The 72089-nt window shown below is 28.9% G+C and overlaps 4 protein-coding genes and 2 pseudogenes across 6 annotated transcripts; 2 read left to right on the top strand and 4 right to left on the bottom strand.

Moving 5' to 3' along the window:
• The first annotated feature begins 14843 nt into the window (after positions 1 to 14843).
• LOC114181940 (putative calcium-transporting ATPase 13, plasma membrane-type) lies at positions 14844 to 18410 on the top strand. Of its 2 annotated transcripts, XM_085672262.1 has the most exons (2): positions 14848 to 14988; positions 15201 to 18410. In XM_085672262.1, exon 2 carries the CDS (start codon positions 15216 to 15218, stop codon positions 18237 to 18239), a length of 3024 nt encoding a protein of 1007 aa, XP_085528388.1. In that variant the 5' UTR covers positions 14848 to 14988; positions 15201 to 15215; the 3' UTR covers positions 18240 to 18410. The 2 variants fall into 2 exon arrangements, with proteins under 2 accessions (XP_027924426.1, XP_085528388.1); XM_028068625.2 differs by having other exon boundaries at positions 14844 to 18410.
• A 635-nt stretch (positions 18411 to 19045) lies between these two features.
• LOC114181215 (6-phosphogluconate dehydrogenase, decarboxylating 2-like) lies at positions 19046 to 22086 on the bottom strand. Of its 2 annotated transcripts, none has more exons than XM_028067605.2 (3): positions 21951 to 22086; positions 21729 to 21786; positions 19046 to 20754 (listed from the first exon to the last, which is right to left on the bottom strand). In XM_028067605.2, exon 3 carries the CDS (start codon positions 20742 to 20744, stop codon positions 19266 to 19268), a length of 1479 nt encoding a protein of 492 aa, XP_027923406.1. In that variant the 5' UTR covers positions 20745 to 20754; positions 21729 to 21786; positions 21951 to 22086; the 3' UTR covers positions 19046 to 19265. The 2 variants fall into 2 exon arrangements, with proteins under 2 accessions (XP_027923406.1, XP_027923407.1); XM_028067606.2 differs by having other exon boundaries at positions 21886 to 22033.
• A 5684-nt stretch (positions 22087 to 27770) lies between these two features.
• Positions 27771 to 32375, top strand: LOC146886724 (uncharacterized; annotated as a pseudogene).
• Positions 32376 to 39922: 7547 nt separating this feature from the next.
• Positions 39923 to 43902, bottom strand: LOC114181649 (transcription factor MYB46-like). The gene is made up of 2 exons (XM_028068156.2): positions 43412 to 43902; positions 39923 to 41406 (listed from the first exon to the last, which is right to left on the bottom strand). Exons 1-2 carry the CDS (start codon positions 43747 to 43749, stop codon positions 40659 to 40661), a joined length of 1086 nt encoding a protein of 361 aa, XP_027923957.2. The 5' UTR covers positions 43750 to 43902; the 3' UTR covers positions 39923 to 40658.
• An 8087-nt stretch (positions 43903 to 51989) lies between these two features.
• Positions 51990 to 54856, bottom strand: GAUT9 (galacturonosyltransferase 9). The gene is made up of 3 exons (XM_028068545.2): positions 54416 to 54856; positions 52862 to 54073; positions 51990 to 52562 (listed from the first exon to the last, which is right to left on the bottom strand). The coding sequence occupies exons 1-3, from the start codon at positions 54566 to 54568 to the stop codon at positions 52287 to 52289; spliced, it is 1641 nt and encodes a 546-aa protein (XP_027924346.1). The 5' UTR covers positions 54569 to 54856; the 3' UTR covers positions 51990 to 52286.
• A 4768-nt stretch (positions 54857 to 59624) lies between these two features.
• On the bottom strand, positions 59625 to 60515 carry LOC114181483 (basic leucine zipper 43 pseudogene; annotated as a pseudogene).
• Positions 60516 to 72089: the final 11574 nt, after the last annotated feature.

The following is a 72089-nucleotide window of genomic DNA, read 5'->3' as shown; positions in this document are numbered from 1 at the left end:
AAGAAACTTAATTCTCATTCTTTTTCGGTAAGAATACAATTGCCAATAGCATATCTATACATACCATAGTTTTTCCGTCTGAGTTTTTAAAGGCATTTGGTTATACCATACAAATTCTATTATCATCTAAATCTTCTTATCTACCTTTTCAAGTATACAATGCTACAATATAAAAAAAAAAATCATTAAAGTAAATAGAATGAGAAAAGGACATGGTACATGTGTTGATAACAAACCATTTTTTTAAATATACCAATTATACTAATGTGATTAATATCCTATCTTCTTTAAAATAATAAGGGTTATAAATTACATTACAACAAAAAAATCGCTTTAGGCAACAATACAAAATTGTGAGTTAAATCACAAAAATCATGGGCCAAAGTTTAGACAACAATTTTTTAGGTATAGTCTAGGTGATTGTAGCTGTAGGTAATAGATCACGGTTTTCAGTACGACAACAATCTTAAAATTGTTGCTTAAAATCCTCATAAAAGGCAACAATTTTGATGTATGTGTTTGGAAACCTTCACATTTTCAACACTGTGAGTTATTGGCATTTTAGTCTAAAGTCAAAGGGAGGGAAGAAATTCAAATTTTTGCATTTTTGGAACTAAGTTTTGTATTTTCAGTCAAAAGAGAAGAGAGGAAATATTTCTAATCTAAAAGCTTTAATTTTTAGTGTATTTTAAACCACATTTTTATAGATTAGCCCACACTTTTTAAAAGCGACATTTATATAAATATTGCTTAAGATAGTTTTTAAGCCACATCTAAACAAATATTGCATTTACAATGTTTAGACCACATTAATGTTGTCTAAAGTTATTTTTGTTGTAGTGTTAAAAAAATGAATTTTTGAACTTATTGACAATTTCTCTCTCTCAATATATATATATATATATATATATATACTAACATAATAATTAATTATCAATTATATATAACTAATATATTATATTAAAAATATTAAAAGTAATAACAAAAAGTAACAATAATATGATTAATATTAATAATAAAATTATAATTTAACAATTTATTATAATTAGTTTATAATAATAAAAATAATCTAATCATTTTATAATTTTTAAAAATTTTTGTATTTATCAAATTATAAATTTTCATAATATTTTTTCTTTTTTCTTTTAATCAAAACAAAGTTACTTTTAATTATGTTTCCATGATATCCATTATTTTTAAAACAAATAAAGTCGTGGTTATCTTTATTTTTTGGGATCTTATTTTATAGCCTTAGATAGGTAATTGTTGTTGTTGTTGCAACAGAAAACGGCTTCATTCAACGGTTGTCTGAATCAAGATTTTAAATTTTGATGGGCCTGACCCAGTTCAAGACCCATTCTTTTAGCCTATTTTCTTTCCTGGGTTTCTTCTCAAACCTTCTTTTTTTTCTTCCTCATCCCATAAAAACCCGTAAACTTTAAATTGTTCATCATTAAAATTTATAATAAAAAAGTAAAAATTATTTTCCATCTCTATTTTTTAATATATTTTGAATCGGATATCAGAAATACTTTTGAAAATTCTATTTCAGATTATGTAATAAGATATTTCTAAATTTGAAAATATCTTTTAGATTAAATAATTCATAATACATCCAAAATATTTTTTAAAATAGTAATCCGAAATGTGTTTTTTAATATATTTTGGAATATCCATCCCAAAATATATTTCTGGATAAAAAATATTACAAAATAAATAATCTAAAATACATTGAAAAACACATTTCTAAATATATTTTCAGAAAATATTTTTAATATTCACAATGCGGCACTGAGAAGGAAGAAACAAGGGCGAAGAATATATAATTTAGGATTTTTAAAATAATTTTAATGAACTTCTTTTCTTTCACTCAAATGTTGGATTTGTGTGCTTCTTTTGACATAAATTGAAATATTTGTAGAAAATTTGTTAAATAGATAATATACTCACTTAGTTGACTTAATTGCTTTTAGATATTAACAAATAAATGTGTATTGTTAGAGGAAACTTATATCAAATTCATTTGTATTGTTTGATGGTATAAACATTTGTGCTACTTTGAACTGAACATTCAATTTACAATAATGATAAGATGATAATATTATTTATATCATAACTAAATAAGAAAACTAATTCTTTATATTTAAATAGTGAGTGTAAACAAAAATACAAAAGAATTGGCATTTTATTAATAATAATTTTATATAAAATATTTAAATAAATAATTATGATTCAAGTTCAATGCCTTATTTTAAAAACAAAAATTTCTTTTTAGGTGGAAAATTATTTAGTGGAATTTCACATCCTTTTAATTTAAAACTTATTTTTTAAAAGAAATTATAACATTTAAAATAACGTAAGGTATAATGATTTTTAATTTTAATGTCTTCTTCTAAACAAAAATCTTAGAAATAAAACTAGTAAAAATGTATGCATTATGCATGTGTATATTTACTCTCTTTTTTTACGATAATAAAAATTAATATATTATTATTATTATAAAATTAAATATAAATAATGTATATAATTTTATTGAAATAGTTTTCATTTATTTTATAGGTAGTGTTATAATTAAAAAATGGTTAAATTTAAAAAAATATGGTTAAATTTAAAAACATGGTTAATTTTAAATAAATTAAAAAATTAATTATTTTAATTTAAATAAAATATGGTTAAATTTAAAAACATGGTTAATTTTAAATAAATTAAAAAATTAATTATTTTAATTTAAATAAATTTTATTTAAAAGGTAAATTTGAAAAACAAACATAAAAAAATAAAAAGAAGAAAGTGTTACTATAAATTGATTTGAGTATACACCTCTATTTATTATCTATTCTCGTGGAGATGTATGAGGTATATATCAGTTTGAAAATATTGAAGTTTAGTGAAAATAATGATAACATCAAATAGATATATTCTTAAAAGGTTTTCAAGACTAAATTTAATCACACCAATAACTTAGAAATTCTAAAATCAAAAAACGAAAAACTAAATATTGTAAGTAAACAATGTATAATATAATTAATATTAACTTAAATTAGAGAGGAAGGTCTAAAAATAGAAAATGTTGGTAAATAATACGATATATTTACTAATAACTATATTAAAGATGAATTTTAGTCATAAAAATTTCTTAACTTCTAAATCAACTCAAGTCAAAAGAGTGTTAGAAATTGAATTTGGAGATGGAAATGTCCCTTCTAGAGTAGTTTTTAATTTAACATGACGTAATAATTACAATTTTAATTTATATGAAACACTATGTTAGATAATAATAACTTTTAATTTATAAAATAGTATTTAATTTAGTTAATATTATAATGAATTGTTTTGATTTTAAAATTGTCTTCTTGTTGTATGTATTATAAAAATAATATTAATTTTGAAAACAAGCTAATTGTTTTTTTTTATATTTTATTTTTTTCGTTTATAAAGTATATATTCATTCTACACCTTTAATTTACGTAATAAGAAAAAAATGTGTTATGTTAAAAAAGACTCACAGTAGCAATTAAAAAATATGAATAAATGAATATGTTATTCAAATTATAAATACTTATTACCCTCATAATTGATGGTTAATAGTTTATCAATGATCTTTTTTTTCAAACAAACTATTGTAAGCATAAAAAACCAGAATATGATCCTAATATTGATTCTAACAAACAATCATAAACAATATCTCATACTGATAATCATGCTATAAACAATAAACGGAAGCGTACCTGAATTGGCCATAACGATGATATTTCCTTCTTTAGAGTACTACTGATCCCAGTGATCTTCCTCTTGGAGAGCACCTTTATTTCTCTTTGGTTTTCTCTCTTAATGGTCTTAATAGGGATAGAGAGAAAGGAACAGGAACTTGAAAAGTATGTTATGACTCTGGTGCTCTCTGGACCATGACCACTTATAAACTGTTAATTACTTAAGTTTTAGTATTTCTAATTTTGCCCCTCATCAAATTAGAAATTACTATATGGTCTCTACACAATATTTATTTTCATGACATATGCTTGTAGCCAAATCTTTAATTTAGTCAGATCACTTTATTATTTGGCTTAATAAATAATGGCCCTAACACATTTAATTATGTATCATATATATGCATGACCCAAAATTACTAACAACTATTACTTATACTTTTAATTTTAGTTGGAAGTTGTGTCTCTATTTTGTAATATGTGTAGATAAAAACTACAATTCTTTTACAATATAAAAGTATAGGATAAAGTATAAATGACAAAATGGGTCAAGTTCGGTAGGTCAATTCGCCAAAAATAGATGAGTCAGGACAGAGATTTCAATATGCTAGCTCGTTTTAACTAGCTCCGCTCAACTCGTCAACTTGACGGGCCAGCCTACGGGTCTAATTAGGCCAGCTTGCAACCCTTTTGTTTTTTTTTAAGTGTGTTGTAGTGTTTTTTTTATACTTACTTACCTGCAGGCTCTATTACTCAAACATTCAAATCTCGAACTTACACTCTCATCTCATCTCACTTTCACACTCAAGCACACTCATTAACTTAGCCACCACGACATCCACGAAGCAGCCACCACCAGAAGTGTGGGACAAGTGTGTCTTGGGTCAACAACACAGCATCGTCACAGATGTGAGCCAACGCCTCGACGGAGAACATCAGTTCCAAGGCAATGACCACCATGACTCGAGGAGTAAGTTTCACATTTTTCCCTATTTCACATTTAGGCACATTTCGCATTTTGCACTATTTCAATTTTCCCTTATTTTCACGAACATGTGTTGAGCCTTTTTTGATTTTGCCATATTTTTCATCATTTTTTTATTATACTTGTCTGCATGAGATAAGGGTAAACAGGAATGAGAAAAAAAAGTTTGAAAAATGATAGAGACCCAATTGCAAGGAGAATGAGAAGAGAAAATGTATAGTACCTACGAATGAGGTGGTAGCAGAGAAGAGCGTGATTGTGAAGATGATTGCACACTAAAAGTGTGATGGAAGTGGAAAAGAATGGGAACAACAAGAAGAGTTTGCACACTTAGTTGTAATCTTAATTCATGTTGATGAATTTTCTGTTCTGTTAAATTCTAGTAATATCTGCTATTGCACAACCTAATTTCTACTATTGGCTTTAATTCATAAGAATCTTTGTCCTACTTGGTAGCTTTACGAAACATGATGATAATACTTGCTTAGTACACATGAAGATAAAACAAAAATATTTATTGAAACGCAAGACACTTGAACTAGGCTTGCATTTACAAGAAAAAAAAAATCTCAAATTGGGCCTCAATAATCAAATTAGTAAAAAAGTAAATCAAAACTAGCGATCCAACCCACCTCATTATGGGTAGGGTTATGCGTTTTAGCCTGTTTTCATTTGGCAGACCATCCCAGTCTAGCCCTTTTTTGGCAATCCAATGACGAACTGAGTTAAAACGGGCTAAGCTAGTCCCATTTTGTCACGCCTAGGATAAAGCATTAAAACATACATTTTAAATAAAAAATATAAAATGCATGTGCAACATATTAAAGTTTTATTAAAAGAAAAAGATACAAACATCAAAAATCACAAACAAACTTATATGAGAAACTTATACTTTAATAAAGAAAACATAATTTTAAGAAAATTATACTCAAATAAAGAATGACATAGGCTAAGCATAAATCTAGAACCCATATAACAACATATCTACTATGATAATATTTACAAGTTGGACTCTTTTCCCATTGAAGATAATAGTTTTCCTTTTTAGGAATCAAGTTTTAGTTTAACTTTATCCATGATTCCTTTAAAATAGCAAGCACGGATATCTACTTTAAACAAAGGAATTCACATTATATGATTTGAGGATATTGTCATGACTTATTGGTTATGTATGACTTCTTTTTATAATGTTAAGCCATTTTGAAAAAGTTATGGCAATGAAACCATGTGTCTTTTTATTTTAAAACATACAAATTGAAAATAAAACTCCATTAATCACAGCAACGATATTCATCTTTTTAAGTTTGAGTGCCAACATAAATTTGTGTTTGAGAATTAGATTGAATAACCATCTTATTTGTAAATAGATTGAATAAGAAAATGAATAAAACAAATGTGATAAGAGATAACACTAAAAGAGACACATTATCTCATTAATATGTTTTGGAAGATTCTTAATTATTGTGCAATGTGAGTATATATGTTTTGCATTATATATCTTTTTCTTCTGAGAACACCAATAATGTATTAAATCAAGATATTGATATGCAACATCCTTAGAATTAAGGATGTGCACAATTGTGTTTTTCTTGGTCTTACCAACACATATATTTTTTATTTCAATTCATATTTACATTGTCTTCACTTCGTACACAAGTTATATACCAATACATGTTTTTGTTTATTCAATCAATTCAAGAAAAAGAAAAGTTTACTTGATCATGAGGGCTATTAACAAAAAAAAAATGTCATACATATTACATTACATAAAATTTTACAAGTAAAATACTTACAAAAATGTATACTAGACATGAATCAACTTTACCATGTCAGTAATATAGTCCTTATGAATGTCTTTCAAACTAAGATGTTTTACTAGAATCTCTTTTTCTCAATCGAAAGGATTCTCAAAATATTCTACTTAAATGAGTATAAGTTCCTAATTGGCAAAACCCACCCAACTTACATATAAGTATAACTTTTTTTCTTCTTTTCACTTCATTCATAGCCATGACATTTATCGATATATCTAAAACAATGTTATAGGCATTAATGGTTTACATTTGAATCCTTAACTATTTTTGCACTTGATATTTTCGTAATCATCCTCATCTCATGAATCTTCAAAGACATAATTCACATGGTCATATTCATATTCACGACCATAATTTGGTAAATAATATTTATTTCTCCTTCATGTAGATTTTGATATTGAAGATTCATGTGATGAGGATGATAACGACAACATGAAGTTATGACAATGGTTGAGGAGGTGTTGTTCACCATTATGCCCATAACATATATTTCACTTAAAAAGTATTATATGCAAAGTCTACATACATACATGCATACATACTATATATATATATATATATATATATATATATATTTACTATGTAACTTCACAAATCTTACTATTTGAAATATGTAATATAAATTAAAAAAAAAAACTTAATGTTAGTGTTAATTATCATTATTTCTGCACTATTGAGATCTTTTGTACATTACATAAAATTAAAAAAAAATTAATATGTTTTTAATTCCTATTTCATATTTGATACTTTAATATGAGAACAAAAATAACAATTTAATTGGTGATAAATATGGGCTAAATATGAATAAAAGAAGGGTGTGTTCTTCTACATTAAATATCAAGCAAATGGTATATTAAATATATCAATAAATAATATTGTGCGAAGAAAGAATGTGTTCTTCTAAATAAAACATTTATCCATTTTAACTCATTACAAAAAATATAGTAAGTAGGTATATGCATATATTTGAGTTATCTCAACAATCACCTATCATCCATCAATCAACTTACATTTGATTTTATTTTAAAAAAATATTGTCGGAGAAGAGGTGAGCTCATAACATTGAGTACCTACACAAGAAACATACTTAATTACATAAGAATGGTCAAAATAAGAAAAAAAAATTATGATGATAAATAAAATACACACTTTTATTAGTTCTTTCTCCACCACCCTACTCCTACCAACCACTTACAAAATTTTCAACCATCGTCAACAATTACTAAAAAAATCTTACATACGAAAATTTTGTTCTTCAAAAATGAATGTGTTTGAAAATAATAAAAAGTAAATAAAATTGTATTAAAACTAGAGTCAAAGTTAAAGAAAATAAATAAAACTGACATGATTGGTGATACACCAATCACAGTTACAATTTAACCTAATCATCACGTACTATATTTGTGGGTTACAAGTTCTCCACCGACATCAAATGGACAACTAGTATACCACTATCTAAAAACCTTTATAGGTATGTAAGATTCTTCTTGTACTCTCTTAGTGTTCATCATTTCTTGTGTATTTATAGTATTAGATTACTTCTTGTTGACACACTTGAAGATGGCCGCATCCAAATATTGTGTGAATTAGGGTTTTAAATCATTTTGTGTACATGTTCAATCCTAATGGGCTTAGCCCAATTTAAGATGGACTCTTTTATCTTGGTTTTTTCTTCCTATAATGGATTTGTGGTCTCCTTTTTATATAAGTTTGAATATTTGTAAATAATTTTTTAAATAGATTGTAAATTTGTAAAAGTCATATTTTTGTGAGCAAGGTAGTCAAAATTGAGATTTAAATCGTAACATCGTAAGTTTATATGCTTTATATAGTATTTACGAGTCAGATCTCACTCATAATCGTGATACAGTAGGATTGGTAGGATTGTCGACAAAAATTGTAAAATCGTGTAAATCGTCGTTTTTGTGTTTGAATTCTGTTGCACTACCTATGGATATCATTTGGCAAATAATTAAAATTTTACATTGGTATATGTGTTCTCAGTCACACAACCACCTCTCACTTAATTAAATTAAATATTAATACAATTAAAATTTATTTATCAATAAAAAATTAATACAATTAAAATATAACTGCACCACTCTTCAATTAAAATTTAATACAATTATAATTTCTCAATTTTGTATAAACCTAAAACATGATAACATTTAATATTTATTAATTATAACATTTGTATTTATTACTTCTCGTATTTATTAATTATAACATTAGTATTTATTATTTCTTATATAAAGAAATTTATATTAATACTATTTATAAAGACCGATAACAAATCGTTTCTTTTGACTTATTTTCCATTTGTTATTTTATTTTAATTCTTTTCATATTTCTATGTTTTAATTATTTTTATACATGTTATTTAAAATTTCAAAAGATAAATTAAGTTTATTCCTTATAAAATTGAATAATTATATAAATATAAATATAAATATATATATATATATATTATAAAAAATTGAAATCTGTTACAATTTCACTTATGTGAACCCTTTACAATCCTATTTATTATCTTAATTCGATTTTAACTATCTTGTTTGTGAGCCTATTTAGTGTCTACAATATATTATCAAATAAATTTATATTATATAAAGAGAATTTACACCGTATTCAATTCATTATAAATTCATAGTATAAGAATTTATCCTGAAACACTTTATTTATAATAATAATATTTATATTATAACTAAATAAACAAACTAATTATTTATATTTAAGTAGTGAATTAAAAATATGTATTTTATTATTAATAATGACTCCATGAAAAAAACCCGCATTTCAGCTGTTTCCCACCCAAGAACCACCACACTCCCAAATTTTTAATATATCATTTAGCCTTTTTAATATAATTTTAATTAGGAGCAAAAGGGGTATATTAAGTTTTTTGGAGGTACATTAATAAAAAAGGAGGTGCAAGAAAAAGTAACCTTCTTCTTTCACTCAAATGTTGGATTTGTGGGCTTCTTTTTAAGGGTGGCAATGCAGGTCGAACCAGCCCATTTAGGTCTGATCCGGACTTGGCTTGCAAAATACAAGTCAAATTGGCTCGTTTTACATTTTCAACGCGAGTTGAACAGTCTAGCTGGTGGAGCTCTTGGTGCGGAATGGATGAAAGCTCCATGAAGTAGACATGATCCATAGAAGGAAATGGAAGCAAGTGTTTAAGGCTCTTGCTAAGCATTGGTTCAAACTAAGGTGTTTGAAGGTTTAGCTTAAGAGAAAGCTAGGGGAAGGTGGCTAGAGGAGATGATTCAATCCTCTAGCAAAGGAGACTCTCAAATGCAATAGGGTGGAGTACTCTCAACACTATGCAAACACGATGAATTCAACATTTTCATCATATCCATCGTACTTTGACATACACGATGTATTCTTCAAATTTTAGAACATTCAAAAATATATAATACTTGTTTTTTCTCGTCATACAAGAATTTGGAACGTTCATACAGAAGTCCAGAAGAAAAGTAACTGATATACACAAGTATAAAGTTTTTTCTTTTTTTTTATGTGGGTCGTAGGCTTTTGCGGGCCGAGCTTTTGCAGGCCAACAGACTCATATCTTGGCCCGTCCCGTGGTTTTTTTTTTTTGTGGACCTAAGGATCAGTCGACGGACCAAGTCCACATTGTCACCCTTATTTCTTTTGACATAAATTGAAATATTTGTAAGATAATTTGTTAAATAGATAATTGATGGTATAAAACATTTGTGATATTTTGAAAGGAACATTCAATTTACAATAGTGATAATATTTATATTTATATCATAACTAAATAAAAAAACTAATTCTTTATATTTAAATAGTGAGTGTAAGTATTGATTTAAAGTTATCTTTTATCTTTTATATTTTTCATTATATTATAAAATGTTTTTAAAATATAACTTTTTTCATAATTTAAACTAAAAAAATTATATAAAGGAGAAAAATTTAAGTAAATAAACTTAATCTACCAAATTTGGATAGAAAAAGTTATGTATAATTTTTTTATTTGCATATTTTTTAGTATTTCTTTAACTAGTTCACTTATCCTTTGAGCTATATCAAGATACTTTACGTATATATGATACCAATTTATAAAGAATTTTAGATTCATTTAGATCCTATTTTTTTTAGTTTAATTATGTTATCTAACTTCTTAAAAATATCCCATTAAGTTCTCTAAATTAAACAAGATATTGTTGTGTGATACCAACAACACTAACAGGTCACTATAAACAAGTGACATATGAGTTTGTTACGTAATACTAATACTACCACATGATACTGTAATAAATTGTCATGTGCCAATTTTTTTATATAAAATAATTAAAAAAAAAAATATTATTAACACGTAATACATACGGACAATATGTGAACACTAATCTAACGAAAAGTCAAACTAGATTACTTTTAAAAATTAGAGTACTTAGTTAAATCAAATAAAAATCAAAGATTTAATTAAATTTTCGAAAGAAAGATAAAAAAGGTATTTAGCAAAAGTATTGGATCTATATAAAAGCTTCTAATCCTCCTATGTCAACTCATATATATATATATATATATATATATATATATATACACATATATATATATATGTATATATATATATATATATATATATATATATATGTATATATATATATATATACATATATATATATATATACATATATATATATATATATATATATATATATATATATATATTACACGCATAACCATACCTTTATAAAATATAGTTATTCGTTGTCAGCCATATGTCTGTCTTCATTATTTGATAGTGTTCATTTCTCCACGCGGAGGAAAGTTATATAATTTGCTCTGAAAAAATAAATAAAATAAAGTTGCAAGTGCAAGCATATTTCTATTATAAAAATTTGCACCGCCATATTAATAACGCACAAAACTTATTTAATGAAAAGAAATAAAAGTTGTTCATTATTAGGTTTGATATTTCTTCACAATTTTAATATCAAAACAATTTTTACTTTAAAAATCTCAAACTAAACATACTTTATTATTAAGAATGCTTTTACTCCTCCGACATGCCATTTAAGAATGCACTCCAAGTATCTTACGTGTAACGTTCAAGTGAATTCCTTAATCATATCGAAAACATTTGAATTAAATTTTCAGTGTAAGCAACGCGTAAATGACGTGGCCACTTTATAATTAATTTATTAGTTAACTTTATTTTCACTAAATTCAAATAACACTCTATATGCCTTGCCACGTGTATAATTTATTCATTATATTTGTCGTTTAGCGTTGAATAAGTCAAACACTTCAACATTAAGTGTGATAACTCTGTTTTTTTCTACCTTAATCAACTCATAACACGAGGCAAGTAGAAGCAATAACAATGACTTTAAACAAATTTCAGCATTTTCGGAAAGATAAGGGGAAACGTTGCGTTTTGGTAAAATACCACTTTCTTGAAAGCAATTGTTTTAAACTTGTGCCTTCAAGATATTTTAGAAGTTCCTTAATAATATCCACAAAGTTAGAAAATATCATAGAAAAATAATAGTTTTGTGTAAACATACTTCAGTTAGTCACCATCAAAACACATCATCTAATTTTTTAATAACATAATCAAAGTAATTGACTTAATATATATATATATATATATATATATATATATATATATATATATATGAGTTTCTCAACATTAATTAAAATTTGTTTTTTATTAAACCTTATCCACAACTTGTCATATATAAAAGAAGAAAAAGAAAAGATTAAACATGTTCCACCAAATTGCTTCTGCAAAATAAATCAACATTTACAATAACACGCAAACATGGTATTTATGATATTTAATATATGTTTTCATTTTGAAATATTATTAGAGTGTTTTAGTCTTTTGATCATTTTTGTTGAATTCAAATTTATCATTGGATGAAAAGTTACAACTGATGCAAATATCTTTATTAAAAATGGTAACAGCTGAAACATCATAATTTGATTAGGATTTGGTCCTAACTTTGTTTAGGAGATAATACAGCACAAGATTTATTTTTTCTTCAACAATTATTCCACGAGTAATTAAACTCTTCAATTAAGATTTAGCCCATATATATATAGTCCACACCACAAGATAATTGTAAAATTCGCAACAATCTTCCATCTTCTTAAATAATTACTCACTAAAAAATTAAACTTGTAACATTTAACTTTTACACTTTTAAATAAAAAAAATTTACATTTTAACTATTATTTATAAATTTTAATGTAGAAGTAAGTAATATGATTTTGACCAACATAATTTATTAAATTTTAATATAATAGATTATTTCAGATAACAACGTATATTTTAGTTTTTTTTTTGTTTTGCAATTTTTATTTTATTTGATTTCTGATTTTTTTTATTAACCTAGATCATTACATTGATTTTGATAATTTGACACGTTATTCCTTGAAAAACATGTAATATAATTTATTTAAGAAACTGAAAAAATATTGACAAGAGACTATGTGATCTATACTATTTTATGGACACAGGGACAATTGTAGTATATCTTTATGATTCTTGGTATATTTTTAACATTTAAAACTCTTAAATGTGGAATAATTTTTAAAATTTAAAATCTCCTAAATTATGTTATTATCTATATTGGTTATAACTAACCAACATGATGATTTAAGATTAGAGAAGATATAATTCCTCACTTCACAGAGTTAAATTTCCAGAACAAAAATTTATTTTTCGTTATATAAATAAAAGGTTATTAAAGAAAAAATCTAACATTTTATAGAAAAATAAATAAATTATTACAATAGTGCAATGGTTAAAGTTGGGTAAAAGTGGTTAAGAATTATGACAGTAAAATGGTGTGAAATTTCCACAACTTTGATCCTTCTACACCATTGTGTGTAAATTCAATTCATAGATACTTTTCTATTTTTCTCAGTTCACATTTAAGATTCACAACATTCTTTCAATGAAATATTGCGGTACCAACTCTTATTTAAAAAAAAAATGACTTTTACTTTTCATCTTTTCGTCGAGTCATTTTTTTTTTCTTAAAAAAATTCTGTCCACACTCATTTTTGACAAATTAATTGGTGGTTGGGACAAGGTTGAGATCGAGGAAATTAAGCTTATTTACTGGACAAGATTTTTATTTTTTTTATAGTAAGATTAATAATGCTCAAGCTATATTACAATTAAAATTTGCAGTAAATAAATATTTAAATTTATAGTAAATTATGATTTAAACTTACTTTTAATTATAAATGATTTTATAATACATTAAAATTGAATTAATAGGAAGATATTAAAAGGAATTTTTTCTGCTTAAGAATGTAAATTTAGAGGAAAACTAAAGAATATTCGAACTGTGCTTAAAAGATTGAAAAGAACAATATTGAAATTGGATATTCTAATATATAAATATGAAATTGTTAATATTAATAATAGATAATTTATAAATAAAAATGTTCAAGTAAGAAATTGAGAAAGGAATAGTTATTATTGTAAATATCTTTTCTGTTTTCCTTTTCTATTGTTACAAGTTAACTTGAACAAAATGATCACCTGAATATGGAGATTATATAGATTCATCCATATCCATTCCAAGGTCAAAAAGCTTGTTAGAAACAATAAAAAGTCCTTTTCACAAAAATAAAAGTATTGATTTATATTCACTTATGCATTAAAATTTTGTCATGTATATAATAAATAAAAACCTCCATCATCAAATGAATTTCCTTATCAGATAATTATGGAATTTTAATTCTCGAAATTGTAATATTGAATTTCAATTTAGAACTAATTAAACAGTCAAACAAATAAAAAAAAATCATGAAATTGTTAGAACAGGAGATTAATAAGGGAATTATTACTTATATATATATATATATATATATATATATCTTTTTTTTGAAATATAACTATTTATGGACGATGATGAGTCACAGAATTTGCTTTTTTTGGTGAACAACTTTTGAATGAGAACATACGTTGCTTTTCAAACATACACGGAAAAAACTGAAAAAGATATTGACTTCCGTGAGAAAGAACGCAGAAGTCGACAAAAGAAAGAACATTAATTGTTCCGTTTGTTTCGAACATTAATTACGTTAAAAGTAAGAAAATACGCTTTAACAGACTATAATAAAGAAACGAAACAAGTAGTTACTTTAATATTTTAATTACTGTTTTAAAATTAAATTATTAATGTATATTGTCATTTTATTAAACTAAAGTATTAAGTTGCACCTTCCTGGTAGCATCATCGTACTTATAAAAACCAAATTGATATGAAAGAGCTGGAACATCATGGGAAACATACCTTTCATTGCTTGAATAATAAGAAATCTCTGACACACTAAACGCGTAACACATTATCCTTGTTAATCCTTTTATATATAGATAGATAGATAGATATGTAACCATCTCTCATGGTACCTATAAAAGTTTAGTTGTTCCAACATATCTGAACTCCAACAATTATTTGCATACAACAGTTTCACGTACGAGGTAGAGATTGTAGCTGTGCTCTCTTTTGTTGATCCTACACATACTGAGTTACAAATATCTTCATTCTTTCTATTCATTGCCTTCAACATATATTACTGTGTTTCTTCTTCTCTTCTTAGTATTCATTTTTGTTTCGGCGAAGTTGATTTATTCTATTCAATAAGCTTGTCGTCACCTTGTTCTTGAAAATGACAATGCCCTTTCTTACGAAGTTTAACAGTATTGAGATGCTTCTGAATACATCGAACTCTGTTAGTGCATCCAGTAAAAGATGGCACTCTGCATTCATGGCCATCTATTGCTCCCGAGCTATCATGTCACTCTCCACTCGAAACAAAATCAAAGCAAAAGTCTCACCGCCACCGACGCCACCGCCATATTTCGTCATGGTTGATTTGAGCCCTCACCATTCCTTTGGTATTGACCAAACAGTCCTCACGGATATTGTCAAAGAAAAAGACCATCGGAACCTTGATAACTTTGGTGGAGTTGAAGGGGTGGCAACAGCCCTTGAAACCCACCTTGAGTATGGTATCAAAGGTGATGATGGTGAAGACATCACACGTAGAACACAAGTGTTTGGTTCCAACACTTACCACAAACCACCTTCCAAAGGTTTCTTCCACTTTGTGGTGGAAGCCTTTAAGGATGTCACTATTCTCATCCTTTTGGCTTGTGCTGCTCTTTCCCTTGGCTTTGGCATCAAGGAACATGGAATCAAAGAAGGTTGGTACGACGGTGGAAGCATCTTCGTTGCAGTGTTCATTGTGGTTTCCTTGTCGGCAGTGAGCAACTTCAGACAGAACAGACAGTTTGACAAGCTGTCTCAGGTGAGCAATGACATACAAATCGATGTGGTGAGAAGTGGGAGGCGTCAACACGTGTCAATCTTTGAAATAGTGGTTGGTGATGTCATTTGCTTGAAGATTGGTGATCAAGTGCCAGCAGATGGGTTGTTCATAGAAGGGCATTCACTGAGAGCAGATGAATCAAGCATGACAGGAGAGAGTGATCATGTTGAGATTAGTAGACAGCACCCATTTTTGTTCTCGGGCACCAAGGTCGCTGATGGGTATGCGAAGATGCTCGTTACCTCGGTTGGTATGAACACAACATGGGGTCAAATGATGAGTTCGATAAGCCGAGATAATGATGAGCAAACTCCTTTGCAAGAGAGGCTAAACAAGCTAACATCGTCCATTGGAAAGGTTGGTTTGGCTGTGGCTTTTCTTGTTCTTGTTGTTTTGTTGGTTAGGTACTTCACAGGGAACACGAAGGATGACAATGGGGTGAGAGAGTACAATGGAAGCAAGACCACGTTTGATGATATAATGAATGCTGTTGTGGGAATTGTTGCTGATGCAGTTACCATTGTTGTTGTTGCAATCCCCGAGGGTCTTCCATTGGCTGTGACTCTCACTCTGGCTTATTCAATGAAGAAAATGATGGCTGACCAAGCAATGGTGAGAAAGCTCTCAGCGTGTGAGACAATGGGTTCTGCCACCACAATTTGTACTGATAAGACTGGGACTCTCACACTCAATGAGATGAAAGTGACCAAGTTCTGGATTGGCCAAGAACCCGTGGCGGAAACTGAAAATGCCAACTCAAAGGTTGCTCCGTTTGTTCTTCAACTTATCAAAGAAGGGGTGGCTCTAAACACAACCGGTAGTGTGCACAAGTCCAATAAACCAGGTTCTGAATTTGAGTTTTCAGGTAGTCCCACAGAAAAAGCAATCCTATCTTGGGCAGTTCTGGAATTGAACATGGAGATGGAGCACTTGACAAAAGGCTGTTCCATCATTCAGGTTGAGACCTTCAACTCAAAGAAGAAAAAGAGTGGAGTTTTGTTGAGAAGGAAGGCAGACAACACAGTTAGTGCTCACTGGAAAGGAGCAGCTGAGATGGTACTAAAGATGTGCTCAAGATACTATGATGTTTCTGGTACTGTGAGAGATCTTGACATTGATGCAATGTTGAAGTTTGAACACATCATTCAAGGTATGGCAGCTAGTAGTCTTCGTTGCATTGCTTTTGCACATGTAGAAGTACCAGAGGAAGAGCTTGGAGATGAAAACACAACGGGGAAAGTGAAAGACAGCGGTTTGACATTGTTAGGAGTGGTTGGGATTAAGGATCCATGTCGTCCAGGGGTGAAGAATGCTGTGGAAGCTTGCCAAAATGCTGGTGTGAATGTCAAAATGATCACAGGTGACAATGTTTTCACTGCAAGGGCTATAGCAAGCGAATGTGGCATACTGAGGCCAGATCAAGACACGGCAGGAGCAGTGATTGAAGGAGAGGAATTTCGCAACTACACACCTGAAGAGAGGTTGGAGAAGGTGGAAAAAATCTGTGTGATGGCTAGATCTTCTCCTTTTGACAAACTTCTAATGGTTCAATGTCTGAAGCAGAAAGGCCATGTAGTTGCTGTTACCGGGGATGGCACAAATGACGCACCAGCACTGAAAGAAGCTGACATTGGACTCTCTATGGGAATTCAAGGCACTGAAGTGGCAAAAGAGAGCTCAGACATTGTTATTTTGGATGACAATTTTGCATCTGTGGTCACTGTCTTAAGGTGGGGAAGGTGTGTTTACAACAACATCCAGAAGTTCATTCAGTTTCAGTTGACAGTGAATGTTGCAGCACTTGCTATCAACTTTGTGGCAGCAGTGTCAGCAGGGGAAGTGCCACTCACAGCAGTACAATTGTTATGGGTGAACTTGATCATGGACACATTAGGTGCTTTGGCACTTGCAACAGAAAAACCCACCAATGAATTGATGGACAAACCACCAGTTGGTAGAACAAAACCTCTCATCACCAATGTGATGTGGAGGAATCTATTGGCTCAAGCTTTGTACCAGATAGCAGTTTTGCTGACTCTTCAATTCAAAGGTGAGTCTATCTTTGGTGTGACATCAGGGGTGAATGACACATTGATTTTCAACACATTTGTTCTCTGCCAAGTGTTCAATGAGTTCAATGCAAGGAAGATGGAGAAGAGGAATGTGTTCAAAGGCATACACAGGAGCAAGTTGTTTTTAGGCATCATTGGCATAACAATAATCCTTCAAGTTGTTATGGTTGAGTTTCTGAAGAAATTTGCAGACACAGAGAGGCTAAACTGGGGGCAATGGGCTATCTGCATTGGTTTAGCTGCAGTTTCCTGGCCAATAGGTTGGGTTGTGAAGTTGATACCTGTCCCAGAGAAACCATTTCTCAACTTTTTGAGACTGAAGAAATGAAGACATAGCCATATATATCGGGTGGTGTCTTGTGTGATCATTCTATTTGTATAACTCCTTTTTCTTTTTATTTTGCAGACATTGTATTACACATTCTTTAGATTCTTTATCATACATATTGTAATTACATATTTGAATGATTCAATATGACAGAGAGAATTGCTTTGTTAATATGAAAGAAAAGTGATGTAACCTCTATGCACATAATTCTTGGACTGTCTTTGTCATTTTGATCATTAGCATGCAGACACACTCCTCCAACATTATGTACACATTCTGTCAACGTCAGTTTTGTTCTATTCGCAAAATTTTCATGGAAAAGGAAGAAAATTAATGAAATCAATTGAAATTATTAGTAATAGTGTTGCATAGATAAATCAACAAGTTATAAATCAATGGTGTTAGATAAAATGACTAATGTTGAAAACAAATTTAATAGTGATGGAAAATTACTAAAATACTCATATGATTTAGATAAAAGTTGTCACATGATTTATATAACTTCCTCATCTCGTTTTCTTTGCATACAGTATGGTGCTTTATTCTTAATTAGGTACTTAAACACGTTTCCTTTTCTATAAAATAGTCATATTTTATTATTATCTTTTTAAATTTATTTCTGCAAAATTCCGTTTTTAGACCTTTGTAGTACCTTTTTTTTTAGTTCCTATAATATTTTTTTTATATTAAATTAGTTTCTATAAAAGAAATATTTGATGGAGAATAAAAAAAATCATGCACATATTATAGGGGAGTAAAAGGACAAATAATTATTCTCAAATGCTATGAACTAAAAAGTCACCATGAACAGGCAAAGAAATTGAGCATATGCAGGCAAAGAAACTCTGCAGAATCGGCAAAGAAACAAAGAAGACAGTTGACAAAAACAAAAGTGTAGCAATGAATGTGGACAAAACAATGAAATTGAAGTTCACTACATTGAAATATCTAAGTTTTTGTTTAGCACACAGTGCTGAGCAGAAAACATCTCATTTATTGATTGATGAATTTTTGAAAGGCATTAATCTAAATCCTTGACTGTTTGGCAATCTTGAACCACTCAGTGTGGAAAGATCCCTCCATGTCAATCCTCTCATATGTATGAGCACCAAAGTAGTCTCTCTGAGCCTGAACCAAATTTGCTGGCACACTTTCCCTTCTATATGTGTCAAAATAAGCAAGACTAGCAGCCATGCCTGGGGTGCTAATGCCATAGTTGATAGATAGACACACCACTCTTCTCCATGCAGATTGTCTATCAACTATTTCCTTGGCAAATTCTGGATCCACAAGAAGGTTTGCAAGGTTAGGATTTCTATCATAAGCTTTCTTGATTCTGTCCAAAAATATGGCTCTTATGATGCAACCCCCTTTCCAAATCCTTGCAAGTTCCCCCAACTTCAAGTCCCAACCCTTCTCAATGCTCTTTGCCCTGATCAGATTCATTCCCTGTGCATAACTACAGATTTTTGCAGCATAGAGAGCCTTCCTAACATCATCAACAAGCTTTTTCTTGTCAACAGGTTCATGTTGGTGTTGCTCATTCAGGATGCTATCTAAGCCACTTGACTTGAACACTTTTGCAGCTTCAACTCTCTCCTCTTTCAATCCACTGAGGAACCTTGCATCCAAAGAAGCCTCTATTGTGGGAGCAGCAATGGATAACTCAGCAGCTTGTTGCACAGTCCATTTGCCAGTACCCTTCATGCCAGTTTTGTCCAGAACCTTGTCAACCAAATACCCTTCTCCTTTGTCATCCTTGATTCCAAATATGTCTGCTGTGATCTCAATCAGGAAACTCAGGAGTTCCCCTTTGTTCCACTCTGAGAACACACTTTGTAGCTCCTCATTTGTCAGCTTCCCAACTGACTTCAGCACATCATAAGCCTCAGCAATGAGTTGCATGTCACCATACTCAATTCCATTGTGGACCATTTTCACAAAATTGCCTGATCCACCTTGGCCAATGTAAGTCACACAAGGACCACTATCAGGGACCTGAGCAGCCACCTTGAGCAGAATGTCTTCTATGTTTTTATAAGCCTCAAATGAACCACCGGGCATCAAAGAGGGACCATGTCTTGCACCCTCCTCACCACCTGAAACTCCCATTCCAAGGTAGAGTAGACCCAATTCAGACATGGCTTTCTCTCTTCTCTCAGTGTTCTCATACCACTCATTGCCACCATCAATGATACAATCACCCTTTTCCAAGTATGCTGAGAGGGTCTTGATGGTTTGGTCCACTGGTACCCCTGCCTTAACAAGCATGATTATGACCCTTGGTTTTTGAATGGATTGGACAAAGGACTTAGGGTCATGGTAACCATACACCGGAAGTTTTCCTTCTTGTTGTGCTCTTTCCACTGTTTCATCAACCTTGGATGTGGTCCTGTTGTAAACAGAAATGGGAAAGCCCTTCTCAGCTATGTTCAGTGCAAGGTTTTGGCCCATCACAGCCAGACCAGCTAGGCCTATTCTCGTGAGGTTTGTAGGTTGAGCCATAACTAATTTCCTGTTCAAGGTTGGAAATTTCACACCAGAAAGGTAAATAATAAGCACAAAACATGAACTTCTAATTTGTTAAGAAAAACAGAAGGTGTAGATTACAATCAAAGAGGACAATACTTGATTCGAGGCATCTATAACCCCTAAAGTGTACACTAGGGTAAAAAGGATTAAAAACTCAGATACTTTTCCCATAGAAATTGAGATTCCCAAAACACAAGAGTACCCCAACTTCATGAATAAGATTCAGAGTTCCATTTCAGCATTCAATTATCCAAAGGAAGATATATTAAGCACAAGTGCCAAAGAAGTATACAGTTTTCAAGAATTGCACAGATCAAGCATGAGCCATGGCTTGAAAGAAAGCACACAATGTTAAAATAAAACCATCCAATATGCAGATTGCAATCAGAGTCATCTTCTCACCAACATTTCCATTCATTTGTTTCCTTTTTTACTTTCATATTACTCTACACAATAAAATCTAACAATCATTGAAACTAAGAAATTAGACCACAGATTCCATTGCCCAACAAACCGATCTCATCATCAAAGCCATTAACTTAACCAGAATCATCATCACCATCATGTTGCTTTCCCGCAAACCCATAACAAAAGAATTTGGATTCTCTACTGGATTTTCTTAAGTTGTTCCTCTGCTGTGCCTTCAATTTTATTGGCACCGATTTCCATTTTAATCCTTCAATTTTATTGGCACTGATTTCCATTTTAAAATATATTGATAGGCACCGATTTCCATTTTAAAATATATTAAAAAAAAATTTAAAGTACCAATTTCAATATATTTTTAAAACATAACAGAAAACAACACAAAAAAATTAATAGAGAATCTGGCCTCGTATAAATACAATTTCTGAGCAAACAGAACAAGTTCAATGATCACACACACCACCAATCAACAACACTAATGTAGCACTGCATAAACAAAAGGCAAAAGCAGAGGCTAGTATGAAGGCAAACCTGGTTTTTGAATGGAAGAGCTGAAGAAAACTGAGATCTGGGTATCCCAGAGAGTATTCTGTGCATAAAATGAGGACGTACAAACAATGTTAGTTATATACACAAGTACATTATAGAGTAAGTTGAAATTGCAAGCATATGTTCAAGAACCACCAACTTTTTCTGAGAAAGGAAAGCAAACACTTTATTATGATGTAATAGTGAGAAATTTATCCAACTAACAAGTTCAGTAGGTGAAGAGGCTCCAAGGAATCAATGCCATTGATTCCACTGTCAAAGCTCACGTGTGATGTTGCACCTCTTCCTTTTTTTTCCTTAATCGTCTACGGGCTGCAGAATTTATCAATAGGAAAATGATTCATTGGACTCTAAAAAATGCATTAACATTTAATATATATACTTAAAGAGGAAATAAAAATGAAAGGTTTATTGATCATGTCATATAATAAGAAGACAATGATAGAAAGAAAAAGGTTAAAATATGATCTTAGTTATTTGTTCAAATTATTCAAAGTGATCTCTTATTTATTTTTTTTAGGTTAAACATGTTTTTTTCATTAACTTTTTAAAAAAATTAAAATTAAGAAAAATTGAAATTAGTTCTTTCTCAAAATTTTAAATCAATTTAGTTTCTTTATTTTAAAATATATGAATTTAATTTTTTTAACCAAATTACAATAAGTTATTTTTTTTTTTACGTTTTAAACTCATTTTATGATAATATTTGAATTGTTTCATTATTTAACACATTTTTGCTTTAATTTTAAGTTAAATAATATTATGAAATTCGTTTGAAATTTCAAATAAAATTAACAAAAATTGATTAAAATGATTAAATTTATCATACATAACACTTAGTGAACTAAATTAGATCAAAATTTAGAAGATGAACTAATTTCAATTTTCACTAAAAGTTAATAATCAAAATATATTTAATCCTATTTTTTTCTATTAATTTCTAACTTTTGTTAAAGAATTCAATGAGGTCATTTTTATTGTGTTTGCAGGACTAATACTTCTTTTTAATTTTTTTAATTAAGTTTTAATTTTGTTAAAAAGATTTAATTAAATCATTTCATTATATTTGTACAAGTGACTAATATATTTTTTTTCTTTTTAAAGTTTTTTTTTCGGTATGTATGAATGTTAGCGTTTCATGTTAATTTTGGCGTCAAATATAATTCTTTTGGTATTAAATTAAGTCCATATAAAATATTTATATTTTTTATTCAAAGCCTCAATTTTTTAAATAGGATCAATTTTCTTTTATTAATGTTATTACTTTTATATGTTTAATAATTTAAATGTTTTAATATTTAATAATTTTATTATTATATATTTATTATATTTATTATTTAATGTTTAATTTCTTTAGAAGAAGATTGATCACTTCTATTTGTTATTTTTAAAATTTTAAGATAACATTTTTTAATTATAACCTTAACTTAATTAATATGAAATGAAATAAAAATAGTTATATGTATTATTATATAAAGGAAATACAGCCCTTTTAATTACAGAATTTTATTTTTGATGAATAAAAATAATTTGCCTATTTAATGAAATACAATAATACACAACTTCACCAGTTAAAACCATCACATATTTTTTAATCATTCTTATAAAAATATAGATATTTTATCGAAGTTATATTATTTTAATATTATAAAAGTGTAAAAACTTTTAATTTATTTTCTCAATAAAGAAAAGTATAATATAATAAAAATACTAAAATATGTAGGATCCAACTAATTTTCTTCAAAAGTCGACGAAAGAGAAAAACAAAAATAAATAAATATATATATATATATATATATATATATATATATATATATATATATATATATATATATACTTTTAAGAAACATGAACTATTTATGATATATTCTATAGAGTTATCTGCTTAATAATGTAGAACATAAAGGTAGAACAATTTTGTATAATATTCTTATACACATAAGGTACTATCATTACTTTTGTATTATCCAATTCTGCATAATTACTGAACACATACCTTCCTTCCAAACCCTTAAATATAATGAGAACCATCAAATGAAACTAAAGAAGTATAACAAGTAACTCGTTTTAAATAATAGACTATTATAAAGAAATAAATAAACAAATTTACTGTTTCTTTTTTACCATTTCGTAAATTTCACTTATGAAGTTATCTTTTACAAATTTTGTTTTTCTCTTTGTTCCAAAGTATAGCCGTTTTAGCAATTTAGTTATATATTAAAATTATAATTAGTTTGAAAATGTAAGACAACAATGGTTTTTCAGGTATACTTTTTATATTTTAAATACTACAAAAACTATTACATTACATAAAAAAATCATTTATAAATATCTAAACTATTGGTAAATCTTGACTAATAATTTTCAACAAATCAAAATAATATGCTATATATATATATATATATATATATATATATATATATATATATATATATTATTGTTATTAATAAAATAAAGATAAATAATTGTAGGGTTAAATATGTTTTTGGTCTCTAAACTTTCAGTGAATTTTGAAATTAGTCTATTTCGAAACTTTGGACTTATTTAGTCCTTCAATCTATCGAAATATGTGCATTTAGTCCTTTTAATCAAATTTTGTTAAGTTTATTTGACATTTCAAACATATTTTATAATGGTATTTGACCTAACATTAAAGCAAAAATGTGTCAAATAGTATAAATAACTCAAATACAATTTTTATTGTTTTATGTAATCTCCAATTTATTATTTTTAAATAAGAACCTATTAAAAAAATCAAGACCATAATTATTACTAATAATTACTAATAAAAGAATAATTAAATATTAAATATGAAAATAATTATTACTAATAAAGACACAATCATGATATGAAAATAATACATAATAGTTAATTTTTTCTTTTATGTTCATGAAAGATTACTAGACAAAAAAGTTATATTTTTATTTTTTTAAAATGAACAAAACATGTGGAAAATGGGAATAAAACTAACGATTTATGTTTAATTTTTTTTACATGAAAGAGAATATGAAAGAGAGTGAAAGATAATAATCAAAATGTACAATGGATAAAAGAATTCTTCATGAGTTTTTAATTTTTTGATATATTTAATTTTATGTTTTACTAATTTTTTAACATTAAATTACGTGGTTTTTTTAAAAAAAAGTAAAAAATGTATGTGATTTAATTTTAATAAATTTTCATTATAAATATTAGTGAACATACATGCATTATGTACACGCTTGCCTTCACATTCTTTTGCAAAAATAAAAAATAATAAAATTGTAATTATTATTATTATAATTATAATATAGGTTAAACATATTTTTTATTCTTTAATTTTGAATAAAAATTGAAATTAGTCCCTCTTTATAACTTTGATCTAATTTATTTTTCAATTTTTAAATACAATTAATCTAATCTTTTTAATTAAATTTTGTTAATTTTATTTGAAGTTTCAAATGTCAAATCTTGTTAACTTGAATTGAAAATGGACTAATTTTAATTTTCAATCAAAGTTGAAAGTTAAGGTATCAAAAAATATATTTAACCCTTATAAAATATTTTTTGTAATTTTAATGTTTATAATTTCTATTTATTTTCTAAATAATTTTATAATTAAAAGGTGTTAAATTTAGAAAAATGTCAAATAAAAAAAAGAATTAAATTTAAAGAAACAATTAGTTAAAAGATAAAATTAATAAAATAATTATTTTGATTGAAAAAAATCATTTATTTAATTGGAAAACAAATGTGACACAAAACTAAAAAAGAAATATAAATTTTAAAATTTGGGAAGATCACGGCATCTTTCGACCTCGAAGAAGATCCGTTCTTTAATATTTTAAAATTATTTATACAATATAATTTTTGTAACAATTATTATTATTATTTTTTAATAAAATAAGTATGTTCTTTAATAAATAAAAATAATTGCTTACTTAATATAATACGTAACAACACAATTTCTACTCAAAATTATCTAAATAACTTTTCTAGTTAAAAATAATACCAGATATATTTTCTAAAACAGATCTAACAATTTTAGGTATATTTTCTCAAAACTGCATCACTTTAATATAATAAAAATTTTATTATTTTCTGAGTGTAATAACAGTATTTTTCAAAATTAATATTAAATATATTAACTTCCTTCGCATAATTGTTTTTTGCAATCCTTTTATTTAATATTTATTTTTAATATCTCTTAAACTAAAAAAAGGAGAAGACAATTTAAAAAAAAATTAATCTTTTTTAATTGTAATATTTAATTATAAGTTGTATTATCTTTTAAAAAATTTAAAATAGGAATTCACATACGTGACAATACTTGAAATTGACTATATGTTTTCACTAGTAGTGGATAATGTTTTCTTCATGATTGTGTACTAAATTAAAGTAACTACAAATTTAAAACGGGAAAGTATTATATTTTTCGGTGTTAGAGTATTTCATTATATAGGTATCAAAATGGATACAAATTTTTGTGTTAATTCCATATCTCATAAGTTTTAGTTTGATTGGGCAAAAAAAAAAATACAATTTCTTTGTTAAATATGAGTCAATGTAACATCTCAATTTTAATAGTTTAAAATAACTAATAAAATAGGATATTTTACTCAAAAAACAAATGATAGTGTATATTAATAGTCTTATAAAAAAATATGACTATAAAGATATTACCTTTATACAGTGGCGGATCTTGATTAATAATTTTGGAGAGTCAAAATAATATATTCAAAATTCAAAATTTATATATTTAATTATTGTCACTAATACAATAAAAATAAAAATGAATAAATAATTTAGTATGATTGTACCTACAAAAGAAATCACACATATACAAAGGATTGTCCTCCATTCTTTCAGATTTTTGAACTCATCAATAATTGAATTAAAACTAAAATTTTCAACTATTATTTTTCAATGTAAATATTAACATGTTCCAAATAATTAATATAAAACATGTTCCTCTAATTAAACAATATGATCATTTGTATCATAATTCAGGATACCTTAAGATAAGATATTGAATTTGAATTGTTTTCATCGCCACATATAACTTTCTTTTTATAAATTTTAAAAAATAAATTCATTCTTTTATTCTTCATCAATATATCTATTTCTTTTTTTAAGTTTAAGATTAAAAAATAATTTATCATAATTTAATTAAAAAATAAAAAATTAAGAGTCATTAAAAGAAAAAAAATCAATGACAATCAAGTTCCAAATAAAAGATAGTTATGAAAAAACATATAGAACAATCATTTTTTTCTCTCATAATCATAAAAAAAATGAATATAAGACTCATAGTAAAAAATAATGTTAACTATTAAACAAATATTTCATTATCAAGTGATATAAAAAATTTACTTTTTTTTCCTTCATAAATGAAAAAAAAAATGAGAAATGAAAGCAAAAATAATAAATTTGTATTTAACTTTTTTTTTTCAAAACAAAAACAAAAGATGTGAGAATGTGAGATCATAATAAGTTGTGAAAAACTTAAAAATACAATCAAAAAATATCTTAATAAATATTTTTATCCTTTTTTACATTTAATTTTGTGTTTTATTATTTATTAACATTAAATGTTATACTTAAAATAAATGAAAAAATACTAAATTAAACTTCTATCAAAATTTACTATATATTACATATAATTTGAAAATTAAAAAAAAAATCAAAATAATTAATATATACACATAATATAAAGAATAAAGCTCTGCCACTGCCTTTATACAAACCAACTAAAAATAAAAAAGAAATTTATACACAAACTATTAACTTACAACAACTCCATGGCAAACTCCCCCAACCTAATAAACGGTTCCTCATCCACTATAAGCGCCTTTGAAACTGCAAACCACATTGCTCCCATCGAATATGTGATCATCCCAAAAACAAGACAAACAACACAAGACAAAAACACAAAAGAAAGGTAAACTAATGTGCAAAAGAATTTTCATATAATAGAAATAAAATTTATATCACATACTTGATTAATCATACAAATCATTCATAAATATAAGTATACCATATACAATGACCCAAACAAGACTCAACATCCAGATACATGCATTTGACATAGGAGATCACTGGAGACATGCACTTGAAGTAGTATTTACGCCCTACAGAGGCCATAACAAAAGGGCTATCAACTTACTACTCTCAAGGTAAGTCCGTTAACATCTTTGGCCAAGGTAAAACCCATAGACTAGGACTTCCTGCCACGCTCACCACATAACACATTCTACTCTATTTTAGTATTAATGTTTATTAGAGTATTAGGATACCTCCTTACTGCCTACCTTATGTCAATGCATACACTAACAAAACCAAGTACTAATCCTCATTGGATCAACATCAACCATTCTCAACTCAACCTCATATACACAATCTCATATTACATTTCATATATTTATCTTTTCTAAATCAATCATTCATAAAAGATATAAAGCTTCTAAAACAAACCAATCAACAATTACTATGGTTTTGATCAATTTGCTCAACGAACACATCTTCTCACAAGGTGAAAAGTGCCTTTTCGACCAATGACCAACTGCTCACCCAACGAATGTATCATTGCTCGCCCAACAAGAATCACTCGCCCAACGACTTCCAAATGAAGAAGTCTTTAACTTTGAAACTCGCCTAGCGAGACGCCTCACCTAGTGACTTCCCAAGTCAGGGAGCTCTTGACTTGAAAACTTGCTCAACGAGTTTGCGAATCTTCATAATTCTGCAGATCAGCATTCTGCACAATTCTATAGATTAGCCCATTCACCTAGCGAGTAATGCTCGCTTAATGAGTCTGCATAATTCTACAAAATCTAATTTCTGCATAATTATGCATACTCAAGCCTGTCTAGACAACCTAAGACCCTTCTCAGATGCAATCACATATCAAAATCAGTATAATACAAACATCAATACCAATTAACCTCAATTGAAATACTAAACATCAACAATTTTATTTGAACAAAATTTAAATACTTAGATTTCATAGCTTTCACATATCACAAATCATTCAACAGTTCAAGTAAAACAACCAATCACAAGTCACACTACAAACATACAATTACAATTTCAACATGCTTGTAGCTTTAAAATAATGCTATTAGTTTCCCTTACCTATATCCTGCTTAAACAATTTTATGAATGCCAAACACCTCTAACTCCACAGGATACTCTATCTACAAATAGAAACATCACAAGAACGATCATGACATACCGTTATGATCATTGATCAACAGAGACTTATACTGAAGAATAAAACGTCTCATTCAAGCGGAAGAGAGCTCACATGCAACAAAAAACAGAAAAAGACCGAAAAGAGAGTGGAAACTCAAGAGAGACCAGCGGCGGAGTATTATGGGTGCAGGAGGGCCTTGGCCACCCCAAAAATTTTGAATTTTTTTTTACGATAGATATTTTTATTTTTATTTTATTATAGATATTATGTATTTTGATTTTATTTTGTTATAAGTATTAAATCAAATATTTTATTTCTTTTATAAACATAATAATTAATACTAATAAATAATAAAATATAAAATCAAATATAATAAAGAATAAAGATTAAAAAGATTTATCAAGATATTTTTTATTATTTGTTTTCATTATAGATTGTGTTTTTCATAAATTGTTCTCATATTTCATTCTCATATGTTTTCTTTTGTTTCTGAAAAGAAAAAGATCTATTATTTTTTCTCTTATTTCTCCTTTATTCTCTTCCATCCTCGAGGAAGAAAAAAAGAAGGTAATTCTTTCGTCTCACTTGATAGTAAAATATTAATTCAATAATTTATTTAATGAGCCTCTTTTATATGTCGATGCCTTGAATTTCTTACAAATTGTTCTCATCTTCCATTCTTACCTATTTTCTTTTGTTTCTGAAGAGAAAAAGATCAATTATTTTTGCTTTCATCTCTCAACTGTTCTCTTCCATCCTCGAAGAAATAAAGAAGAAGGTAATTCTCTTTTGTCTCACTTGATAGTGAAATATTAGTTTAATAATTTATTTAATGAGCCTCTTTTATATAATTTTTTATTTTATCAACATAGAAGAAAAAAATGATTGTACTGTGTGTGTTTTATAATTGAATTTTAAGTGTGGTTTGATTATCATCGAATTTTCTTTTGGTATTTATGTCTCTCAATTTTTATTAGATTATGATAAATCATTTTTTAGTATTATTTTTTTAAATAGGTATATTGATGAAGAATAAAAGAATAGATTCATTTTTTAAAAGTGATAAAAGGGAAGCTACCCGTGAAGATGGAAACAGGACAAATTCAACTCTTCCAGATATTCTGAAGCATGATACTAATGTTCTAATTGTTCAATCAGAGAAGCCCCCTTTTAAGGTTCAAAAAATTATAGGTGAGGAGTTTCATATTAATTCCTTGGAACGTGATCCAGGAAAACGTCTTCAAATATGGGAATATCCAATGAGTCAAAGAGATGAGATTCGAAGAACTTATTTAAAATGGGGTCCATATCAAATGCAACTTGAAAACTATCCTTATTATAAGGAAAAAACATCCAAGGATATTTCAATCTAGTTAGTTTAAAATGTTTCCTTCTTGGCTAGAGTATTCCCCAGCTAATGATAGAGCTTATTGTTTGGCATGTTATCTATTTAGTTTAAAGCCAGATGGTCATTTTGGATTATATGTGTTTACTAAACAAGGTTTTAGATCATGGAGAAAGGTTAATGCAGGAAAAATATGTGCATTTCTCAACCACATTGGAGATAATCCTTGCTCACCGCATAACAATGCAATGAAAGCTTGTGAAGACTTGTTGAATCAATCTATGCACATTAATAACATTATAAATATTCAAAGTTCAGAACAAGTCTGCAAGAATCATTTACGGCTCAAAACCTCTATTGACACAATTCGTTGACTAGCATTTCAAGCTTGTGCATTTAGAGGCCACGAGGAAACACCAAAGTCAAGTAATAGAGGTAACTTTCTTGAAATGATTAAACTTCTAGCATCATATAATGATAAAGTGGCACAAGTTGTGTTAGAAAATGCTCCGTATAATGCTAAGTATACTTCTCATCATATTCAGAAAGAAATCTTGCACATTTTCTCTAGAAAAGTAAGAAGTCACATTCGAGAAGAAATTGGAGATTCTAAATTTTGCATAATTGTTGATGAAGCACGTGATGAATCTAAAAAAAAAACAAATGGCTATTGTTTTGAGATTCGTAGATAAGGATGGTAATATAAAAGAACAATTTTTTGATATTGTGCATGTTAAGGATACAACAGCCGCCACTCTAAAAAAAGAATTGAGTATCGTTCTCTCTAGGCAATGATGGTGCTAGTAATATGAGGGGAGAATGGAATGGGTTGCAAGCATTATTTCTCAATGATAATCCTTATGATTATTATGTGCATTGTTTTGCTCATAGACTACAACTTGCTTTGGTGGATGCTTCAAGAGAGGTCATTCCAGTTCATCATTTTTTTTCAAATTTGGCTTTTATTGTAAATGTTGTGTGTTCCTCTAGTAAACTTCATGATGAGTTACAAGCTATTGAATTAGATGGAATAACTCAATTGTTAGAAATGGGTGAACTTGAAACTGGTAAAGGAAAAAATCAAATTGGCACTTTAAAACGAGTTGGTGATACTCGTTGGAGCTCGCATTTTTATTCCATTTGTAGTATGATGAAGCTATATAATGCATCTTGTCTGGTTCTTCAAAAAATTATTGTTGATGGATAAACTTATTCTCAAAGGGGTGATGTTGATGCTGCATTGAATATGTTGTCTTCATTTGAGTTCACATTAATTTTACACATGATGAAAGAGATTATGGGAATTAGTGACGGTATTTGCCAAGCTTTGCAGAAACAATCTCAAGATATATTGAATGCTATGCAATTGGTTTGTTCTACTAAAATTTTGATTCAAAAGTTGAGGGAGGATGGTTGGAAAAATCTATTAAAAGGTGTGGTATTCTTTTGTGAACAACATGACATTGATATTCCTGATTTTAATTCTACTTGTGTTGCACGTCATGGTCGTTCTTGACATAAAAAAGATCATGTCACTATGGAACATCATTTTAGGGTGAATATATTTCTTGTTACAGTGGACAAGCAGTTGCAAGAATTAAATGACAGGTTTAGTGAGCAAATAATGGAACTTTTAACTCTAAGCAATGCTTTAGTTCCTAAGGATGCTTATAAAGCTTTTAACATTGAGGATATATGCACTCTTGTGAACAAATATTATCCTTTAGATTTTAGTGAGCAAGAGAAGATTAGTTTAAAATTTCAACTTCAACATTTTATTATTGATGCTCCTAACCATCCAGATTTGAAGAATTTATCAACCATGCTTGAATTATGTCAATCTTTGGCAAGAACAGGAAAGTCAAGGACATTCTACTTGATTGATCGTTTAATTCGTCTTATTTTAACTCTTCTTGTCTCTACAATTACAACAGAAAGATCATTTTCTGCAATGAAGATTATCAAAACAAGATTGCGGAATAAAATGGAAGATGAATTTCTTGCCGACAATATGATTATTTACATTGAAAAAGAAATAGCTGAAAATTTTAGTTCTTATTCAATTATTGATGAGTTCAGGGATCTGAAGGAACAAAGGGCAATCTTTTAGATATTTGTGATTTTTTTTTAGTTATCGTTATACTGAGTTATGTATTCATTTTTATTGTGTTAGTGACAATAATGAAATGTATAAATTTTGGATGTATTATTTGGGCTCCCCCAACAATGTTGGTCAAGATCTGCCACTGAGAGAGACGATGAGAGAGACAAAACTCCTAGAAAGAAGTCAAAGAACTCTAGAAAAGTTATTTCTAAAAAGATAATCTATTTTTTAAAATAATGAAACTCATTTATAATAATTTTATATATGCTTAAAACCTTTTGATATTAAAATAATCGAGTCTCGCTAATTTTAAACTATTATCACTTTTAAGACACCTTTCTAAGATCTTACAAAAGCCAAAATTGATTTCACAAATAATATAACATTTTTTAAATATTATTTTTTATTATAATTATTTATTACTTTTTATGAAGGTTAATAAATTGATTTTTTAAATATTAGAATGTTATTTAATAATTTTAAATGATTTTAATTTTAACTTATATATTTACCAATTATATAAATTCACACCGAATTTTTATTTATTATTCTTAAAATAATAAATATATAAAATAAGTTAAAAAAATAAAATATGTTTAAAGGAGTCATTCCGCCTAAGTTGAATTTAATTAAAAAAATTATAATTTATTAAAATGAGCCAGTTAAGTTCATTCATATAATATAACTGAATGCTTGAAACGGATTTACTAAGTTTATACCCATACAAATGTCTAATAATAAGGTGATGATATAACGTAAAAAATCAATTAATTATTGATATACCTTTTCACAAAAAAAATTCTAGACTTTATTCTGTACAGTTATAAATGTCAAATTCGTAACTTTTTTATTGTAACGCATGCGATAATGTCCTTCGTCATTGCGTTAACAACACTCATGAAAAAGATCTAAACAAAAAAGTAGATTGTGATATCTATTGGAACCAAAAACTATATTTCAATTTTAGAAGACAAAATAAAGACTTAAATTTAAAGAACAAAAAATATTTAAACATTAAATTACTTACAATACAATTTACCTTTTTAAATTGTATTTAAATTAGGAAGATCTGTATTACTTTATTTTAGTTGAATCGGAATAAATTACAGAAGAAGTTTCCATTTTATAACAATAATTAAATTAATTATTAATGAAATAACTCTATTTATAGCAATCAAATTAGTCATGAGGTAACATTGTTTGATAATTGATTCAATTACTATTAAAACATCTTTTATCACAATTAATTTGATTATTCACTATTAATTTAATATGTCAAAAATTAAAAATTAATTTAATGAAGGAGAGTTAATTGAATTAATTCGGATGTAGAGATTATAAGGAATAAAAAAAGTACCGAGAATATTAATCTCGGTTAAATAAATATTATTTGATAAGACAAATATTTGAAATAAGAAAGAATTTATATATGTAAGTTATGTTTATTCTCTTCATTCCCAAAATTATTTATGCCTCTTTTTATAGAAAAAAAAAAAACATAAATAAGTTGTAAGGTTTCTCGTTCAGAGTCTAACAATTTGGCATTATGTTCTCATTCCAAACAAATAATATATCTTAGTAAATCCTCCATGACGTAGGCATGCTCATGTTGCGTCTCATTATTTAACTATAACCCCATTAGACTAACCACCATCTTTTGCTATGTTTCTTGGGCCAATTTAGCTCTTACTATTGCCATGGACCCTCTTAATCTTGTATTCGGTCTTTGGCTTTCATTTATGAACTTAATAATTGTTAAGAGCTCTAATATTAATCGATAATGTCCACATCATTTCCCGTTCTTCAAAAAGTCATAAAATTAGTCATCATTAGTCAATTAATAATAAATTTTGTTGCAAACCTTTCAGAGAAAGTCTTGAACCAATTTATTAAGTGTCATTGTAACATATAATTGGTCTTGGAAGCATGCATTGGAAGATTATAACAAGGTCATAACAGAAAAACATGAGTTCAATATATTTTTCGTACAAAAACTATTATAACAAAATTTATTTCGTCTTTAAACTAAATTATAAAGTATTTCATTCATATACTTTATAAAAGTCATGTAAAACATTCTTCCCAACAAACAATACGTGGAGGTTTATAATATAATCTATTATAGAATTTTATTTGTCACATAAAAACATTGCACATACTATTTGTTGGAGATGATATTTTGCATGACTTTCATACAATATAGAAACTAAATACTTTATAATTTCAAAATCCTTGTCATTGTAGTTGAAATGAAAAAAGGGAACTAAAATGCACAATGCCACCAGCATCCTTCTTCTTCTCTCATTTTCGACCTAATTATGGTGAATACGAGATGTGGAGGATTTTTCAGAGGTGGGGAAAGGTTTAGGAGGTTTTTAAAGATTTGGTGTTGTGAGATTTGTTGGAGTGTCTAATCCGATGGGCCTGGAAAAGAAATTAGATAATATTTGGATAAGCAATACCAAGATCCATGTAAATAGGCCAAAGTACCAAAAAAATACAATTTTACCAAAACCAATGGGATGGACGAACAAAGTGGTTGGAGAAGCAATAAGAAGGGAATTGTCGAGATATAATTGCAATAACATAGAGTGCTAGTGTCTCTAGAATGACTGAAAATCTGGCATAATTGCAAGCAGTATATTCTAGATAGAACAATATCAGATCATTGCACAATAGTGGTAAAAACTTCACTACTTGATTGGGGCCTAAAACCATTTAAAGCCTTAGATGTGTGGTAGTCAAGCACAAGTTTTAGGGAAATCATTAAAAGTCTTGGGAAATGTATAAGGTGAATGGAAGTTGTATATACATTCTTAAAGAGAAATTAAAAAGGTTAAAATAGGTTCTGAAAGAATGGAATAAAAAGGTTTTTGGGGATGTACAATATGAATAAGAAAAAGATCATATATAAAATAAGTGAGTTAAACATAAGAGATGAGAAGAATGGACTGGATGATCAAAGTAAGTTAAAGAGAAAATAACTATTTGTAAATCTGGAAATAGTAAATTCTATAATTGAAACAATACAAAATCAAAAGTCCAGATCAAGATCGTTAGGTGTAGGGGATATGAACACAAGGCTCTTCCATTTGACAACTAGATGGAGATCAATGCAAAACATGATTAAAGGAATAAACATTCAAAATGAGTGGTGTGAGGATCCCCAAATAGTAAAGAAACAAGTTAAAGAGTTCTTTCAAACTAGACTTTTAAAAAGTTCAGAGGTGAGAATACGGCTGGGAAATATAGTATTTCAATCTATCACTAAACAAGACAATTGCATGCTAACCAAAAGTTTTTCTGAAGTGGAAATAGAAAGCAACATGGAACTATAAGAGCTCTAAAAGCCTAGGACTTGATGGCTTCAATTTTAGTTTCATAAAATATTCTTGGTATACTATCAAGGAGGATGTGGGAAGTGCAGTTAAGGATTTTCATGCTTAGGAAAATGGCCAAAAGGAACTAATGCGTCATTTATCTCACTAATACCAAAGGTGGATAATCCACAACATTTAAATGAATATAGACTTATATCACTAGTGGGTGTTATATCAAGATATTATCTAAAATACTATCAAATAGACTTAAGAAAGTGTTACATAAGGTGATAAACCAAAAACAATATGCTTTTATTAAAGGTAGAAGGTTACTAGATTCTGTAGTAGTTGATAATGAAGTGGTTGATGAAATTAAAAAGAAAAAGCAAAGTGGGGTGGTGGTAAAAGTAGACTTTGAAAAGGCATATGATTCAATAAATTGGGAATTTTTGTTCTGTATGTTGGAAAGATTATGATTTTGTTCAAAATGGATACAATGGATAAAAGGTTGTTTAGAATCTACATCTATTTCGGTCTTAGTTAATGGAAGCCTGATAAGTGTCAAGAATAAGTAAATTTTTCATTTGAAATTTAACAATTATCATGTATCAAATTATGCCATTTGTGTACAAAGCAAACCTTCTTAGCTTAAGATACATAATGAAATATTGAGAAATAGAGTTTTATGAATTATAATGATATTTTGTTGTTTTGCAGTAAAGATAAAAGAAAATAGCAAGTATGCAACTGAGCCACTAGAGCTGAGCCATGGAAGTAGAAAAACCAAAACAACATATTTGAATTGTCTGGCTGAGCACAAACAATGGAGCCGAGCCTCGTGAGGAAACCCTCTTTGCAAGAAAACTTGGAGCCCAAATCCACGAGGCTGAGTAGCCAGGAAAACCCTTCCAAGAAGAAAAGGTCACGTTCTAAGCACAAGGATAAGGGCCTGAGCTGAGAAGGAAATCCACTTGTGAAGTAACCTCTGTGGCTGAGCACCGAAAGTTGGACTGAGCACCACCTAAAAATTCCTATAAATAAATACCTTGGGTCCTCATTCTAGGCATTGAGTGGAGGCTCCACAATGTAGCAATCAGATAGAATAGGGTATGTGAGGCACATAGGAGGTGCTCTTAGTGTAAATCTTATGTGTAGATGTTGCTGGAATTGCATTGTAATGTTCTATGAGTAGCTGAACTCCTTTGTGTCCAAGTTTGATGTAATCAATTCTGATTATATTCACCTCTACTTCTTGTTTGCTTTCATTCAATTGTTTGTGGTTTGATTTATGCTTAATGATGACTTGATCACTCATCTTATTTCACGGGTTTGATTTGAGTTGGAAGATTTGTCTCAACTTGTGTGGATGAATTGACGACTCATCCTATTTCACTGGTTGGGATTGAGTTGAAAGAGTGATCTCAAACTAAGGTCCAATCAATCATCATGCCTGTACTAGTGCTGAATTAGTAGCCATAGGGGATGTTGGAGGAGAGGGTCTTTCACATTAAAGTAAGGATTCATTCTACTAGGAGTTAAGGAATAATACTGGGTTTGAAGTCCTTAGGTTCTAGTGTATCAAGGATGAACCTAGATCTACATAGAAAGAGTATTCATAGGACATTAAATGATTTACAAAGTAAGTAAACAAGATGAGATGAAATCAATTCATAACCCCTACTCCACTCAATATATCTAATAACTATTATCTATTTTTACTTGCACTCTCTATTACAAACATAAAACCCAAAAATCAAACTACCAATATACTTGTTAAATTCATATGGATACAACACTTGTTGATATTATTATGTACCAATACACTTGTTAGGAAATGGTTGTTGTGAAACGGTCACCAAAGCCCAACGGAGGAATTTAAGCCAACTAAAGGATTAAAACAAGGAGATCTCTTGGCCCTATTTCTATTCTTGATAGTGGCAGAAGGTTTATCGGGACTAGTTAGGCAAGCGGTGGACAAAAACTTGTTAAAGGGTATAAAGGTGGGTAAAAAAGGAAATAGACGTAAACATGCTCCAATTCGCTGATGATACACTATTCTTTTGTTAGGCAAAAATCCAAAATATATTGACTATTAAGCGTATCCTACGAGTTTTTGAATTGGCATCATAGTTGAAGGTTAACTTTCACAAATTCAAAGTGGGGGAGCTGGAATAGATAAATATACAATTAACTGATTCTCAATATTACTGAACTACAGAAAAATGGGTGTTCCTTTCACCTACTTAGGCATGCCTGTAGGGTTAATCACAAAAAGAGTGATCTTTGGAAAGCTATGGTACAAAAGACCAGGCATAAACTAACTAAGTGGAGGGGGAAAGTTTTGTCGTTTTCTGGCTGAATTGTGCTCATAAAATCAGTCATTACAACATGACCTCTATTCTTTTTTTCCATGTTTCGAATGCCATTAAAAGTGCCAAATGAAATCTAAAGAAGAGGGTGACTAAAGAGTTATTGATCTAGAAGCTTTTAAGTTGGCCTTACTCGAAAAATGGAACTGGAGAATGGGAATGGATAAAGGTGGCTTATGGAAAGAAATTATGGAATCAAAGTTTGCATCTTGGAGGACAATAAATAACATAACCGAAAATAAATGAGTCTTGGTGGCTGAGGGGCCTTAGGAAAGCTTGTGGTAAAGGACAAAAATAGAATTTGTTTGATAATAATATCTCTTGGATTAGAGGAAGGGAAATAATATTTAGTTATGGGATGATAATTGGTTAGGTGAGTCCTCTCATAAAAAGATTTTCAAGGATGTAAGCTAATTCTCTTATAAAGCCTAAAGTGAGAGAGATAGGAAAGTGGAATAGTGAGGTATGGGAGTGGAAATTTCAATGGCAAAGGGAATGGTTCGAATGGGAAAAACCTCATCTTACTATTTTTTTGCACAAGTTATCTTATTGTGTTTTAGATATGGGCAAGGAAGATGAATGAGTTTGGAAGGATAATCACATTGATATATATACAATGAAATCAACTTATAACAAAATCACAAAAAAGAATGGTTAATATACATGATGACCTTTTGGACAACTTTAGAATATTAAAGCGTTACCAACTGCTCTACACTTTGCATGAAAGTAATCATGAACTCGTAATATGCGATAACCTCATCCTTAGAGGATTAAGTGTGAGTAACAATGTGTTTGTAATGTGTGGAAAGTGTGAATACTCAATGAATCATTTATTCTTTAGTTGCTCGATTGCTTAGAAGATATGGAAAATGTGTGATAATTGGGTAGGCATAACATCTTTAGACAAAGAACCACTTCCTTCAGTTTTGTTTTGTTTACCTGGAATAAGTAAGAAAGGTAATAATACACTTTGAAAATGTATATGAATTGTTATTATTTGGACTATTTGGATACATAGGAATAAAATCAATTTTGGGAATAAAGGATAGAAAGGAAGTATTTAACTAAGTTCAAGTTAAAACTTGACGTGATAACCAATAAAATTTCAAATGCGAGATTTTCATAAATGTTTTACGAATGTGTATGAAAGTTTTCTTAATAAAATTAAAATTTCTCTAAAAATATTAAATATCGAATATTATATATTTTTCAAATCTGTAAATCCCGTACACTTTCCAATCAACTGATTTACAATTCTGGCAATATTTACAACAAAATGTTAAGAACAATTTTCTAATATAGAATTAAATATTAACCTAATGTGAAAAAAATTCTTTACAGTTCACTGTTGGCGGTAAAGAAATTTCCTGATGACATTTAACGTAAAAACAAAACTTTCTAAAAGTAACTAATATTTTAAATATTTTAAAAAAATTCAGAACGAAACAAGTAATAAAACCCGTTAATATAAAAAAGTATAACATTTTTTTATCATATTATAAAAAATTATTGAATAATAATTAATTTTAGTAACCACAATAATTAATAACTGACTAATTTAGATACCAATTTATAAACTAAAAATTATTAATAATTAAAATAATTTTAAAAAATTATAATTAATCTCTAAATTTGTAATTAAATAATTTTTATTGTGAATTAATCTTTAAATTGATCACTAACATTAGTTACCAAAATTTTAACTATCAAAACCCTAAATTTGTCTCAATACAGGTCTTTAAATATCTTTGTTGTTACTAAGAATTTTTGTAGTGTATTTGATTTACTCACATCCTTCGTCTAGCAAGTGCAAGAATAACAAATCACATAGAAAAAGATCGAATAGAGAGAGAGAGGTGAATGGATTTCAAAGTTGATACTTATTGGTGTGTTTACATATGGTATGAAAGATCTATATTATTATCTAGCACTAAATAACCACTTTCAACTCCACATTATTCCTTGTGTTATACACAATACTACATACAATTTCAACTTAGCTTTATTTTTCTCTTGACATTCTAAAGTATCACTATTCACATTTCTCTTTTACATTATTGCACCAACCAAGCTATTCCTTGAAAATGACATGAAACACATAACAGGGAAACAGCTAGGGCACAAACAAAGCAAGAAATATGTATATAGATCTCAGGCCCACCCTATATACGTGTACACTGCAATTTTTTTTGTTGTACAACTAAATAAATCTAGCTAGAACAATTGACAATTTTTTTTAATAAAAGCAAGAAAAGAAGGAAGAAACAATGAGAGTTAATATGAAGAAAAAACAAGAAAAAGGGCTTGTAGAAAGAGAGTGCAAACAAGTATGTTTAAGGTACTCGTTAAAGTTTTTTTTTTTTTTAAAAAATGCTATTGATTCACTTTATTATAGTAGTTTCTAGTGATCATAATTTTAAAAGAAAAAAAGAGATTTATTTGGTGGTTTTCTTTAACCAGCATCCTTAATAGAGACTTGTTTACACAATTGGAAGGAAGAAATAAGGAAGCTCGAAAAAGGGATTAAGATTTAATGTGTGTTTGGAAAGCTACTTAAGCTGAGTTTTATGTGTTGTGAGGTGGATCTAATGAGTTTCTTAAACTTGGAAATCAAGGGAAGGGAAATAGGACATGTCTTGCATCAAACCCTCAAAGTCCCATTCTCCCATTCTATAGTTTTCCCCTTGCCCATGATTTCCAAAACCAAATAAATCCTCTACAACTACGTTGTTGGAGGTTTGAAAATTACGATGATGATGATGATGATGATGGTGATTATCAGTGTTACTGAAGCAACTGTTCTTGAAGTGGTTGTTGTTATGGCTTTTCTCATCAATTGGGGTACTAGAATTCTCCTCAATGCTTCTACTCTCTAGTGGAGGAAGGGAAAAGTCGCTTTCTAACCCCATTTTATTAGGTTCCAATGCCCCATAACCACCATGAACAACCCCATCATCATGATCTACCATACCAACTTGTGTTAAGCATGCAGCCATGTTGTGAAGGAAACCGGCTGCGCCGGTGGTCATGTCATAGCGGTTGGACAACAAGGGAAAGGGGTCAAATTGGTCGGTTAGTGGCATGTTATTGGCTTGCATGGATTGCATGGATGATGATGATGTTGATGAGGAGGAGTCCATGCACATGGTCATGAGGTCATGCTGATCATTCATCGCCATTATCCCCCCCATGACATCTCCAGGGTCTGATGTGTCACTGTTGTTTGGTGATGAAGTGTTGTTGTTGTTGTTGTTCATTTTCAACCTTTTCTTCAGTGTGGAGTTCCAGAAATTCTTGATTTCATTGTCAGTGCGACCAGGAAGACGTGCAGCAATCTGAGACCATCTGATATTCACAACTTCAAAATGGTTAAAACAAAGAACAATGATATTGTGACTATTAAATTTTGACAAATTTTTTTTTACAACATGAAATGTCATTTCTTAAGTGATTTTGGAATATTGAGAAAAAGAAAATAAAAAAATGGAAACCAATTAGAAAAATACACCTAAGGTTGTAAGAGAAAGTTGTCAAAATTTAGTAGTCAAAAAATCATTTTTCTAAAAGAAAATCAAAAATCACGGTTTTCAACATAGTTTTGTTAATTTTTTTAATCATAGTTTTTAGGGTTAAATAAGTTTTTGGTCCCTCAAGTTTCAGTGAAATTTGAAAACATTTTTGACCAATTTAATACATGACTTTAGTCATTTCAACCAAATTTTGTTAAGTTTATCTGACATTTCAAGCGTATTTCATGATAGTATTTTGTTTATACCGTTTACATTTTCGCTTTAATATAAACTCAAATATTATCATAAAATGCGTTTAAAATGTCAAATAAACTTATCAAAAATTTAGTAAAAAGGATTAAATTCATGCATTTTTAAAGATGAAGAACTAAATTGGTATAAAGTTTCGAAGAGAGACTAATTTTAAAATTCACTGAAATTTGAAAGATAAAAATATATTTAACCTTAATTTTTAATTATTTTTAAATCTTTGAAACTAATTTTATAACTCTCAAATATGTTATGTTAGTATATTGTATCGACGTGTCTGATAGATACACAGATACTGGTGTGATATCAGTGTCTTATATCAATATATAAGTACCTAAATACTGTTAATTGTTGAAGGAGTCATAAGATTTATTAAATAAAGAGTGAAGTATACGTCATCTCGTGAGCTTCAATAATTATAGCAAATAAAAGTTGTGTTGAAAAAGTATTGTTGACATGTGTTTAATATTTAATAATATTGATGGTTTAGAAAAGATTTTCAAAGATTTCTAGTGAATAGTCAAATGTATTATGGGTCAGGTCATCCTTAAGCAGAAAGCTAAACCATGATAGTTAAGGCAAAACTCCTGAAATGCTTATAGTCTACGTCATTTTATATATGTAGTTATACATGTTCACATCTTATATATAAAAACCTATATTCAGTCAATGTCTTAATACAAAAGATCTTACAAGGTTTTTTTTAATCAACAAAGAATATATATATATATATATAAATTAATTAGATACCGTTTACAAGTTAAATTAATCTTGATGGACAATTGTTGACTTCTTTATTAAAGTCATTTTTTGTTTATCCATTAAATCTCCATTTTAATAAAAAAAGTTTAATCTGTTTAAAGCACCTGCAATGGTAGAACCATGATAGAATTGCTTCGATTTTTAATGGACTATATTTATAATGTGACATGAAATTCAAAAACTAAAAAACGTTTTCTCCAATTAAATGAAATCTTCTAACTGTTTTACCATTCTTAAGAATCTCCAAGAGTTGTAGGTTATGTAAGTAATTTTTCTCACATAAAAGTTGTCATTTTAAGTTTAAAAGTTGTACAGATGAAAAAAAAAAAAACTCTGTAAATTTAGTAAATGTAGGTGCCATTTAATTATAAAAGCCACCAAAAATGTGTTAAGCACTCCTTTAAGTATATAAAAATAAAGATTCTCTTATTTGGTAATTAATTAGGTCTTTTTGATTATATGAAATTATATAGGAAGGAAGCTTCGACCTAATAACCAGGTTTGATTGGATTTTTTTTTTCAGTAAGAACAATATAAGTAAAAACTTAAACACAAATGAAATAAGTTTTTTTTCATAAATAAAAATTATTTAATGTATAAACCAATAAAAAAATCTCTCATTGTTTTCATATTTTAAGTTGTGTATAATTTAATTTTATAATTTACAAAAACAAAAAAAACTCATTTAATTTTTTCCAAGTATACAACCGATCTACACCCGAAATCATGGAATGCGAAAAGGTAAGAGCTTTGAGGTAATTAATTAAGAAAGTTGGCATTAATGCAATGATGTAAGAAAGTATGCATACCTGTTTCCAAGAATGGAGTGCAAGTGAATGATGAGTTCTTCCTCTTGGGGTGAGAATGCACCACGTTTGAGATCAGGTCTGAGGTAGTTGATCCAACGAAGACGACAACTTTTGCCGCACCTTTGAAGCCCAGCATTTCTCGCAATGTCACTCCAACATCCTTGTCCCTTAGTGATCATGTACCTTATCAGTTTCTCATCTTCCTCAGGCGACCACAACCCTTTTCTTAGCTTGCTCTTATTAATGTTGTTGTTGTTGTTGGTGGTGGTGTTGGTGGTGGTGTTAATGGTGGTGGTGTTGAGTTTAATGTCTTTTCCCATGATGTCAGGTTTCCTCATTTGGCAGAAAGGGTTGTGAGGGATCGATGTGTGAAAGGGTTGAGGTGAGGCCCTTATGAAGTGGGTTGTGATGGAGATCTATGAGAAAGCTATATAGGTGAATGATGGTTGTGAGGGACAGAGAGAAGGCTTCATGGGGTGGGAATGGTGAATAATGATGATGATGATGATGATGATGGTTTTTGTGGGGTTTGCTTAAAATATGAATATCAGAAATGAGATTGTGTTTGTTTGTTGGTTGATAGGTAGAGTGGAAAACGGATTGGAGGGGGACCTCCTTAACCAAGAGAGTGTGATCAACAGAAAATTAAGATTGTTGGTCTTCTTGTCTTTGACTCAATTCTTGTCTTTTTTCATTTTACTTCACTCACAAGGTAATCATACTCTTTTATGCTATGGAACACAAACTATTTTGCTTCCACTTCACATAATATACTCTCTTTCTCTTTCATCACTAAAGCTTTTAAACTTCAAATTCACGTGTGTTGATATATATACCAGTGAGAGAGAAGAGAGTTTTTAATATAATGGGAAAAGTGTGGCATGCTTGAGAAAAGTGTTTGATAATTTTTTGAAATTGTTTTGTAGTTGTGTGTAACTTACATTCTTTGCATGAGTTTCATTAGGGGGGCTAACCACTCATTGGCATACTTCTGAAGCAAACAATGTACACCTCCGTTCAAAGCAATGCCCTTTTCATACCATAAATTTATCATTTTCCTTACCACCAATTATCTTCCTACAACTACAAACTAACCTCAATTAAGCAAAGGAATAATATATTACTTTATTTTATTTTACACAAATTAGTGGTTCACAATCATCAAATTTTAAATTTATAAAGATGTGATAATTAATAAAAACAACACTTATAGATATGGTTTTATGACTTTGAGCTGTTAAGTACAAAAGCTTTTATTACCTTCTAATCTTCTTTAGTGTTGTTAACTTTTAACCTGCAGAAGTTACTGCTCAATGATGATGGTTGCAATGAATTTGCAGTACTTTGAAGACTGTTATTAATGAGTGCTATTTGTTAAAAGTTGGTTGCTTCTTTAAAGATAGTGAAGATTAATAACCGATGAAATTTGAAGAACACTTGTGGATAAATTTAGGTTGTTTTATTTCATCTTGTTAAGATTACTTAACTGTATGGATAAATTTAGGTTGTTTTACATCATGTTGCTCCATCTTTGACAAGGACTTCTACTTGCCCTTCAAGAACTCTATACGTGTATTTCTTATCCATAGTAACTACCTCACTTCATCTTTTGTTGAATTTTTTTTACCAAATCTTATGAAGCAAGCTCGTTTAATTCAACTTTCAAAACTGGTTTATAAGTTTAAATTAGACTTCCAAATTCACTTTTTAAGATGATATCAGATTATCTGAAACCTATTATAACGAGGTTTATTAATTGTTAAACCTATTATATCATCCGTTATTAGATTGTTATGGACTATTCATTAATATTTAGTCTCATGTTCAATGTATGCATGTCTCGATACGAGGAAGTGTGTTGGAGATCACACATAAACTATAGATAAAATTAATTTATATTATTAAGTGGATGCAAATTTTACTTTACAAGTTAGTTTTATGAAGTTGAGTTAGACTTTAAATCTACTTATTAAAAATAAAATAACGTTAATAGTCTAAAAATCTTTATAGTAATCTAACCATTATATACACAATAGAAGAGTACAAAACTTGAAGCCGTTGTGCATGTACAACATGGTAGAACCTCTCTTCTAAGAAAGTAAATCTGGTACAGGTTTCATAAAAATGACACTGTTTTTGGCAAATGGAAATTCAAACCTAAAGCTTAAGCTAAAAACCATAATAATTAGGAAGATCCATGTGACAAGATTTTTTTTGAACTATGTGGATAAAATATGGTTACATTCCATGATCCATCCTTTTCTCCCTGGCTTTCAAAGTACATTTCCCCTACACAGATTCCCTTTCCATTACCTAATTACCTTTGAGACAAGCCAATTAGTTTGCAGAAAATATTTCATGAAAACCTAAAATATTATATCTGTCATGGGGGAGTCTTTATCAATTCCTGCATATTGCAGGGGCAATATGGTTAATATTATTTATGTCTTCTCATTGAACTTCCACAATCTTCTGAGGAAAAAGTGTAGCTGAAACCTCTCCTCATGTATACTCAAATGTTTCAAAATCATCATATCTATCTACAGCTGTGTAGGGAATAAGAGGGAGAAAAAAACAATGATCCAAAATCATCTTATAATGCTTCTTTTATGAGGGTGTCCCAAGCAACATTCTACTTTGTTATCAAGACAAGAAAATACAACTCATATATATGTGATTTTGCATTACACTTTGTACTACATAATAAGAATGTGTTACTAGAATGTTGAGGCCAAAAAGTAGTTCAACTTTAAAACAAAAAATCATGACCTGAAAAGTGAGAACACTTGGAAAGAAATATTATATGGAAGTGTACAAGGTTGAGGGGTCACCATAAAAAAAGGGCTAAGATACAAATTCAAAATCAAGTTTTTGTGAAATTTTTAGGGACAAAAAATATATTTTATTTATTTATTATTTTTATATGATTTAGGTTTCTATTTAGGGTTAAATAATAATCAGATGGGGGATATAAAACAGATTCTTCTGCGAACAAAGTGATCCATGCTGAAATTAATCCGTGCTTAAGGTCTTCAAATTTCGGATTTTGTGAAATTAATTAAATTGGTTAAAATGAATTTAAAACTTACAAAATTTTGTAAGTTAATCTCATTTTTATTCTATATTTTTTAAAAGATTAATTTTTTCTCTCCAAACTATTATATAAAAATGTGTTTTGTTTTTAAATTAAGTTATAAATTATTCCATCTCTCAACTCTATGAAAATTATGTAAAATCCATTTGCAACAAACGATGTGATGTATTTTTCATATAATAAATAGAGTTCTACAATGAATTATAATATAATCTTTATATGCTAGAGAAAAATGCTTTATATGACTTTCAAAATTTAAAAACAAAAATAATTTACAATTTTATTTAGAAATAAATATATCAAAACGTTTTATAATTGTGTGAGAAAAAAAAATAACATATTTAACTATTTTTTAAATATCAATCAAACAGAAAAGGTATATTAAAGAAGTGAACTAATATATAATAACACTCCTAAAATGTCTCCAAAACCTTAAATTCATAGTCTCTAGGTTCAATCATCCCTGGCTTACTTTTGGCTTTATTTTCTTTTCTTATAAACACAAGTTCAGGTTGGCTTTAGTGTACTTTTTTGTTGAAACGTAACGCTATAAGCTAAAAATTATTTTTCCTTTGACCCCTTTTTTTGTTCTTGTTCAGCTATGCTTTATTGAAATCGAAGCACTTAACAGAGCGAAATTTACGTTCTAGGTATTCAAATGTTATGGAGTTTAATTTTCATGCATTGTAATCTAAATATTTTTGTACCGAATAGAAATTATTCATCTTGATTTTACTTTCCCTTCAATTTATAATTTAACCCAAGAGTTACTAAAAACACATAAACCTAGTCATTGTCAGGCTGACATGGATGAAGTCACTATTGGACGTTTTTTATGTGTGTGTGATAGTGTATAACATTTAGTTGTTATAAAATCAGAAAAACTGCACAGGTTGTAAAATTAAAGAAGGGTTTTTTCTTTTGATGATACACTATGGATTAACAAAGACAAAGAGTTTACATCAATATTTTGGATGTAGTATAGCTTATATATTAAAAAAGGTTTTTCTCAAATTAATAAAAAAGATGCAAATCTACATAAAATTAAATGTTACCACTTATCACCTAATCGCTAATGATACAACTAACTTTTCCCCAAATTAATGTCAACAAACAAACGAGAAAAAATTAAGATCTTAGAGTATCCAGAAAAGTCTCATTTTCTAACATTACTCGAGGTTTTCTTTGGGTACTCCAAGCTTTGATCACAACAATTCAAACTTGATATTGAAGAGTGCTTTGGTCATAATGTCTCCAATCTGATTTTTTAAATTACAATGCTATAAACAAATTTATTTTGATTTATCTATTTCTGTAATTACAAGATACATGACCTTGATGTGCTTTGTTCTACCATATTGGACAAGATTCTTTACAATTACAACGACTGACTTATTATCATCCCATATGACAGTAGGTTTTTCTATTTGTTGCCCCACATCATACAAAATCTCTCAACCAAATGGATTTATTTATAGATGTTGTAGCTGATATATACTAAGCTTCAATTGTGGATTGAGCCATTGTATCTTGTTTCTTTGTATTCCAAGAAAAAAACACCACTACCGAATGAGAAAACATAACTTGAGATACTATTAACATTATTTAAACTTCTTGCCCAATCGCTATTTGCATATCCTTGAAGATCTTCACTTTCATCCTTTAAAAACATAGATCATAGTCAATTGTGCTTATGTATATTAAAACTCATTTTTCTGCATAATAATGAGCTTGACTAGGTGATAGAAGTGTGGGAAACACAACATTCATCACTAGGACAATGCATAAATATGGACAACAAACTTGCAACAAATATTATATTTGGTCTAATGATAGTATACAACAAACTTCCAATTAAGCTTCTATAAGCATAAGCTTATACTTTGCCAGTAGCATCATTAAGTGAACACTTCTCATTTACCACAAGAGGTGTGTTCACTAGTTTACAGTTTCATGATTTACGTGAACACTTTTTTTGTGTAATGAAGATTGCATCACATTGGTGTATATCTATTCCAAGAAAATAATTCATTTCTCCCAAATCAGTCGTTTCAAGCTGAGTTTCCATGTCATGCTTAAATTTTCTCAAGGAATTTGAATTATTGCCAATGACCAACAAATCATGAAAATACAAGAATACAATGAGTTGCACTCCATTTCTTAATATTTTTACATACAAAGTAGCTTCACTTTCACTTTGTTGAAACCCTTTATGTAGTAGATAATTGTGAATTCTACTATATCAAGCCCTTAGACCCTGATTTAATCTATAAAGAGATTTTGAAGTTTGCAGAGTTTGTTTTCACTGTCTGGAATAACAAAGCCTTTAGGTTGTTCAACATAGATGTCTTCTTCGAACAAAGCATTTAAAGAAGCTAATTTCACATTAAAATGATAAATTTTTCAACCCTTTTTTGTTGCCAATGCAACTGGCAACCTGATTGTATCATGTCTTGCCACAAGAAAAAAAGTATCTGGAAAAATCAATTCCATGTTGTTGATGATAGCTTTAACAACCAATCTACCTTTAGTTTGTTTACAAAACCATCAAGACTAAATTTGGTTCTATAAACCTGCTTAAGACCGATAACCTTTTGATTAGTTGGCTTGTCTACAAGTTGCCATGTTCTATTTTTCTCAATCGTATTCATCTCTCCTACATAGCACATCTCCAATCATTTATTTAAGCAACTTCATCACATTGTTTAGGTTCAACTACAACAATGTAGCACCTTTTAAAAATTTCAGCAAGATTTTTAGTACCTCTAACAGGAAAATTATCACCATTATCTAAATCTTCTTGAATTTTAAAATATTATTCTTGGAGATTTTCTACTCTAAATTGATTTTTTCTTGAGGCTTCTACTTTGCAACTTTCTAAATTCCATCTAGAAAACTCATCAAACTTCTTATTTCTACTAATTAGAATCTTATTAGTGAAAGGATTGTATGTCCTATAACATTTGGAGTTATTATAATATCCAAAAGAAAAATGTCAATGTCAGACTTGTGGTCCAGCTTGTCAAGTTTTAGATCTGGAACAAGAGTATAACACACAACCAAATATTTTTAGATGCTCTACCGAAGGCTTCCTTCCATGTCATGCTTCAAAAGGTGTTTTTCTTTCAAGACTTTAGTGGGCAACATATTCATTAAGTATGCATAGGTATTAACAACTTTTACTCAAAAGGATTTTAGAAGATATTTTTCAAAAGAGCAAATACTTTGCAATCTCCATAATTGTCATGTTTTTCCTTTCATTCACCCTATTTTGTTGAAGAGTGTAAGGAATAATTAATTAAGAATGAATTCCAACCTATTCACAAAATTTTATGTCTACGCATTTCTATTATCAAATTTGAGCTCTTTAATTTTGCATTCAGCTTCATTTTCAACCACAAGCTTGAACTTTTGGAAAACATCAAACACCTATAACTTTTGTTGGAGGAAAAACACCAAACTCATATATGTAAAATCATCTACAAACAATAAAAAGTATCTAATGTAATATAAGGATGTTGTGTTCATTGGGCCAGATAAACCCGTGTGTATAAGTTGTAATTTTTCAGTAGCTCCTCAACTTGCTTCAACAAAAAATGAAAATTTTCTTTTCTTTCCATATTGACATACATCACATACATTGTCATGTTTTATACATTGTCATGTTTCTTAATAGAAGACATATTTTGCACCAAATTATTAAACTTCATTTGCCTTAAAGTTGAGAAACTAAAATGTCGAAGCCTTTTATGTCGCAAGAAAGAATCATCTACTTTGTTTGGAAAAGCTTGCAGAACAATTTTCTCTATCATTTTAATAGACAATATCCCACATCAATAGGGATCAAATATGGTACATCTCATGTTTTCAAAATGTAAACCATAATTTTTTTCAATCATTTGCCACACACTAAAAAACTTTTACTTAAATCAAGCATAAATAAAACATTTGAAATATATTTAGTACCTAAAGAAGTTTCAACAACAACCGCTCCCTTTCCTTTAACATAAACATTTTCTTTATTGCTAATAGTGACTTGGAGAAGTAAGACTGATCAATTTCCTTGAAAAAATTGCATCATGAGTCAAATGATTGGTACACTCGTTTTTTGTGACCTAAGCTTCTCTAGTGCTACTTGTAGAGTGATATGAAGTACCATATAGTTGTTCCTCAATCTGCTTTTGGTGCTTAATAACATGAACTTGTTATCTTTGTTGTTTTGCCTTGTTTTTGCACACTATTGAAGTTTTATAATCATCTCCCCCTTGTTTGAGAAACACCTTATCATTAAGGTGAAATTAGGACCGTAGTTGAGACCATCAAGAAAAGTTACTACGAGGATGAGAAAAGTGTCCTTTGATGTTAAGCGAGACAAGACATTTTTACATTATTGGGCTTCCTAAGCTTATACTATATTTCAAAATAAAAACTCAAGAGCTTGGATAAATGGATTTGTTAATCTAGTGTTAGAATAGTTTGAGTCATCAACTATCAGATTGATCTACTCCCATGCTAGCATTGGATATATCATAGTTTGGATCATAAAAACATGGTCAAATTAAGGAATTGCTAAGACGGATACATTTATAAGAGTACTTTTCAATGCTTGAAGGGATATGGAGGCTTCCTCTTACCATAAGAAGTTATCTTTTTTAAGAGATTTGTGATAGAGGAGGGAATAAATGCATATGGATAACCTAGTTAATCCTAGAAATCCAAACCGGAAGCAATGTGTCCAATAATACTAATCAATCTCTATTTTACAAAGTATTTATAACCCAAAATTACCAATTCTCACCCAAAATTAAGTTTACCAATTCTCACCCAAATAAACTATTAATTATTTGGTAGGGTAAGAAGATAAGTACTTGTTTTTTTTTTTTTTTTTAAATATAGTATAACAATATTTTCTTTAATGTGTTCGTTTTGGTACCCTCTCTACTATTAACTGAAATTATAGGAAGTTATAACTTTGGTAGGTGTCACTTTTAAATCAGGAGAGAATCTAGTTAGATAATAAGTGAAACCATAACAAAATTACGATTTTAACAAATTTTGGTCAAAAAAGGGGATAAATCCTCTCATATGAAAAAAGAAGAATATATTATGAATTTAATGAAGTTCCAACTAATACAGCAAATCAAGTAGCTTAACTGAAGAAAACAGAATAAGCATCAAATTTGAAGACCCCCCTCAATCCCTCCACACATCAGTCTAAGAAATTCCTATAAAATGAACTATCCAATCTCTGTAAAGATATCCACAGATGAGTTATTTCACAAATAAAGTACTTAGCAGAAAAATATGCCTAAAAAACTAAAAAATTCTGTAAAATTTAAGCATCGCTGGTTCAAAATGCACTAAGTGAACCAAATTCTTGAAAAATCTATTTACCACATGGCTTTTGCCTATAATATATATAAATATTGAACATACAAGGAGGCATGTCACGAAACCTACAAAAAATAACATGTAGCAGGTATGTTTAAAGATGAAAAGTAGTGACCTCTCGTTAATTTGAATTATGACACTACCATCATCAGCAATACATGATAAATATGCTCCAGAATACAGAAGAAGAAAAAGCAAAAACTACTTCGTGTAAATTTCCAAATACAGTCTATCAAAATTATTGCCTAGCATATTTTACTTGGTGACAACACAGAACTTCTCTGACAGGCTACATTTAACATGGACTTAGATTCTAAAGAATATGGTAAAACAACATTTGACATGTTATCTCAAACTTTAATCATGATCACAGATGTGAGTTGATCTCAACTATAGGCCAAAATTGCACATCTGCACAAACTCCATATCATTGTCCACGTATTTGGTCCACAGATTTTTGTATTGATTCAATGCAATATCAAGCCAGGGTTTCATGTTTCCATTGTAATGAATGACTGCAGCTTTGTTGATCTCATCCATGCTAATGCTGGGATTGTAACCCAGGCCAAGCACGTGCCAGGATTTGTCCAATGATTTGGTTGAGGAGTAGAAGGTGATCAAACCTGGTGGCAAAGTCCCTGCTTTCCACAATGTTTGATCTTCATTCTGATAACAGAAAAACGCATTCAGCAACAGTACAGAATAATAGATTCAGCATTATTCAAGAAACTTTTTTCTGGCAAAATTAGAGTTGCATAGATCCTATTTGGATAAGATTCACATTAAATACTTAATGAGAAGAAATTAAGAAGACAAAATGAACAAAGTTTCTCCTAAAGTTAAGGTAAATTATGTATAAGTTAAATAAGCTTTAGGAGAAGTTAAATAAGAATCTGTACACATGATCACAGTAAATCAGAACCTAATCATTAGCACAGAAAAGGTAACTATAAGAAGAAATTTACCAAGTTCTGCCAATACTGGTAAGTGTCTGTACACTTTTCCCGCCTCCAAGCATCAAGGTTGAATATATTCATGCCATAGGCCCAAGCACAAGCTTTTGGATTGAATTTCTCCTTGATCAAAGGATGAGAGAAATTCATGTAATGGGCATATCGATGGAAAGAACCAAAACAGATCTCAACAGCACCGTTCACCTTTCCCTCCATATCAATTTTCCACAAACTTGTCAAGTCTTTCTGAACTACAACATCTTCATCCAAAAGCAAGATCTTATACAATTTAGGGTACATTTCTGGCAAGTAAAATCGAAGGTGATCCATCATGGACAGGGACTTGGCATTTTTCATGTTTGAATCATTTGTGCCATTTTCAGGCTGATTCATTTTCGCCGACTCAAGTTGCCTCAAGATAGGGACATATGATGAATTTAAGAATGTAAATTCTTCAACTGCTTTCACCTCCAAAAACGCACCCCCTTCTATAGGCCTCATCTTAAACCAAACCTTCATTGCCCCCACATTCATCCTGTTTGCAACAACATGAAAAACATGCTTCCATGGTTCCACTGCATTCTTCACAACAGATCTCACCACCACAGACACAGCTATTACATTGTCCGAGAATATCACATAATGATACAGAGTGGGATCTTCAAACTCTGGCCTCGGCCCTTCATCTCTATATTTCTCAGGATTTGAAATCTTCTCACCCATTAGTCTCATCGCCAAACAGTGTAAGCTCTTGGGAATCGATCTGGCTGAAATCAAGCTCGCCATTGCACCATTCTTCTTCGCCTTCGCAAGTGACTCATGAACAGCAAATATTGTATCCTTCAACTTCTGGATCTTCAACTGGTTATCATAATTCTCTTTCGCCTCAACAATGATCATACGTGCAATCTTCACTCTCTCCTTAACCTCCTTCTCAAACTGCTTCAGCACGTCCTCATCAATCGGACCATCTGTCTCAAACAATGACTTTTGGTAAACCGGCTTCATTGCAATATCCGAAAAATTGCGCGCCAACTCATCAAAAGTCTTCAATTGCTTAGAAATGTCAAGCTTGAGCTTCCTTGCATAAGCACCATAAGCATTCACTAGAGCTATGTGATCTTTAGCTTGCTGATGTATCAAATCCACTCGGGTCCTAAGAGGGTCAGATTTCAATGCCAAAAAAGTTCGATGCACGTATGCATTACCAGTGGTGGGAAGATCCTGTGACCAAAAAAAACACCTAAACCATTACATGGGGCCGTTCAATTTTTTCAAATCATCATGTGGCAAGGTTTTAAAAAACGGTCCATGACCATGATTTTGGCCAGAACACCAAGCTTTCCAGTCTCATTACAATTTCCCTAATTATCAAAGATCAATCACAATCTCGACTGTAACAACAATTTAAAACCTTTTCATGTGGGTTAAGCTTTAAATTGAATCTACTACAATGGGTCGTCTCCAATTTCGCAAATTAAACACGGGTTTCAATAAAAATCGAAAATTTGCACGAAAACACTAAAGGGCAAGGAAAAGTACTGAAAGAAAAAAGGAGCAACTTACAGATACATCGTGGGATGTGGAGGGGTTGTTGGTGAATAAGACCGAAAGGGTGGCGATGAAGAGAAGAGAGAACATGGCAGAGATGAAGATCCGGAAGGAGAAGAGACCACGAAAAGTAGATCCACCCCTGGTTCCTCTGGTAGCAACCGCCATTGGATCTTGAACCGAGGAAGTCAGATCCAAGAATAGGAAGAATCCGTGAGTGAAAAGTCGATTATGTGTGTGCTTTGATTGTTGTTAATTTTGAATTTAAGGGTGGAAATTGGAAAATGGAATTGGCATGGTTGTTTTGGGCACAAAATTAATAGGAGGATGAAGGAATGGGACAAGAAGGTTGTGTTGTTGTGATGATGTTAAAGTGAGAGATAGAGATAATGCAATGAATGCAGAGAGTGTGTAGTTGTGAGATTGTGTGTGAATGAGTAAAGGTGAGTTAGTAATGGTTCTCAGCCTGAAATCTGGGCTCCATCTCTCAATTTTTCCTTTTTCCTCTCTTCATTTTCATGGAAAATTTTCCTCTTTTTTTGACCTTCTTTTCTCTTCCTGTGCAAATCATGGATTGTTTTCAACTGTTATAATCTTATGTTTACTACCTTCATTTCAATCATTATACAATGTTTTAGAATTTAATGGCCCATTAAGTAATTTTCATATGATTTTTAATGTAGATTTAAAAAAGTCAAATTTATTATATAGTTTTTTATTACATGAAATTATTGATATGTATAATTGTTCCCTCAAAGTTTTATATGATGAATCAATAAAAATGTATTTTAATATGAGAATTGATTATATTTATCCAATTTATTATATATAACAATTAATGATTAAATAAAAATACAAAAAATTATATGCACATCATATATATATATATATATATATATATATATATATATATATATTTTGCATTATTATAATATGACTTAAATTAGAAACAGTGTTAGTTTTTATTTGTATGACTTAATGTATAAGGTTTCTAACACTAAAATGTCCCTAATAATTTTGGACTAAAATAAGCTAATTATTGTCACAACCCTTTCTTTCCTTTATATAATATTTAAGAATTCTGTCACAAGTATTAATAAATAAATTTAATTTTTTGAATTTCACAAAAAATACTATGTAATCTGTTAATATATATTTTTTTATATCTTTAAATAACTATTCATCTACTATAGTAATGCATTGAGTATTGATTAAGAACGATCATAAAAAAAAAATGAATACGTCTTTCATTTTATACTATTATTATTATTATTATAATTATTATTATTATTATTACAAATAATCATATAATATATTTATTAATTTATGATGACTAATTTAAAAGATATACTTAACTAAAAGTGTAATTTTTTTTATGAAAAGTAATTTGGTTTCTCTTCAAACTGACCATCAATTTTTTTCTCCTTTTTAATTATTTTTTTCCTATTTTTAGATATATTTTTTTTTAATTTTCGCTATTTACTTAATTTTATGAAAAATTAAACTATTTATTATTCATTTAATTAATATAAATTTATTTCTCTCGTATAATTAATATCTTTAATTTGGTTGACTCCAATATATGGATTTTCTTTTTTTCAAATTAGCAATGATGTTTGTTTTGACTAAAAAATCCAACCAAATGGCTTAGTTCATACAATTAACTTTTGATTAAAAGTCTAACTAAAAAAACACAACTTTACACATATCCTAATGATGTACTTCAAGCGATAAAATACTAAATTAAGATATAATAAAATTAGTTCAATTAATTAAAAAGTAATAACGTTTTACTTTACCAATAAGTTTTTTTTACATCGTTTATTCATCAACAAATTTACTTAAAACCCTCCATAATATCACCAATTTCTTAATTAAGGATTAGTTGTGTATTGGTTAGGTATAGTTCCAATAGTAAACATAAATGCTTTTTAAACTGAAAAAATAAATAGGAAAAGAATAAAATGCACTTTCTTTTTTATCAAATAAAATACTCAAAAGGCCAACTATTTGTCCTTTAAGTATATGATTAGGATTTGGTTTTTATTTGTGTATAGTGCTAATTATTTATTGTCCAACATAATTTGTAGTTCTGTTTAAAATTAATTTTTTTTAAATAGACCTTATTATGTTAGGGCAGGTTCAAAACATGTTTGGGGTTATCTTAATAGTTTTCTTAACATATATATATATATATATATATATATATATATATATATATATATATATATATATATATATATATATATATATTTCAAAACGTTTTATGTTAATCATTAAACTTGGTTATTTAATGTATAATATGGCATTGTATTTAAAATAAATTTGATAACTTTGAAATATTTCACTACAAGAAAATGTCTTATTAGTAACCAATTTTAGTAACTAAAAGTTGTTAAGTCACTATAGTGGCCAATTTATATACCAATTTACAAAAAAATATAATTGGCCACTAAATTTGTCACTGATTAATTAGAGAGCAATCTAGTAACTAAGTTATTTTGGTAGCCAAAACTTAAGTAGCTAATTTTTAGTGACCAGTTTTTTTGTGTGGCCAAAACTATGGTAGCTAATTTTAAAAACTAATTTAGTGACCAATTATAATTTTTTATTCATAATAGTAACTATTTTAGTAACCAATGATTTTTTTTACTTTATAAACTTGTATCTAAATTAGTAATTATAGTAACTAATAACTTTTGGTCACTAAAATTAGTTACTAATGAAGCATTTTCTTGTACTGTCTATTTATTAAATATAACTTACTTCAAAATTTTATATTTATTTCTTTTTTGTATGATTGAATATTAAACTGATATGTTACAATGACAAAATCAGATTTATAAAGTTTTATCTCATTTATTTCATATTACGGTTTAAATTAAATAATTCAATCAAAATTTTGGATCGAATTAGAACAATAACAAATCTGACTTATATTTACCTCTATTTAAATTATGTGAATCTCTTAAATAGTTTTCATTAATAAAAATATTAATTCTTACCTCCCACCTCATTAAAAAAAAAATTATCTCCATTCAAAATTATGAAATAAAATGAGTCCAAAATTCAAATGGTAGTTCAAGTCATAACATTAGACTTTTAAACATCACATTTGGAGCCCAAAACAGTTTCTAATTTTATTTTCATAGAAACTCTTGATCTCCACTTTGATTAAACTAATTGCAAACAACACATGACCTTCTCCAATTTCAATTTCAATTTCAGCAAATATACATTGTTGCACTTCTCTAATAAGAAAAAAAAAAAAAAACCCTCTTAAGTCTTTAACAATAAGTAATTCATCTTACACTTTAATTAAATTAAATTAAATTAAATAATTAGAAATACAATAAGCAATTTATCTAATTTACTTAACATGCTAAGATTTTATAAGAGATTACCCTCTGTGACTTTTGAAGTGCATTAACAAGACAAAAGAAAGATATGTGTAAACGCGGGAACGATGACTAGAACATTTTTTTTTGTCGGTGATTATTTATCTAACACTGATATTTTAGTTTTGTTCTATTCATGTGCTAATTAAGCTTCCACTACTCTGTTTTCTGACTTTTGAATTATTTGGCCTCTGATGTGTCCAAACTTATTCACCAAAACAAATTACGACTAAACCAACTCATCCCATTTGCCTTTGCTTTGAGAAGAACAACTAACCACACCCACCAACAATTTCTCCCTAAATTTTCCACACGTAATTTTATCTCATTCTTGTGTTGCTACATAACTATGCAACATTAAAGAAACATAATAGAAAGACAATAACATGAACCTAGAAGATCTCACCTTAATTAGAAATAATATTAATTTATAGTAGAACAATTCTTACTTTACAAGTCTGGTCAATTTTACGAGAATTAATTAGACTTAAACTTATTCTATTTAAGACATGTTTACACAGTAAATTTGAATACTCCCATTTGACATTTTTTGTTTTTAATGTCTCCTTTTTATTCCTCATAGTCTACAACAACATAAAATATTATTTTTTCCTTTCAAATCATCGATGTCAAATGGACGTCAAAAGTCAATTATAGCGTTAAAAGATCTATTTTCCTTTATTTAATATGATTATAAAGTCTATTATAATCAGATTTATTTGATTTATCACGTCACTTCTTATTAGACCTTATTGGATTATCCATAAATATTTAGTTTCGTGTACGAGATATCTATATCTCAACACAAAAGGTTTATTAAGAATTTGACACTGATTAAAAATAAAACCAATCTACGTTACATAACTAAAGCGATCCTCATCTTCAAAGTATTTTTGTGAGGACAAATTAGACTTTGAATAATTCATCTTCTAAAAATAGGAATGTCATAGAGATGCCCACAAGAAAAAAATATACAAGAAAGAGGTGAAACATTATTTTTTGCACATCAAATACTATACTTGTATTGATTGAAAGGATTATGTTTTGGTGAAGAGGCATATTATTGTTGGGAAAAGGTGCATGAATGGGTAGTGCACAAGTTGTGTTGGATCTCTATCAAAACTTGGGAAAGTAAATAAGCAAAGTTTAAGTTATTTTCCAATAGTATGCAGTCAAGGTAGGTCTGAAAAAAGAGATAAAATAGTGATAACAATTTGAGTGGGTGCCCTGTCCAAATGTTCTCCTTTTTATGGCAACTTTTCTATCATTAGCCAATGACCACTACAGACACCCTTTTATTTCTGTGTCATGTCATACTCTCCTCATCCCAATTCCACCTGACATAATTACCTCCATTATTATTTTACTCAAATCATATAAGGATCATGTTTTTTTTTTTTTCCTTCATATTTTTCTTCATCACACACTCCTTCGTTAGTCCACACTTCTGTGGACATTACTAGAACATGGTGAGGTCACTAACCCTTTCCTTCTATACTGTTTTCTGGGATGGAATTCATCATCATCATGTTTCTGACTCTCGTAACTAAGTGTCCAACAAGTTTTAACTATCACTTAATCCACCACATTTATAGATAACTCTTCAACCTCTTCAATGTTCATGCCACAACATGACAAACTCCAATGTTTATTATGACTCTGATTTTTTTCGACAACCTTTTTAACTGTTTGTACTGCATCATTCACAAACGCAACGAAATTATGAGCATGACCCAGTTTAAAACTTCATAAAAACTAGACACTAAACACACCTTTTTGTAGAAAGAGAATAGGCACACAGTGGAAAGTTAATGGACTAAAAAGAGTGAAATGAAAATACTCATCAAGATATGTTATTGGCATTTATCTTTTCTTCTCACACAGCGAAAAAGGGAGGAAAAGACTTGTTTTTTTTTTTTTTTTGACTTGCACATAGACATAGAAAGAAAGAGGGAAAAAAGCAAAAGAAGATTAGATAAAGAGATGATAAAAATTTGGAGCCTCTTGTGTGGAAATTCATCCGAGGAGATCCATGTTGTTGTTACATGAGTTGGATTGGTTTGAAGAATCTGATCTGAGAAACGGTGAGGTGCTGCAAGGAACATCATGATCTTGAAAAGGGGTGAAGGAAGGGGAAGGACTGTGTATCTGCATGTCCCTGATCATTTGGCGAAGTTCTGAGGCTTGTTCTTTGAGCTGAGCATTTTCTTGGAGAACTTGGTCATGGTTTTCTGAGACATGGTTGAGTTTGTCTATGAGTTGGTGGTTCTCATTCCTGAGCCACATGACCTGAGACCAAAGCTCATCAAGGTGTTTCTGCTTCCTCATCCGAGACCTACGTGCGGATTCTCGGTTTGATATCATTCTCCTGTGCTTCCTCTCGTTGATGAGAGTGAGTTGGTGTTCATCAGCCTCATCAGAGGTGGAGTTGCTGCTGATGCATGATGATTGAGGGCTGAAATCATAGGGGGTGGTGTTGTGGTTGTGGCCATATAATTGGGTGGAGAATCTTTGGAACTGAAATGTGGGAATGTTGTTTTGGAGGGTTGTGAAGTTGTTGTTGGGAGGGTAGGGAGAAGGGTTTGAAGGGAGTAAATAATTGAGGGCTGAGACTTCCCTGGTTTGCATGGTTTTGGTTTTGCAAAAGGGTGGAGGAAGGTAGAGTGGTGAGTGATGGAGAGAGAGTTGAATTGGTTTTGAGAAGGAGGAAGAAAGAGTGGGAAGAGTAGGTATTATATAGGGTCACAAAAAGATGAAATGACCCCACTTCATCACAGTACAGTAACAGTCTTCAACCTTCAATGCCTCTCACATTAACATGCATTGTCTTTAGTTCAATCTTAACAAGATCATCATAACATAATAACATAAGTCCGGTGATAGAATTACTATTAATCTATATATATAATATATATATATATATAGTATTATATTGTTGAGCATTTATTCTTGTTTCGGTATATCTAATAAGTTTCACATTGTTCAGAAGTCAAAGTCAAGTACAGTTTAAATGCTCTTTACACTTCTTGAGATGTATTTTAAGAACAAAATTGTAACAGAACTCTACACTTTAAAATGGACAATACTTTGAGAACACGATAATTATTCCTAACAATGCTATCAAACAGACTTGAATCAGAGCAATTCCTAAAATACGTCACAAAAGATGAAAGAAAATCAGAATATTTAAATATTCTTAAATTTCGACTTTTAAGCAATGAAGTTCTATTAAGCTAGGAAAGAAGAATTTGAATGCAACAATTAGGCATAAGTACTTAAATGTTGTATTTTGATAACCTGTGCTGGCTTTTAGTATAAACTTCTGACAAAATAAAACCTTAATTCATACCAGAAACCATTAAACTTCAACCCTGCAGATGATGTTTGTTGCAATCATATATGTACATGCTCTCTTTTCTTTTATCAATAAAACATTGAACTCATGTATGCATGTATATGTACATGACATGTGAGATTGTGACATGGTATGGATGGATGAATGGTATGATGCACATGAGTGGCCCAAAGGGGTGATGCAACTTGGGTGTGTGGATATAATCATTTTGTAGAAAAAAATATGCTTACATAAGAGAGACAGAGGTATTTCATATCATGGGAAGTATAATTAAATAACTCTATTGGAGGACTGTTTGGAGAAAGCAAGAACAGGAGTTTTTTTTTTTTTAATTAAAAAAGTAACTTAATTATTTAATTCCAAACTGGTTCCATGATGAATCGTATAATTCTCTAATTGATTAAATGACGTAAGAAAGGGTGTGGAAAAACGAGGCTGGGAAAGACAATTGTTGAAGGTGACTTCCATGGACTAATTAACAAACAAATCAAACACCTCAACCTAAAAGCATGCTTGTTTTAGCCATGGTTAAACCTAAAACTTGACATGATAAGGGAAAAAGGTCTTTCATCAATCCACTGTTTGATCATCACTATAAAGAAAACATAGATACATATAATTGTAATTAAGTATAGATTTATAAGTATACATATAATAAATTCAACAAATTTTATAGACTTTCATATCATAAGTTTTAAACATAAAAAAATTAAGGAAATTATTTTATTTAAGAGGATTATAGGCATACACATTTATTTTAAAAACATGATTTTTCTTTAAAATAAAGATCTTTATGTCATTAAATACTAAACCAATCGTCATATTTTACTTTTGTGACTACTTCTAGAGATTTCTTTAATTCAAATGGCCACCCAAATTTAAATTAACTTCCATAAAGAAAACCCCATTTTTAAATTGAGGACTTGCCAAATTGGTAAACAAGGATGAACAAAGAATAAAGGAATTAACAATATTTTGATGACTCAAGAAGCACTTATTATGGGGCCTCCAAAAACAATTGTAAGTGTATGGATTAAATAGAAGCCAAATGTTTGATCAGCAATATATTCACTCACTTTTGGTTAGTAGGGTTAGGTACTTGGTACAAATCAACCTCTATTTATTTGGTTGTGGTAATGACAACAACTTCAATAGTAATCACAAAAGAAAACAACACAACCTTATTCTTCTAATACTACTATCCACACCAAAAGTATGCCATAAATATGCTAAATGAATCATGTGCTGTGTTTGTTTTGGCTTCTAAAAAGTTACCTATGTTTCATGTTTTCGTCTTTTCTTGCTTATTCTCTCATGGTTATTCTCCACAACCCACATGCTCCTCATATTGCCCTAATTCTCAACTAAATGGGATCATGACGAAATTAAAGATTTCAAAATAACTCTTATTGAATTCTACCACACCCTCCCAAGGTAATACCTATCTCCTTTGTATAATTATTTTTTTGTTTTCAATAGACACTTTCTTTATAAAATCTTAGAAAACATTGATAAATATTACACATGGAAGCCTTTTTTAATCAAAAGAACTTGTTGATTTGTCATGTTCTATGAATTAGTATTTCACATAGTCTCATTCGTCACTCTAAAATGTTAAGAAGTGAACTTTAAATTTAAGTTAACTCCACAAAATTACTTTAAACCCTTATGACTCTAATATTATGTTAAGAATTAGACTTCAAACTTAACTCAATCTCACAAAATCAACTAGTAAGATGAGATTTGCACTCATGTATATATGAGATTGCTTTATCTATATTCAATGTGGGACTTCCAACAATGTGAGGACTTTCAAATCAAATACTTTCAATAAAGAACACACAAAATTGAGATTCATCATTAACTCCATATCGTATTTGTCATAATAAAACACAAAAGTGAACCAACTATTCTATTATTACTTCTTGGTTGCTTTTTGGAGATTTGAGATCAATGAGTAAATCCATCTATGAGACCAAAACCCAACCTTCAATAAAACAATGAGTGTGTGTTATTTCTCATTCATCTTGTCTAATTCCCCCCGATGTGAATGTAAATTGTTAAATTTTACTTAATGTTAATGTAGAGCTTCCAACTCTTACTTAAATTTCTAGCATATGTTATGCATTTACTTATATTTTAGTAATTTAAAAAACTATAAATAAACTCTAAATTATTATTCTTTTCTTCATTTTATAATAACTGAATTAAAAGTTATATTCGGTCCTTTATTTAAATCGAATTGAAAGTTTGCCTGTATTAATTATTTTTTATAAAATCTTAAACTATGATGAGTTATCTTAAACTATACATTAATGCTTAAAATTTGTTAGAATCTAACTTTGTCTCGTTAATGAGCATTGGGATATTGAATAAAAGTATTTTGTTAAGTACAACAATATAGCATTACCTTCATAAGTTTTTTTATTTTTTTAATTTTGTTCGTTACCTATGAACATAAAAAAAAAATATGAAAGAAAAACTTGCATCATAAAAAAAGTCAATGAACATATATATTTTTTTATAATGTCCTCTTAGTTTAGAAATGTGACTCCTATCTTTAGTAAGAGTCACATGAAAGTCATACCAAAAGAATGTAAAAGAAAAAAAGAAGAGTATCATCAACTTTTTTTTTTCGTATAGAATACTCATACGTAGTTAAACTTAACTACAAACAATCAATATGATAAAATAATAATCAAAGCTTGATTTCTTAAACATTGTCATAGTATAATTCCTTATTATAGAAATCGAGAAAACATTATTATAAACACAATCTTAGATGTACAACACAAAAAAATAAAAAATAAAAAGTATAGTATAATATTTTATCATAGATTGTGTCTAAAAGCAAATCATTGAAGTGTGTGTCTATCTACGTACACCCAATAAAAAAAATCATCAATTTTATTTATCAAATCCTAAATTAAGTTTTCTTAATTAATTAATATTATATACCCTAATGGTGAAGGATATGTACGAAAGTTGAATGTGATAAGCTTTGGTTAAAGGAGAGAGAAAGAAAGTCAGAAAAGTTTAGTGGCATTGAACAGTTCTTCACTGTCCAATCAGGTAGAGAACAACACTCCACGTGTCACTTCTTTGCACAATATATAAATATATATTTATTTAAGAAATAAAAAATAAAAATGAAGCATGCTTACCCCAATGAAAATTTAATAAAATTTTCACAAACTTTTACTGAGATCATAATGAAATAAAAAGATCACTTGTATAGTGATTCTGTTTGAAGCATTAATTTGATTTGAATATGCATGACATTATGATTGCATCTACAAAAATATTTAAAGATGATTTTTTTTTATCCTTTACAATATAATTATTTATTAAAATTTTTTAAATGAATAGTTATTTTTATCTATTTTTTATAAAATTGTTTATTCTTTTTATTCATTAATAATTAATTTTTCTATTCATTTTACTATAATTTATATTTAAAAAATACGTACACACAAACGCGATAGTATATAGTGTGTTTGTGTGTATGCTAGTGAATAATAATAATAATAATTGATTAAATATGTGATAAATTTGGTATAAAATTGGGAAAAAATTACTGAATGAAAATGAGGGGATTGGTGATAAGCACTGAAGGAAGTGGAGAAATATTATGCATAACATATGGTTGAAATTAATGAGTAGAAAATGGTACTTGTATATTGCATCTTCCACTAAACTAAAAGCTTAGATTCATTGAGAAGAATTCATACCAAAAACTTGAATACAAAAATGCTTTAGATTTGCACTTCCCTTGTGAGTATGGCTCAGTGGACTCAATGGTCAACACTATCATTAGACAGATTTAGACTCTCCTTTCATTCTTGTCTTCCCATTCTTCTTCACTTTATCTCTCTCTCTCTCTCTCTTTGTTTCTTCTTTCCTACATCAACTTTCATAAAGATCATAACAAGAAAAAAACAATATTATGTGTTTGCTTGCTATATATATACTTTTAGTTAATTTACATCATGTTTTTACATTGTTAATTTTAATTTGGGTCTTTTGTCCTATATATTAAGTAAGGTTTATATAGTCAACATTTTCAATGTAAATTACTCATTAACAAAATTGATGTGGATTTGCTTTTTATATTATGAAAAAATTAATTAATTAATTGATGTCTACAATTTTAAGTATAGGTAGATTTAACCCCTTCAATTTTCTACATTAAAACGTGACTCTTAATATTAACTTTAAATGTGAAGCAATAGTTCACATTTTTTAACTTGAAAAACTTTTTAGTCTGGAAGTATTTTAAAAAATAAAACTTATACATTACTTTTTGAATAGTTATTTTCAATATTATTTGTCACATATATTTATATTTTATTTATTGTATTTTTTTAATTGTAATGATATTAAGGGTGGTAAAATAGGTTATTCTGATTTATTTTAATTCAATTTGATATTCACTAGTATAAAATGATGTCAGATAGGTTAATTTATTGTGATTAGACAGGTTAAAAATCTTGATCCGTTTCGATAGAAATTGAGTTAGTGAATTGATCCGTTAGATTTTAATTAATTAATTATATATATATATATATGAGAAAATTTAATTAATTTTTTTAAATTTTTAATTGATTAATTACTAATTTTAATTAAATAAATTAATAATTATCTTATTATAATGAATAATTAAAACTTTATTTGTGAGTAGTGATTACTGAAATTGTAATACTGTTAGATATTTTTATCTTTAAATAATATAATACAAAAAAAAAGTTAACATTTAAAATTATTTTTTATTTAAATTTTTAATTAGAAAAACCAAATCGATGGACGAGTCCGTCTCATTCCACCTTTAATGAAACAAGGCCGACAAAATAAAAATGAGAAATTAAAAACATTAAGTTAACCAATAAAATAGCGACAAATATCTGGAAATCTAGCAGAAAGAAATGAGATGGGAAATATTATTGGAGAGGAAGATGAATTGGTATATATGTTTGTGATGGAGTAAAGTGTAAATGTAGTATGGAATTGTACATGTACTTGGCATACGTTAGTTTTGTCAAATCAAACTGAAAATGCTATGAATAGGAAGGAGAAGTGGAGAAGTAAAGTTGATAAATTGACTTTGGTATTGGATTCAGGTACATGTTGTATCATTTTCTTTACCTTGTATTTTCTTTTAGGTCAAGTTGATCATCACCTACGTGCAAATCCATATCTGGTTTGCATCACTTCCTACACTTCTCCACCACCTCTCCTTTCTTTCTCACCGGGCCCTACAATTCAAACCTTCCACTATTTTTCTTTCTCAAATTGCATGCAAATTGGGGTTCTACAAAATGCTCAACAATTCACACCCTACCAAGCCTATCAATTTAAAAGGGAATTAGTACGAATTTAGTTTTTAAACTTTGATGCAAAATTAAAATTCGTCTATATTTCAAATTGTGATATATTTGGTCTTTACATTAAAGAAAATAATTGAATGTAGTATTTTTAATCCAACAATTTCAACTTTTTTTGTTAAACAGTATTTCAGACTAGCATTTGAGTTTAAATGTGTCAAATAGTGTAGATAACTCAAATGTTAATCCGAAATGTCGTTTAACACGTAAAAAAGTTTGACACAGTTGAATTTTTAAATTTTAAAGACCAAATTATATCAAAGATTGAGGCAAGGATGAATATCAAGTCTACGTCAAAGTTTAAGGACTAAAAATATATTTAACTCATTTAATATTGTTATGTTTCAAATCTTATAATTTCTAATGTTGAAAATCCCACGTTAACAATAGCTAAAGCGAATTTGTAATATATAATAGTTGTAAATTTTATTTTATAAATCAATTTTGTATGATTGAATTAGATTTAAAGTCAATTTTTTAAGATGTATTATAGTGTTATGAAAAAGTGATATAAATTTAAAATTATAAATCTATTTGGTCCATGAGAGAAAAATGAAAATCTTAATAGATTAACGTGAGATATCATTATAGTTATCGATGTATTAAAATATCAACAACTTTTTTCTATTTGAAGAAAGAACAAAGGTTTAAATGTATTATTAACATTTTGAAAATTTTTCTAACTTTTTTTATGTCATGGTAAAATTTGAAATAAAAGATTTTGATTTTTAATACTATTCATGTTAATTACTTTGACCTTAAAAATTGATTTAAATTGTATCTTTGGTACCTTTTTTGTTATAAGAATGTATCTTTTGTACTAAGTAAAGATAATTTAGTTGAAAAAAAAATTCATAATTCAATCCCAATTATTTTAGTCAAATAGAGAAATTTCATTGTATTTATTTCATCATAATAGTATCTAGATTCACTTATTCCTTATCTCAATATTCAACCCAATCATTAATATAATTTTTTTGTTTGCGTTCATTTAGTATTTTATTTAATTAAATTAAAAATTCAAAAATCAATATAATTAACCTGTTTGGGTAATTTTTTTTAAAAGATTCCCAACATGCTCTGGCTATATCACCTAAGTAGGTTTCACCTTTGGCAATCATGTCTTGTGAAGACTGGACTTCTTTTTCATAATGGATACCATAATCACGGATTACAGTAGCAGTCCATTGTTCTATGTATGTTGGTAGTAATTGAGGGTCAATTCCTCCTATATTTAATAAAAGATTAGGCAATGGGAAATTTGGTTCTATTGGGAGTCTCTTTCCGTGTGTTGTATATTGATTATCTGTAAAAGTGACATTTGTTGGGGATTCTCTTGGTATGAATCCAGTGGAATAACTTTGTGTACCAACATGTTCTAGTTGGTAACTGTTGGGGTTTACTGATCCTACACTTGTATTGACGAGACCTATTGCAGATAAAAGTTCTGATATTACTGAAGAATTAGCTTCTTCACCTAAATACAGGCTATCAAGAAAATCATTTATGATGTTGTCTGTTTCGTCATAAATATTTTCAATATTTGTGTTTGTATAAAGATCCGAAGATCCTTGTCTATACATGGCTATAATTGCCTGATGATGATTCCATTCTTCATCAGTCATTTCATCATTTTCATCTTCTTCGTATTGTATTATATTCATCATGTAAATGTGTTTGTTATCAGGAATGGCTGAAGTGCTATGTCTATTTTCAGCTAAATATTAAATATTAAGGTGATATTATGCATAATTTTTCTCTTCCTCTATCTCAATTTTTCTCTTCTTCTATCTCATAATTTTCCATCCTTGTCATAACAACTCTTATCATTTTCATAAACATACACTTGATTCATCTTAACATGTCTAAAATTTATATCACTGTACCATCATTCTAAATGTGATCTCTTGCTCTTTGAAGACTAATTTAATAGTTACATTTAAGTAAAAAAATTTAGAATATAAGTTTATGTAATACCTGTTTACAGTAATTATCAACTTACCGATAATTCTAAAATATCATCAACTTTATATGATCAATAATTAAAATTGAAAGTAATTTTATGTTAAAAATTTAAATGTAAGTCTATTTCTTATATCGATTAGAAATGAAAAAATTGAACAACATATAATGAAAAAAATCTATAAATTTATTATTTTAATATTTTAGATTGAAAGTGTTATTCGTCCGTATACACTACTAAAAATTCTCATATTACATGAAATTCTTTTTGCAAATTTGTTAAAAAAATTTGCAAGAAAAGACTTTTTTTATTTTTTTTTTCTAAAAATTTTAATTGGGAGATAATTCCTTCATGGATAATTATTTCCTACAAAATTATAAAATTTGTAAATATTTCTTATAAAATTTGTTGTAAAAAGTATTTTATACAAAATATTTTGCAAAAAAATTGACAGCAATTTTCTGCAAATTTTTTTTCATAACAAAATTTATAAGTATTTCCTACAAAAATAATTTTTAAAATAAAATTGACAGAAAATATAAACTTTTTTAGTAGTAATATAAATTAGGTTTATATTTTATTGATATTGAATCTCTTCAAAACAATCATCACTTTCTAATACTTTATGAAACAATATAACATGTTTTACACATGCTTATGCATCACATGCTATGCTATCTTAGTGTAACCAAGTGAGCAAAGTTTCATTTTCATCCTAATGGTGAGCTTCAAGTTGATAACTACGTGGAAAGTTCAACTCAACATGGGTATTAGCACAAGATAGTAAATTTGAGGTCAACCTTTAGAACATGACTGTGTTTTTGTTCCGAACTTAGTTATTTCCACCACAAAACAAGCATATACAATGACACTTTTATTACTCAAAACTAATGAATGACCCATTTTGAAGACTTAACCTAAATCAGTTTCACAGTTCCAAGAAAAAGTTGAAAAGGGAAACTAGTGAAGTAACTTAGAAAAAAATGAATAAAATTTTTTTGATGGTAATTAGCATGATTTTTCTTTTCTTTAGGCATGATATGGAGCAGTTACTTGTTCCCTCAAATTAGAATTGAAACTAATCAGTGTCTTCCATTATGGTGTCTGAAATTCCCAAAATGACCTTTTTTTTTTTGTATTTTGTCTCAATTGTGGCTATTTGGGTAGCAATGGATTTGCAAGGTATTATGAGAGAATAACGTAAAAAGACAAATAGACAGTGCCTTAAGACCTGAAGGGTACATGATTTAACTGCTGCCCTTTTCGTGCCAAACAAAGAGACCCCAAAATATTTTAAGACATATGAAAAGGGACCCACTCTCATGGGGTTAGTTATATTGCCCTATCATTGGAACTTATTTTAATGCATACAAATATTTCTTATTATAAAATAGCAGAAACATGTCTGCATTCTTTTCTTATCATATTTTATTTTAATATTTAATTTCATGTATACATTTAATCAATTTATTTAAATATAATATTTGTATTCTGGCTCTTACTATTTTAATTTTATGTATGATGTATAACATCGTTAAGAAAATAAGATCAAAAATTATAATTATTAGTTAAAGTGTATTTTTTTTATTTAAGAATATAATGATCCAAACAAACATCACAATTTGATTGTGACTTAGTCCACTTGACCTTCACCATGAAACAATTGATGTCACCTATAATAATAATAAATTAAGAATTAAAGTGACTTGATAGGTAAGTATCTCATTCTTTTTTAGTGATTTCATATCTTCTTTTTTTCCTTTTTTAGATGTTTTATAGATGACAAATGTTGTCGGTGTAAGACTTCATACATGGGTTATCAAGAGCTGAATTAGATTTCTAGAAACATATAGGGGGATATTTATTAGTAAACTACTAAAAAAACTCATATTTCCTATTAATTTTGTTTTGAAATTTTTTTTGTAAGAAATACTTACAAATACTTTATGAAAAAAAAATTGCAAGAAATTGCTACCAATTTTTTGTAAAATATTTTATATAAAATACTTTTAACAACAAATTTTGTAGGAAATAATTATCCACAAAGAAAATACCTGTCAAATAAAATTCTTAGAAAAAAAGTAGAAAAAAATATTTTCTTGCAAATTTTTTTAATAAATTTGCAAGAAAAATCTCATGTAATATGAGAATTTCTAATAGTGGTAGACAAACTATCTTTAGGTTGGAGTTACATATACTTAATGAGTGTCGCAACCGAAATCGCGACGGGACGACGAACCAAAAATAAAAATTTATAAAAATAGAGTTTGGAGTCGTCACCATAGTTTATTCTGGAAAACTACGAAAAAACCAAAAATATAAGACAAGGTCTGTGAAAAACCAGATTTTGGGTCCGGGAGTCGGTTACGCGTGGGAAAGGTATTAGCATCCCACAACGCCCGTCCTAAGATGGTACCATTAATAAAATGTGCAAACGTTGTCTGGTTTTTCAAAATATTTATTTTTCCCAAAAAATAATATAAAAGGATGTACAAAAGAAGCAAATTTTTTTTTTAGGCCCGACAAAGATTAATCCTTGCTCCTACGTATCTCCATTTACAATGGAGAATCAGGGTTACGTAGTTCTTTTCGAAAAAGCTATTTGGAAAAATATTTGAAAAATGATTTATTTTTAAAAAACTTTTTTAACAATTTTGAAAACTTTTTCATTCAAATTTTTAGTATTATTTTATTATTGGTGTCATGCGACGCGAGTAGTCGGATCGACAATGAAAATAACTTTTTTTTATCTTTGATTTTTTTATCTTTTTAATCTTTTATAATTTTTCATATTTTTTAAATTTATTTAAAAGTGGATGTGTATGTCACTGCGATGTGAGCAACTAGATAGATATTAAAAAAGTAAACAAAGAAAGCTATTTTTTTATTCTTAGATTGGTATATATTTTTTAGAAAAAACAAAAGTCTAAATTGGATGAAATGCGATGCGAGTGGCCGGGCAGACAATAAAGAAAGGGAAAAAATATTTTTTATGATTAAAAAAATGAAAATTGAAAAAAACTAAATCAAAAGATGAAAAAACTGAAAGTGACGTACCTTTTCTCTTTTCTTTTTTCCGGCTTCCTTTTCTAATATTTTTGTCTTTGTTTTTCCAGTAAAGATAAAAATGAGAGGTGTCTGTGTGGTGGGTGGTAATGAGAGAAAGAGAGGGTGTAAAGAAAGTTTTCTTCTCTTTTTTTTTCTACCTCCTTCAATATGTTTTTTTATAAAAGAGATATAAAAAAGAGGTGTGTAGGAGTGGTGATGAGAAAGAATTAGAGAAGTATAGAGAATATCTTTTTTTCGGTCCTTTTTCATATGACAAACTACGTATTTATATTCACATATTGTAATATCAATGCAATCTCAACCTTAATTGTAATGAACCATATAAGGAAAGAATTGGTCATGATAGCAGCACATTATGGAGATCAAATCAAAGCACAAAATCAATCAACATCAGTAATATTGATTCTAATTATATGAAGAGATATTGCTTTTAATTATTAGAATCATATCACTAATTTCTTATCAGAACAAAGGTGGTAGAAGATATGTTGAGTTGTTGGGCTCATGAAGAGGAGTGCGATAA

Source organism: Vigna unguiculata, chromosome 4 (genome assembly GCF_037176805.1).
Source record: "Vigna unguiculata cultivar grain cowpea cultivar isolate G323 ecotype 2 chromosome 4, ASM3717680v1, whole genome shotgun sequence".
In the NCBI taxonomy this organism is placed as follows: domain Eukaryota; kingdom Viridiplantae; phylum Streptophyta; class Magnoliopsida; order Fabales; family Fabaceae; genus Vigna; species Vigna unguiculata.
This window is presented reverse-complemented; position numbering and strand designations above follow the sequence as displayed.

What these genes read in the sequence shown, in the direction of transcription:
- LOC114181215 (XM_028067605.2), bottom strand. Translation starts at nt 20,744, where the DNA reads ATGGCTCAACCTACAAACCTCACGAGAATAGGCCTAGCTGGTCTGGCT.
- GAUT9 (XM_028068545.2), bottom strand. Translation starts at nt 54,568, where the DNA reads ATGGCGGTTGCTACCAGAGGAACCAGGGGTGGATCTACTTTTCGTGGT. An exon ending in CCACATCCCACGATGTATCT is followed by an intron (nt 54,074 to 54,415) that starts GTAAGTTGCTCC and finishes TTTTGGTCACAG; the next exon opens with GATCTTCCCACCACTGGTAA. An exon ending in ACCAGTATTGGCAGAACTTG is followed by an intron (nt 52,563 to 52,861) that starts GTAAATTTCTTC and finishes TTCTGTTATCAG; the next exon opens with AATGAAGATCAAACATTGTG.
- LOC114181940 (XM_028068625.2), top strand. Translation starts at nt 15,177, where the DNA reads ATGACAATGCCCTTTCTTACGAAGTTTAACAGTATTGAGATGCTTCTG.
- LOC114181649 (XM_028068156.2), bottom strand. Translation starts at nt 43,749, where the DNA reads ATGAGGAAACCTGACATCATGGGAAAAGACATTAAACTCAACACCACC. An exon ending in CACTCCATTCTTGGAAACAG is followed by an intron (nt 41,407 to 43,411) that starts GTATGCATACTT and finishes TGTGAATATCAG; the next exon opens with ATGGTCTCAGATTGCTGCAC.